General features: G+C 34.8%; 2 protein-coding genes across 2 annotated transcripts; one reads left to right on the top strand and one right to left on the bottom strand.

The window, feature by feature from the left end:
• The first annotated feature begins 47,622 nt into the window (after positions 1-47,622).
• Positions 47,623-53,589, top strand: LOC125834257 (serine/threonine-protein phosphatase PP2A-2 catalytic subunit). The gene is made up of 6 exons (XM_049513424.1): positions 47,623-48,225; positions 50,149-50,263; positions 51,891-51,999; positions 52,071-52,148; positions 52,871-53,062; positions 53,183-53,589. The coding sequence occupies exons 1-6, from the start codon at positions 47,973-47,975 to the stop codon at positions 53,354-53,356; spliced, it is 921 nt and encodes a 306-aa protein (XP_049369381.1). The 5' UTR covers positions 47,623-47,972; the 3' UTR covers positions 53,357-53,589.
• A 1,275-nt stretch (positions 53,590-54,864) lies between these two features.
• Positions 54,865-64,613, bottom strand: LOC125834255 (uncharacterized). Its single transcript, XM_049513423.1, has 9 exons — positions 64,296-64,613; positions 63,402-64,136; positions 60,167-60,266; positions 59,964-60,020; positions 58,461-58,578; positions 57,802-57,881; positions 55,682-55,743; positions 55,497-55,593; positions 54,865-55,374 (listed from the first exon to the last, which is right to left on the bottom strand). Exons 2-9 carry the CDS (start codon positions 63,752-63,754, stop codon positions 55,318-55,320), a joined length of 924 nt encoding a protein of 307 aa, XP_049369380.1. The 5' UTR covers positions 63,755-64,136; positions 64,296-64,613; the 3' UTR covers positions 54,865-55,317.
• Between the last annotated feature and the right edge of the window lie 7,476 nt (positions 64,614-72,089).

The raw sequence follows: 72,089 nt of genomic DNA, 5'->3' as shown, positions 1-72,089 counted from the left end.
AAATATTCACATCCTCGATCGCTTCTTAAAGCTTTTATGCGTTTATCTAATTGATTTTCAACTTCATTCATATATCTTTTAAAGCACTCAAGTGCTTTAGTTTTATGAGAAATCAAATAGACATAACCAAAGTACGTGAAATCATCAATAAATGTAATGAAGTATGTAGCACCAGACTTGCTCTTACATTCACTGGACCACAAATATCATAATGAATTAATTGAAGTGGGAACTCAGCTCTCTTAGCCTTCCCAAATGGTTTATGCGTAATCTTTCCAACAAGATAATTTCACAAGTTGGCATTTCAATTTTGGTGAAAGAACCTAAATTCCCTTCTTTTGCCAACTTATTCATTTGATTTTTCCCTCTGTGACCTAATCTTGCATGGCATGAAATAACATCAATATCATTGTTACTTGAATAACATGTCATTACACAACGGTCAACATAATAGTCATAAGTCAAAGGATTACACTCTAAAACGATAAAAACGATCATAATGTAGTCCAAAACCATAGAAAACATTAGCTAGAGCTATTCTAACACTATTACAACTAATAAACAAATCAAAACCAACGTCTAAAAGAACAGACACAAATACTAAGTTTCGTCGAATCTCTGGAGCATATAGGATGTCATGCAACATTAACGGACGACCACCACGCAAGTCCACTATGCCAGTGCCTATACCTTTGACTTCAAGCATAGCATTATTTCCTACGTAGACCCCCCTTGATTTAGATGAAACTCGACGAAACTCCACAAATGCCTCTCTATCTCGACTCACGTGGTCGGTGGATTCTGAGTCTACAATCCACATAAGATAAGATTCAGATAGTAAAAAAGTGTTAGAAACATATGAAGCACTTAGAGATGCATTTAGAAATACTACCCTTTTGGGCTCAGTACATTCACGAGCGAAATCCCCCAATACTTGGCAATTGTAGCACTTCAGTTTATTCTTGTCTCTCTTCTTAAGAAACCATTTTCCTTTCTTGGAATTTGGCTTCTTCCTTTTCTTAGAGAGTCATTCTCCAGTCTCTTTATCTTTCCCATTTCTTTTCCAATTTTTCTTGCGCTTGAAGCCTGATGATTTTGTACCACTTGGCTCTGCCACAAAGTCATTAGAAGCAGCTTTAGCAGCACCAAGGCGCTCATCTTCAAGTTCAACATGGTGTGCAACATCAAAAAAAGTTTTGATACTATTATTATGGGTCAAGTTAACCTTCAAATATTCTCAATTATTGGGAAAAGACCGCCTGAACTTTTTGCTTATCTGAAAGAACATGGCCAACACTTTTGAGTTGAGCTATCATGCTTGACAACACTTTAAGGTGTTGTGTGATATTTTGATCATGACGTTTTTTTGTAAGTGTCAAATTTGATAGTCAACTATCAGAGGCAGGTTAAAGACGTACCCCCATACGTTCCTCGCAGATGTGCCCACATAGCATGAGCAGTTGGAAATTCCTCACATTCATGTATGAGGTCATCAACCGCAGAACTAACTATTATTCCATGTGTAGTGGAATTAGCTTTTTTCCAAGCTTTGTAAGCTTCAAGATCCCTGCTTAGTTGTGTAGAATTACCCTCTTCTAGTTGATTCAATACATGATTTATACCCTCCGGGGCTTTTTTCTCTTCCAGTACATACTATATTTTACGACTCCAGATGTCTTAATTGTCACTATTAAGTTTTCCTCATTTATTTAAGTCAGTAATGATACTTTTTGATGTCATGTTTGTTTTGAGATATAATTAGGTAAGAATTTTTAATCAATTATGCATGTGACATACACATTGAAGCAAATTAATTTTCATAAAGGTTTCATATTTAATGTAAAATAGAAAATATACGTAAGCATCCAATCATCATCTACGAACTAAATATTTAACCAAAATTTGAAACTAAATTCTTAATGTGTATATCAATATATTGAAGACTTTAATAACAAAGATTTTTAAGTCTAATAATTTATATTAAAAACAAACAAACTACATAGTTCATATATTAAAAAGCAAATAAGGAATAACAAATTACTAATATTTTTAAAGGCTAAAATCCTCCCACAAGTCTTCAAGGCAACAAATATATACCCTAAAAGGCTGACTGGGCCAAATGTCATTATAAACAACAGTCAATCTACTACCCCAAGTTTTACGAAGAGAGTCTGTTAAATAACCCAAGGTTCTCCTATCGAAAATTTCCTTATGATCAGCCAGTTCATCCCATTTTATTTCAAAAAAATAAATAAAATCGCGTGCGGAAATATTAGGGGACATCTTTAAAGACTCAAACTCTTTAAATTTCTTCTCTTTTTCCCTTCAAATGACCTTTCATCCCTTAACAGATTTTGTGTCGCCTTTGGGACACCAATCCATGCGATTTCACTCCCTCGGAAACATGTCTTACAGCGGCTTGCTCTTCTACCTTGTCCCTTTGCTCGACTTTGAGAACTCCCACTTGGAGTAATTTGAGCATGTTCTCGTTCAGCCATATCTGAAATGGGAACAAAATGGAAATATGGTTAATACCATTTAATGCGACAACATATGTCACAAATTTTTCGTAAAAGGCAAGGAACTGCTTAAGGTACATAATGACTAAATGAATTTATCGAGACCAATTTTAACGCACATAATAAAAATCATAATTTAGTCAAAACAATTGGTCAATATTTTTTATTAAATAAAGAAGATAACTCATGGCTTTATATATATATATACATATATTTTAACTGCCTAAAATTAAATTATAGATCTGCCATAGTCATTAAATAATTTTCCTCAAAAACAATTGAAGTAGGAGGTACTATTAATAATCCAAGTACAAGTAATAAGTTTTTGCATACAAAAAAACTTGTACAACTTACTGCAAATTAATTTCAATGGTAATCAAAATTAATAGTGACTACTCTTTCATATATATAAATATTTAATTTAAGGTACATGCTCTTTCCAAAAAATATAAAGTATCAATAGTACTTGATCTTGTTTTTATATATAAAAGAACAAAAGAGTACTAATGCTCTTTCTTAAGGAATAACTTTTGAAGAAATAAGGGAAAAGGAGACCTTTTCAAAACCCAATAAAGAACATTACCTAATTATTTTTTTTTAAATGTGGCAGCCAATTTGTGGGCTTTTTTTACTATAAGTAGGTCATATATCATCTCAAGAAACAAAAAAACCCTACGCACAATTATTTTTTCTTCTCCTTTAAAGAACAGTTGATAACATCAGATATGTTAGAAAGAAAATCATCTACCCCTTTCTTTTTGCTTTCCGAATCAGATTTTCAACATGAATTGTCTCTACTTCTTTGGAAATTCATGAAAGAAACAAAATAAACCCTAAATTCGCGGGGCTCAGACAACGTATATGATTCAAAATCAAAAGACACAATAATGGGTTCTAATTTTCAATCAATATCTGTTTTACTATGCTTTCTTACAAGTGAGTGACATGTATTCTCTTATTTATTTTAATAGCCTTCTTGAACAGAATTCGATAGATATTATTAACAACTATCTTATAACAACAAATTACAAGAAACAATTTTCAAACAAAGAGCAAAACAACCTGGCTCTGATACCATTTGTTGGATCCATAGAAAGAAATCGACGAATTGTGTACCTTATATTTTACAGCAGAAGCCGATTGCTCCAAAGTCCTACTTTAAATCACTAGGAAGCAAAGTTTGATTCACAAACCAAATGTGTATCTTCGGACAGAAAGAGTCCTTTTTTTCTTCTGGTTTGTGTTATCTTTTGTTATTTTTATTTTTTACGTTTTCTGTCTCACCTTTTACTATAAAGGAATAAATCCTTTTTATTAAGAGGGGTTGGAAAGTTTTTCAGTTTTAATAATTGTTCCCCTCTTCTTTTTCAAATAAGAGATAATTAGTTCTTATCTCTTATCAGACAATTTCTTAGGTCAGGTCGGATCGGTCCACATGGGCGACCCACAACCCAACACATAAAGAGGGAAAAATTAATAAAGTTACCACTCAGTGTTTGTGATTTAGATTTTTGAACATAAATAAATGCAGGTGAGCACCAAATTATAAAGAGCAGGAGGAGGCATAAAATGTATGAACTCTTCATTATTAAGTTCTCTCGTTTGTCATGGAAAAAAATAAAAGGAGGAGAAGATGGAATGCAAAGATTATAGAAAGAAATCTAATCAATATAATTCTAAATAAGTATTCATGGAAAATTCCAATTTTTTTGAAGTACCTTCAACTTTAACACATATGCTAAATTTAGAAAAGAACTTTTTATGTGAAAATGACTTACCAGCTAATCTTTTTTAAGTCTATTCACATGCATGCTTATATGAGTATTATCATATCAAATTAAAATTTATAATGCCAAAATTACAAGACTGTAAACATATTGGAAGACTAGTTATATTAAAGGTGTAATACAAAAATGTGCCCTTGGCTTAATTTGTCATCTATGCCCTCCGAATTTTAATTTTTTTTTATGGTGGTGGAGCAGTGGGGGGTGGGGGTAGGAGTGCAGTTAGCGTAAAAAATGATTTTTTTAAAATTTAAAATATTTTCCAAAAAACAGTTTTTCTTTAAAAAAAATTGACGGGAATGGCCTGGGTGAGGGGTGGCCGTGGGTAGGGGTGGGGGTGGCATAAAAAATGATAATTTTTAAAATTTGGAATATTTTCAAAAAAAAATTAATTTTTTTGACGGGGTGGTCTAGGTGGGGTTGGGGATGGGGGGTAGGGGTGTAGTGGCGTAAAAAGGAAATTTTTTAAAATTTGAAATATTTCTCAAAATTAATTTTTTCTTCAATTGTTTTTTGACGGGAATGACCTGTGTGGGGTTGGCGGGATAAGGGGGTAGGAGGATGGCTTAAAAAAATACTTTTTTTTAATTGAAATATTTCCTAAAATTAATTATTTTTTTTAAAAAAACTAAAATATTTTTCCAAAGCAATATTTTTTTGGAAGGGTCGGGGGTAGGGTTAGTAAGGGTTGGGTGAGGTAAGAAAAATCTTAAAATTTGAAATATTTTTAAAAATAATTTTTTGTTTTATAAATTTTTGTTTGGGGTGGGGGGGCTGGTTTGGTTGTAGGGATAAAAATATATTTGAAATTTAAAAAATAAGAAAATCTAAAAAAATTAAATTTTTTTGAATGGGGAGGGTTGGGTACGGGGTATGGGTAGGGTAAGAAAAAAAATTAAAGAATGAAGTAGAGTTTTAGAAAATGTTTTCCTCAATTTTGGAAGGCAAGTCATGTTCCTAAATTTGAGGAAAATGAGATGATTTGGAAAACATTTTTCAAACATTTTAAGCCAACCAGATATGGGAAAATTGCAAAACATTTTCTAGAAATAATACATATATGTGTCGTTTGGTAGAGTGTATTAGGAAAATAATGCATATATTTGCCTTGTGTATTACTAATACCTTGTTTGGTACTCTTTTGTAATCTATGTATAACTAATGCTTGCATTAGCTATACAATCTATTGTCTGTTAAGGTGTGTATTACTAATACCATGAATTTCTAGGAATTAGCAATGCAATGATTTTAATGCATGCATTAGCATGATTAAAGATCCAAATTGCCCCTCAAAACCTCTTATTATATCTTTCCCAACATTATAGTGGCGGGTATCTTTGTAAATAATTTTTTTATGCAATGAATGCTATTTTTAATACATCAAATTAAATGGTGCATAAAAATAATTTATGTATAATTAATTCAAGCATAACTATTACATGCAGTGCTAATGTAGGCATTCCTAATATACTCTATTTAACATTATTCTTATACACTCTATCAAACACATAGACAATAGATGAGGATTTAACAACAATTAAGTGATCGTTAATTGGAATTGGCTAATATGCGGTCATTGGTTAACAATTTTTCTCTTGCAATAAAGAGACGTCAGTGTCTCAATGTGGAATCGTACTCATTAACTAGCTCTTGAATGGCTGTCAAATATCCCTTTAAAAAGTAGTGAATTGTTACTTCATATTGCAGACAATAAAATTCGGGTCCAGATAATATAATCAAGAATGGAAATTATGCAACAATCGTTTTATTGATTTAAAGTGTGAGTGTTACAATCTTCATGATTCCTTTGAATTCGCCTTTTCAGATATAATTCAAGGGCTCTTTAACTTGATCTTGAATTTGTCTTGAACTTGATCTTGATCTTGATCTTGAACTTTATTTTGATCTTGGATTCAAGGGCTTTCAAGATTGTTCTTGAATCTTCGATGAACTTGAACTTGAACTTTATCTTGATCTTCACTTCTAGTTGAATTCAAGGACTTCGAGCTTGATCTTGAATCCGGTGGTCTTTATCTTGATCTGTAACACCCCAAATTATTTTTGAACTAAGACTTGAACCCTTCTTCGTTGTAAGTAGGATTTTACCAAGGAGTTTTAAATTTCTTAAGAATTAAGGTTAGATCACTAGATATAGCACCTTCAGTTCCAAAAGGGATTAAAGAGAATTCATTCAAGTCATTCCTTAATTTTTTTAAGTTTTGGGCAACTTCAAACGACCATAACTTTCAGTACAAGATGAGTTAGGAGACCCACAAGATATCAAATGAAAGATCTCTGAGTCCTCTTTCCAATGCCACCGAGTTCATACTTAGTCGTTTCATTAGTTTCGGTTCATGTTTCTCTATTTCCATACATGCACGCATACAATGGAGCCATTAACTTGAGTCGTTGCCGCTCTTCTGCATGATATTCTTGAAGGCTTGTTTTCTTGAGAAGATGATTCATGATATGTTGAGTTGTTACATGGGTCAAAAGAGAATCTAAATGTCATTGACATCAAAACATTCTTCATTCTCTCATCAAAATGAGGTCTTTATTCTTGAACTTCAAATTTGTATACTACGTAGAAACCTGCATGCCATTAAAACAAAACAAACAAAACAAAACAAAGTTTCTGCCCCAGTTTACACTAGGAAAATTTTGTGTGTTATTGATGAAAGCTATAAAAGCCTATACTAGGCATAAAAATAATATATTTTTATTTTTGTACCCAAAATAGATATAGAACAAAATAAAGGGAGATTTGTGCGCAAAATACAATCATGGGTTATTGTGCATTGTGAAGACATGAAAATAAAATAGGGGTTATTGTGCCCTATATGCAACCAGGGATTATTGTACCCTGTGAAGACATGAAAAATAAAATAGAGGGTTATTGTGCCCTATATGCAACCAGGAGTTATTGTGCCCTGTGAAGACATGAAAAATAAGATACGGAATATTGTGCCCTATATGTAACCAGGGGTTATTGTGCCCTGTGAAGAAATAAAAATAAAATAGGGTTTATTGTGCCCTATATGCAACCAGGGGTTATTTTATCGTGTGAAGACATGAAAATAAAATAGGGTTTATTGTTCCCTATATGGACCCAGGGGTTATTGTGCCTTGTGAAGACATGAAAATAAAATTGGGGTATTATGCCCTGTGAAGACATGAAAATAAAATAGGGTTATTGTGCCCTATATGCGACTAGAGGTTATTGTGCCTGTGAAGACATGAAAAATAAAATAGGGGTTATTGTGCCCTGTGAAGACATGAAAAATAAAATAAGGGTTATTGTGCCATGTGAAGACATGTAAAAATAAAATAGGGGTTATTGTGCCCTATATTCAACCAGAGGTTATTGTGCCCTGTGAAGACATGAAAAATAAAATAGGAGTTATTGTTCCCTAGGGGTTATTGTGTCCTGTGAAGATATGAAAAATAAAATAGGGGTTATTGTTCCCTATATGCAACCAGGGTTATTATACCCTGTGAAGACATGAAAATAAAATAGGGGTTATCGTGCCCTATATGGAACCAAGGTTTATTGTGCCTTGTGAAGACATGAAAAATAAAATAGGGACTATTGTGCCCTATATGCAACCAGGGATCATTGTGCCCTGTGAAGACATGAAAATAAAATAGGGGTCATTGTGCCCAATATGCAACCAGAGGTTATTATTTCCCGTGAAGACATAAAAATAAAGTCAGTATTTTTTTATATTATTATTATTATTATTATTATTGTTTAATATCATTTATTTTATTTTATTTTTATTTTTGTACATTTGCCAAACATAAAAGAAACAAACAAAAAATATTTTTTTTTTAAAATGCCCAAATTTTATTAAGAAAAATAATCATTTTTATTGTTATTATTATAATTGTTTGATTATGGGCATATTGTAGGAGAGACAGGGTTTCAAGAACTGTAATGACTTGTTCCCGTTGTTAAAGAAAGCCCAACAGAGAAAGAATTGGGGCCAAAAAAACTTTTTCTAGTAACTTGGGATTTCCTAGCCTAGTCCAGATTTGGACAAAATCTGAGTCAGTGAGGTATAGTGAAATTTGGTAATGAATGAGAGATTTAATAATAAATTTGATTACATAAGTAGATAGCTAAGACATTAAGGGACTCGTACGACTTTACGGAATCAAATTCGAGCCAGCGAAACTCCCGAAACTGATCTTAGCATGAAAGGGTAGTCTTTGAACGTCATGGGTTGAAGGTATATTGTGAAATGGAGGTTTGAAACTCTAATTCCGATATTCTGTCTCCACGTAAACCGCCTGGGCGGGGATGCTGTGGCGGGTTGGGTCCCGCTAGGGTGGGCCAGTCGCGACTTAAGTCTGAATTAAATCCCAAAAACGTTATTTTTCTACAAGTTTCATTCTTGAGAGTTAGGAACGACCCCAGGTGATTCCTTGACACTTTTCCATGACTTTTGATGCTAAAGGTAAGGATTTTACTCCCCAAATTAGATTCTTGGTTAATTATTATTGGGGTAGCGTTTTGAACTGAATTTGATAGTGGGAAAAAGCTCTAGTTGTACCTTAGGATCATAGGTATGGTCTTGGGTTTTTGGGTTTGTTATAATCTTGGTAATTAGACCTTAATTATTGATCCTTGCGTTATATTAATTGTTTGTAGAACTAGAACAAGTGGAAAGAATCTGAAAAAGGAAGGTTCAAGTGTCTTAGGAGGATTCAAGCTTGGTTTCGAGGTAGGTGATTGTTTGACTTCTTGTTTGCGTAATGTATGTTGGTAATTGCTTCATTGTAATGCATGTATGTATGTGAATGAAGCATTTTTTATCAAACCTAATGAAATGTCTACAAATGAATAAATGTATGTCATGATTCAACACTTGATTGTTTGATTATGAGAATGTACATATGAGTGTGATGGTGATTGTGGTTGTGATGAAAGGAACGGGTTTCATGTTCTGACACACAAACTTGGATCGGGTGCCACATTCCGATGCATATATGGGATCGGGTGTCACGTCTGGTACACTAATTGGGATTGGGTACCACGATCTGGTACACTAACAGTTTGGGTATGAGTTCCATGAGAGGACTATTGAATTGCCATATTTTACTTGTTGTTGCAAACGTGGAAATTGTACATTGCTCTTGAAATGTTAACTATGTATATATTATGTGCATGGCATATCTACTTTGTTGTGATTTGTGGTATATGTACTGGAATAGCCACGTGATCCTACCAGTACATTGTGGTTGTGTACTGATACAATACTTGCTCATTCTTTGTTGAGTACTGGGCATCTTCAAGCGGCTATTGATGGACCTCAACTAGGAGATCAGTAATCGAGACCGAATTCAAGGGTTAGCCAGTTCTTCCAGGCTGCTATGACTTCCCCTTTTGCTTAGTCCTTTTTATTCGAACTTAGATTAGTACTTTAGATATTCAATTGTTTTAGCTTTCGGGGTTGTGCCCCTATTCCTTAGACTTGTGAGTTGTTAGAGTTTTAGTACATTGACTTTCAGGTTCTAGGGATTGTTTTCCGCAATGTTTTGTTAGTCGTTGCTTAATTTCCAGAGTTTATGGGAACTCCTTATTTCGTTATGCACTTAAACCTGCTTTCGTATCTTTAAATGCATAGATTTTGGTTAAGTTGTTTAGTTTGGGTTGTATTAATAGTTCTCCCACCGGAGGGTTAGTATGGGTGCTAATCACGACGGTCTGGGTCATGATAAAGTTGGTATCAGATCCCTAGATTCGTTGATCTCGGTGTACCAAAACGAGTCTAGTAGAGTCTTGCGGAATGGTACAGAGACGCCTGTACTTTTCTTCGAGAGGCTATAGGACTTTAGGAAATCTCTCTGTCTTTTCTTGTCTCCTCTCATGCTCATTCACAGCCTCCTTCACTCTTCTGTTCGGAGATGGTTAACACTCAGTTCAACGGTATAAGGCCCGTAGCTCCCATCAGTGAGCTGATGTTTGCTTAATCAAGACACAACTTCCGATGCAAGTGTCTACGATCGTACAATAGTTTAGTAACCTAACCAAGGGTTGGCATCATTCCCAAGAGAGTGATTTTGAGAATTTATAGAAAAATAAAACTTAGTTCTAACTAGTCGTAGCTAAAGAAATTAACGATTAAAAACATTGTAAATTAAAGGGGGACACAAGAGTGTCAATTAACAATGGAGTTTTGTCACTAGTAAGCAAAAACAGCAAAATTAACAAAGAGATCTAATAAATGAAAGGGGGATTCTTGGAATGTGAATGGAATACGGGATAGACTAAATCATTGGGTACATGCTTTTGATAGAGAACTGATAGAGTAATTATGACTAGGCTAGACTTTAAGGGAGATAAGCTCTCTCTCGAGTAACTTACCCGTTTCAAGCGGGTTCTTCTCGGACACCCACTTGCGGCATGAAGAACAGCCTCCTCCTTAACCCACTCACTCTCTCGAGCTGAGTGTGTGGACATGGGACTAGGGTTCACTCTCTCGAGTTGAACTTCATGTCGACCCACTCGCACTGGCCATCAATTTAGTGGTCTTAGTTTTACTACCTCTCTCTCGAGCAAGCCGAAAACACATATATGAGATTATACTTACAACTACAACCTCATTAAGTTCATCCATAACCACTAAACGAAATCACATTTAAACTACAAATAGACTATCAGCAAGCAAGACCTAACAACTAATCTAACCCATATTCACAAAATCACACCCCAAGAATTGGGGTTTTTTAGCCACACATGTATAAGAGATAGAAATTTATACCAAATTGAGCTCGAATTCAACTGGCTATGAAGATTTATGTCTTGATACAGGCCAAAAGTGAAAAATCCAAGAGACCCAAATCCAAATCTTGAAGATGAAAATCTTTTGGATCTTCAAGTCTTCAAATCCCTCTCAAACTTAGAGCAAAAATATCAAAAAGTACTATTCTATATGAAAATTATAATAATTGTTCGACCCCTAAAACTACAACTCTAACTAGTATTTATAGCTTTCCCAGATTTGTGCTGCAGCAGATCATTCGGCGTCGTTAGTCGGAATCGTCAATCACTCGGAGATTCGCCTTTTTGTGTAGTTTATCGCCGTCTTGCACTATCCTTCAGCATCATCGTGCTCTGGGTCATTGGGCAACATGGTACTGCTTTGCGAAACTTCTCAGCGATGCACCGATTGATGCCTTTTTCCGCTGACAATCCTTTCCTTCAGGGCTCAACATACTAGAACAAAAGGCGAAGTAAGACCCTTCGGTGACTCGCCAAGTGGACTCGGCGATCCTCAGGCCTTCATTTCTTCGTTCTTTTCAGCCTTTTCGTTCCTTTTTGCGACGTAGCGTCCATGTTTTCCTTCAAACTTCAAATACCTGAAACTTAAGGATTTTCATCAGATATTGAGATAAAATAAGCATTTGAGGACACAATTTCTATTAAAATATATCCCTAAATAAGTCCAATTTGTGGACTCATCAACACCCCCAATTTAAACTTTTGCTTGTCCTCAAGTATACTAAGTTCAGCCATTCAAAAAGGGTGTCTCGAACAGTGTTACACAAGACTCAATCATGAATGCACACAACAAGACTCAATTTACTTGTGCAAAGATCAAATGTGCACTCAAAGATTCAAGTTGTGACTCACCAATATCAAAGAATCTCATGCTCACAATACTTGCTTCAAATGCAAGTTCAAGCTCAACTATAGTGTTTAAATGCCCTCACACAAAGAATGATTCCATATTCACACAATGGTTCTCAATTTAAAGCTTCGAAAACAGATGCAATGCTCACACTCACAAAGAAGAACACAATGCATGCTTTCACCCATAGGTTTGCCCGTATTTTCCGATCAACAATTGTTTCAGCTCACTCAAGATCAAAAAGGCCTTTTCAAGGCTTGTAATGGGGCTGAGTGTAAAGGTATGGTTATTTAGGCTCAATGAATTTCATCCTCATGAAATGTGGTGCTCACAACACCTCTTTTCATTTTCCTTTATCATTCTCTTTAGTGCTCATAAGTCATCCTATTATTCACCTTCCATGGATTGTTTGGGAACCCCATTTCTTTTGTACTTTATTCCAAAACTTTCTTTTTCATTCTTTTTCTTTTTCTTTCTCTTTTCTCTTTTTTTCTATATATGGAGGGGTTCCATTTTTCTTAGAACCATGGGTAAGATGAGACTTTCCTTGCACTTCTTGACTTGCCCTTATCTTTTCACCTCACCCCCAACTTAGGCTTTTGGCCTAAGTTGGCTATTCAACGAACCACAACTTCATGAGGATTATGGGTAATGGATAAAGAAAGGTTATGATTGCATCAAGTTTCTTCCAAAGAAAGGTAAGGCTCAAAGGGTGTTCAAAAGTGGTTCCCACACTCACAAGGTAGTTCACAAAAGAGGTATATGTCAAATTGGCTCACACTTTTAGAAGTTGCCTAAGATCATATCAAGAGATAGCATCACTTAGTTGACCGGACCAACGGGGCAAATTCTAGGATCTATCATGCATGGTTTGAAGTAAGCTCATCACACTAGGCATTGACACTACAGTCAAACAAGACTCCACACTTTTGCTAGTGTGCAATGATCATCACAAGAGACTCAATTTGATACTAGGCTAGTCATAACGAGATGCAAAGAGTTCACAAATTGTCTATGCAACTTCATTTGGCATCGTCGTAGCCGTGCATTCATGTTCGTTCGATTGAGAGCACTATTCAAGTCATCGGTATTGATCGGAATCGAGACTTAAATTTTGCCAAAGAACAACCACATTCAACACACGAGAGGTGGCAAAAATTTAAATTTTCAAACGGGTCAAAAAATCATTTTGCAATTTAAAACAAAAGGAGTCATCAGATCAAACATCCACATAAACAGTATATCAAACACAATTTATAAATAGAGTAGCCCAAATACAAACAAAACACGAACATCAATAGCACACAAAGGTGGGCCTCATCCCACCACAACTAAAAACATTTGTCCTCAAATGCAAATAACACAAAATCCGAAATGTAAAATAAAGAAAGACAAAGAGGGAGGTAAAGAGGTGATCCTAGCTAATCGGTCATTCCATATGCCTGGGTTTCAGTGCTCGGAGTGGCTCTAGAACGGCCAGCTCCACTGAATCCAGCAACAGGTGCTAAGGAAGCTTGCACAGTAGCATCTATCATAATTGCTTCCATCTCGGTCAGGTCTTCATCTAAAGCTCCCTCAGTTTCTTCATGCATCTCTTCACCAGTCTCTGCTTCTGACTCAGGATCGGTTGTTTGCTCCACTCTATCCCCATGTCCAGTGGTGGTCTGAGGCATCTCAGGCATGTCTAGAATTTCCACTGTTCCAAAAACCATGGACACATCAGTGGACTTCAGGTGGTTTAAATATTTTCGCAGCTGAGCAATAGTAGCTTTTAAAGTCGTCACCTTCTATGTGGCCCCTTGGTTGTGCTCACACACCGCTATCCTGGCTACCAGAGCATCAATGATAGTGTTCAAAGGTGTCACAACATCAGCTAGGGAAATCTGGATCATACGTGGAACAGAGGCCTCTAGACTGGCAGCCCAACGATCAGCAAAAAGGGCCAGCTATCCCATCCAAAGTAGGGAGGCCTGGGTGAGTGGAGGCCGGGAAACAATAGCAACAGTAGTGGGTCTGGGATACCGTGCAGCAGCAGAAGAACCTGGAGTATCAGCATGAGTAGTAGTGGTAATGGATATACCTAAAGGCCAAGGAGCCGGAGTGGGCAGATGTGCCTCTGCAGGTGATGATTTTATGTTTAGTAATTGCACCGATGTTGCCTTTTTCCTTTTTGCTTGATCCTTAAGGTAGTCAGATTTGATCCTCCGAATATCAGTAGAGGTTGTGGGCATCACTTCCATATCTTTCTTTGCATCCCGAGATACCCGAGCTTGTTTGCATAATTTTGTGATCAATACTGGGAATGGAAGTGAGGTATGGCTCTACCTTGCATGCATGTGTATCTCTGAAGCAATTATTGTACCCAAGTTAATCCGAGTTTCCTCTATGATGCAACCCAGGCAAGCTGCCTTGGTAAGGCGAAGGATCAACTTATTTTGGGATGGCATGATCGTGCTGCTGATAAAACCGAACTAGAATCTTACTGTTATGTTTAGTTCTTTCTTGACAATCAGAACTCCTTCAGCCAACCACTTCAGAGGCTCATCTGAAATTAGTGGAGCTAACCACTTTTTCATCTTATCCAGCTTTTTGTTCTGATCAAGTGCTGGCAGTGATCCCCAATATTTGTGGACATGCCCAAGACTACATTGATCGCCTAACTATCACAATCCACCCTACTGCCTCTAACGACCACATAGTCCATTTCTTTGAAGGCTACTGCTAGCTGTTTTTCTGGTGTATTAGTGCACTGTACTCACTGTAGAATTTTCTTACCCGATTTCGAATATAAGGGCCATGGGGCTTTGTGAAGATTTGGAACTTATGGTATCTCAGGCACTTCATTATCTCTGGGTGCCTTTCTATAACCCCGTCTATGGACAGACGCTTTTCTTCTAGAATTGTCCTCATCCCCTCAGCCTTTACTCGATTTATTGACTTAGGCGGAGGACCTTGTACTGGGGGCGCTAATACCATTGTCTGCTTTGGAAATGGAGTTGTAGTGGTGGTAGGCTGGGAAGTCCTGACCCTAGATGGATCATTTAGCTTTTTAGTTCACCGTTCAACCCTCTGTGTTATTATTAGATCATCTTCATCAGAACACACACCTTCTCTTTCAGATTGGTTGGGGTCATTTCTATAAAATCCCTCACTGTTTGTGCTTGCATCTGATAATTCAATGGTCTTGTCTTTGCCCTTGCCTTTCCCACCAGTTGTGGAAAGTTTAGCAACATTGCTTCTAAATGCAGCCGCATCCTCGTTGATTGTAATCCCTTTTGTTTTACCTTGGTGTGTCTTGCTTCTTCCTGTAACTTTAGATCTAGCCATTTCTACAAAGAATTGGGAAAAAGTTAAAACAACTAAATCAAAGTCATAGGGACACAATTGCAAAATAACTCGCCGAATAGATTGGCGAATCGCCAAGTTGCTTTAGCGAGCAGCATTTTATCCGCCGAAATGTACAGTGCAACAAAGGTTCAGGGGTGCAGACAAAGGGCGATCAATGAGACTTTCGGCGAGTCGTCGAATGCTTTTGGCGATCAAAGACTTCTCACCGAAATTTACAGAACCCATATCGCAAGTAGCATGAAATTAAAGGCGAGATGAGGTCATTAGGCGGACCGCTGAGTGGTTTGGCGAGCTCGAACCAGCTCACCAAACGGCCTAACGTGCCTATTTCCCACCTATCTTCTCGACTTCAACCCCGCAACCCCCGAAAAGAAAATTAAATTATGCACTAGTGCAATTAAGCTCAGATCCATAACACTTAATCATGATAAGCACCCTGCACGCACAACCCCACAAGGTTTAACTCATTTTTACGGCGCAACAAAGAGGGAGTACAAGAATTAAGATAATATGGGTAAGATTTACAAATCAAATTTGGCCTTTGCCCAACTTAAACAGTATACAGGAGCACCTTATAAAATTTCATTCATGCTAAATCATCAGAACGGGATTCCAAAATTCAAAGTAGACGAGTTGGATTCTTGAATCAAAAGAGGCACTTGACTAGTCTAAATTTATCAGAAAGGCACAGTACACGACATAGGATAAAATTACTTCTAGTGAGAGTATAAATATCACAATTAAATGCAGGGTTTGGAGAACCAACCTTTTAGGCAGATTAAGTCAAGATTGTGATGCTAGGCAGCAGATTAGTACAGATCCAAGCACTACTAAATCAGCTAAAATACTTACGAGGTGCAAAAATTTTGAAAATACTAAGTACGTGCGATTATGCAAAAATCGAGAGTGGGAGAATATGAAAAAGGTTGAAAGTCAAAACTCGTGGCTTTATTAAAACCATACAGATCTCACTTATTCGGTGACATTAGTAGGATTCGCTCCGCTACTCAGCGATCCGCCGAGTGTTTATCTACCTCGCCGAGTTTTACAGGACCTTCAGTCAAAGTGAGGATCCAAACAGCGGTCTTTATCGAGGTCGTCGATCTAGTCGGCGATTCGCCAATTGGACTTATGTATTTCACCCTGTACTTTTCACAAACTTTTCATGTCCAATCCTATAAAATCAAAACACCTTTATTTCAAAAATAACAAATTACAAACATTTAAGGGTTTTGGGTTGCCTCCCAAACAGCGCTTTAGTTAACGTCGTGGCACGACGCAAGTTAACACTTATGCTCCAATGGTGAGGTTTGCCTCAACTTCATCAGGCAATCCTTCTTTAAAATCCGAATAGAGTTCAGTTAGCACTTGATCCATTTGAGAACCTAGAAGTTGAATAAGCATAGCATGGGAGGTCGTCATCTGGTTCAACAACAATACATTCTCCCTGAGCTCCTCTAGTACCCTATGTTGCTCACTGGATTTCTGGAGTAGAAGTGTGGGCATTTCTTTGTTTTGTCCATCCTCCTTGTTCTTAATTCTCCTTCGTTTATGAGGAAGAATGTAGAGCTCTTTCGTGTTGCACTGGACTTCAGACTTCAAGATCCTCAATTTTCTTTGTCAGCTCATCTAACTGAGTTAGCCAGATCACTAAGTTGAAATCTCTCCTTTTCATTTCCTGATTTGGCTCAGTTAAGTTGTCTAGCAATTTGACTACTTCCACATAGGGTTGTCGTACTAGACTACCCGAGGTAATTTGATCAGCCATCATTTTGTTGCCTAGACTAAGACTTCGGTAGAAAGATTCCAAAATGACTTTTTCGGGGATTCCGTGAGTAAGGCATTGACCCAGAAGTGCTTTGAACCTCAGCCATGCCTCATGAAGTTGTTCGCCTTCCGATTGCCTAAAAGTTGGGATCATATCTCGGAACATCATCCCTTCTAATGACGGCAGCTCCATTAGCTTGCAAGTACTGCTCGATAAGTTCAACTCCCCTACTTCAAAACTCTAACAATCAAAACAAAACTAAAAATTAAGTTAGTAGATTACTACTAAGAAGAACAAACATTCTACTAATCTAAGAATTCCCAAATAACGCCATTCCTCAACAAGGGCGCCATGTTGATGTTTACGTAATCAAGACACAACTTCTGATGCAAGTGTCTACGATGATACAATAGTTTAGCAACCCAACCAAGGGTTGGGATCGTTCCCAAGAGAGTGGTTTTGAGAATTAATAGAAGAATTAAAATTTAGTTCTAACTAGTCTTAGCTAAAGACATTAACGATTAAAAACATTGTAAATTAAAGGGGGACACAAGAGTGTCAATTAACAATGGGGTTTTATAACTAGGCAAAAATAGCAAAATTAACAAAGGGATCTAATAAATGAAAGGGGGGTTCTTGGGATGTGAATGGAATACGGGATAGACTAAATCATTGGGTACATGCCTTTGACAGAGAACTCATAGAGTAATTATGACTAGGCTAGACTTTAAGGGGGATAAGCTCTCTCTCGAGCAACTAACCCTATTTAAAACGGGTTCCTCTCGGACACCCACTTGCCGCATGAAGAACAGCCTCTGCCTTAACCCACTCACTCTCTCGAGCTGAGTGTGTGGACATGGGACTAGGGTTCAATTTAGTGGTCTTAGTTTTACGACCTCTCTCTCGAGCAAGCCGAAAACATATATATGAGATTAGATTTGCAACTACAACCTCATTAAGTTCATCCACAACAACTAAACGAAATCACATTTAAACTACAAATAGACTATTAGCAAGAAAGATCCAACAACTAATCTAACTCATATTCACAAAATCACACCCCAAGAATTGGGTTTTTAGGCACACATGTATAAGAGATAGAAATTTATACCAAATTGAGCTCGCATTCAACTGGGTATGAAGATTTAAGTCTTGATACAGGCCAAAATTGAAAAATCCAAGAGACCCAAATCCAAATCTTGAAGTTGAAACCCTTTGGATCTTCAAGTCTTCAAAATCCTCCCAAACTTAGAGCAAAATATCAAAAAGTACTATTCTATATGAAAATTATAATAATTATTCGACCCCTAAAACTACAACTCTAACTAGTATTTATAGCTTTCAAAGATTTATGTTGCAGCGTATCATTCGGCGGCATTAGTCAGAATCGCCGATCAACTCGGTGATTCACCTTTTGGTGTAGTTCATTGCCATCTTGCACCATCCTTCTGCATCGTCGTGCTCTAGGTCATTGGGCGACATGGTATTGCTTCGCAGAACTTCTGGCGATGCGCCGACTGCTCCCTTTTTCCGCTGACTTGATCCTTTCCTTCAGGGCTTAACATACTGGAACAAAAGGCGAAGTAAGACCCTTCGCCGACTCACCAAGTGGATATGGCGATCCTCGGGCCTTCATTTCTTCATTCTTTTTAGCCTTTTCGTTCCTTTTTGCGACGTAGTGTCCATGCTTTCCTTCAAACTTCAAATACCTGAAACTTAAAGGTTTTCATCAGATATTGAGATAAAATAAGCATTTGAGGACACAATTTCTAATAAAATATAGCCCTAAATGAGTCCAATTTATGGACTCATCATGAACCCACTAAGGAGTCCGCAACAAAAGGTCACGGTCGAGGCAGGGGTAGAGAAAGAGCAAGGGGTAGAGGCCAAGGAAGGATAGCACCCGCTAGGGGTGTAGCTCTAGTTGAAAATGCTCCCAGAAATGAGATCTCTCATGCGCATCATGAAGAGATAGAGGAGAATGTAAAGGTTGAGAATGAGGAGGATGTTGGAAAAGAGGAATAGGTCCATGTTGAGACTACATGTATTCCTCCCTTAGACCCAGTATTAGCACAACAGATTATGTCTTTCCTGAAAAGAATGGTTGGTCCTGGAGTCCTTTGATAAGTCCAAGATTTGGACTCATTTAGGTCTTTATTAACAATGGTTTAGTGTCTTTCAATGCTTATTTGTAGCCAATAACTGATGTAAAACCCTTGATTTCCAGGTATATGGATTGAGGAACAAATCAAGGACACTAATTTTCAAAAAGGAATAAAGCGAGCTGAAAGAATGAAGAAATGCAAGCCTAGTGATCGCCAAGTTTACTTGGCGAGTTGCCGAATGGCCACTTGACCGCCTAAAGTTCCATTGTTCCAAGTCTTAAAGGAAAGAACCAAGTCGGTAAGAGAAATGAGCAGTCGGCGAATCACCAAGGGTTCCGCGATACAGTGATAGATCGCTCAAAGTTATAGACCTTGAGGATGCTGAAGGCCAAGGCAGAAAGGCGATGGAATTGACCAAAGAGCGGATCGTCGAGTGGATCGGCGAGCCCGACTTACTCTGCTGAGTGACTCTTCGCAGCACATTTTGGGTGACTATAAATATATTTCTGAACATTTAGTTTAGTATCTAATTTTCATTATATCTAATTGTGATTAGAATTTTGAACTGAGAGACAAGTTTTCTCTAGTTTTCCTTAGCTTTGAAAAATTGAAGTTTTTCACTTTTGAGAAAGTGGAAGTGGGTCTTTAACATTCTTCGACTTGGAACATTGTAAAGACAAAATTAATCTTACTCAGTTGATGGAAACTCAATTTGGTAACGATTTTTATCTTTTTATGATGTACATCTAAAACCCCAATTCTTGGGGTGTGATTGTGTGATTATGGGCTTATTTAGTTTATGGTTATTGCTAATTGTTAGTTTAAATTTTATTTCGAAGTGAGTTCAATCATTAATTGTGGTTTAATTTAAGAATTATAGTTGCAAATGCAGTTCTACACTTGTGTTTTTGGTTTTCTTGAGACAAAGGTTTTAAAACTAAGGTTATTGATTGATGGTATGTGGTTATTGGGTTGACATGGGTTCAGCTCGAGAGAGTGAATCCTAAACCCAATTCCACACATTCAGCTTGAGAGAATGAATAGACTAAGGTGTGGGTTGTTCTTATTTTGCATGCTTGTCGATGTTCGAGAGAAATCAACCTGATTCGGGGTAAATTGTTCGAGAGAAAGTTTACCTCCTCTATAGCCTAGCTTACTCACTAATATTTAGCTATTTTCTAATAGTTGCAATAACCCATTTGTCTATATTAGCCTATAATCAAGTCACATCCCAAGAACCCGTCTCATTATTGTTATTTTGTATTGTTTGTTGCTATTGTAATTGATAATTTAAAACCAAAACCCCCCATTTGACATTCGTGTCACCCCCTGACTTGAATTGTGTTTTTATTCGATAATGTCTATTCCTATGACTGATTTGACCATATTGATACTTCCTAATTGATTCTCAAACACGTACCGCTCCATGTGGGATTCGACCCCAACTCATTTAGTTGGGTTATATACTGATGTACGATCGTTAAACACCTAGAATTGGATGAGGTGTGCTTTACAACGTTACTTTGATCAGAATGGCGCCGTTGTCGGGAAGTGGTGTTGCTTAAGGTTCTTTTGGTGAAGTGGAATTTTGTTCTTTTTAGTCATAGTTGAATTTACTTACTTTTAGTTTTAGTTGTTTTATTGCTGTTTGAAACAAAGGATATGAGTGTCAACGGAAGCAATGGTAGCCAAGTGGGACACCAAGATGACATCGGCAATCGCAATGATGTCAATGAGCCAAATTTCAATGGCCTAAATCTTATGGGTGGAATTGGTGCCAGTCGTTTGCCTCCGACTGAAGGGAACATTGTGTTTCACATTACAAGCACCATTTTATAGCTCTTACAATTGAAAGGGTTGTTTGGTGGGTTGGCTCATAAGGATTCCCATGAGCATATAAGGAACTTTGTTGATGTTTGCAGGTCGTTATCCTTCAAGAACATATCCCAAGACTCTATCCGGTTGAGATTGTTCCCATTTTCCTTAATGGGAGAAGCATGTAAGTGGTTGGCTGAATTGCCAAGAGACTCCATCACTTCATGGGAAGAGCTTATCACTTCATTTCAAGTGCGATTTTTCCCTCCCTCGAAGATGATGACATTAAGGGTCAGCATCCAGAGCTCCAAATGTTTGGAAGGTGAGCCAATTTATGAAACTTGGCTAAGATTCAAAAAGTTGGTGCTGCAATGCCCAACTCATGGTTTGCCCGATAATGTTTTGCTACAATACTTCTACCGAAGCCTTGATTCAGTGAACAAGGGAGTAGTTGACCAACTTTCTCCGGGAGGTTTGATGCAACAACCTTACATTATAGTATCCCAGTGTTTGGATGGAATGACCATAGTTAACCAGGCATGGTACACTCGCAAAGATCAGGTCTCTCCTCTCACTTCTAAATTGACAAAGGATCTGCTTGAGAAAGACCAAGAGAGGGACCAAAACATGGCAAAGATCATGACCCAACTTGAAATTTTGTCCAAAAATGTCATGGGAGCTGGTGCCAGGAGTGTCAATGTTGTGGGTGTTGGGTGTGTTAATCCCAATGACACCAAGTTTGAAGTATTGTACAACGAGGAAGTAAACTTCCTAGCCAACCAAGGAGGTGGTTATCGTACAAAATACCCAAGGCAGGGTGGTAACCAAGGTTGGAACATGGATGAAGGTTGGAGAGACCGTGATAGAGAGTGGAGGGATCGTAACACCAATTGGAAGGAAAGAGACGGGGAGAAGGATAGGTATGTTCCTCCCCACGAGCGTCAAAAGCCCAAAGATTTTGAGGGTGGCCATTCTGAGGATATGCTCTCTCGTATTCTCAACAAGGTTGAAGGGTCTGATAAAATTTTGAAAGAAATAAAGGAAGATGTATCGACCCTCAACCAGACGGTTACTTCTCATTCCATCTCTATCAAATAGTTGGAGACCCAAATGGGTCAAATTTATTCTTATTTAAACCCAAGACAACAAGGGGGTTGCCTAATGATACTATGGCAAACCCCAAGAATGAGGTTTGAGCGAGGACTTGCGTCGTGCCATGACGTTAACTAAGGCGTTGCTTGGGAGGCAACCCAAGTTTTTATTGCTTTATTTTTGTTTTAGGAATAATCGTCTGTTGATTGTGCAGGTTAAAGTGTGGAATGTGTTTGAAAAGTGCAGGTTGGCAAGCTAAATGTCCAGTTGACGACTCGCTGAAGAGGTCGGCGAGCCCACCTTGGACCGTTGTTAGACTCAAGAAATTCTAAGGTTTGAATCGGTAAAACTCGTCGGGCCCATGGACAAGTCGGTGAATTACCGAATAAGTCAGCGACCCCGACTATGTCCGTCGTTTGGACCCCCACATTAGATGGAGGTCCTGTAAAAATCGGCGAGGTAAGTAACCACTGGGATGTCGCTAAGTGGTTTGGCAAGCAAAATTAATGTCGCCGAAAGGGCGAGAACTGGACGGTTTTTGAAGGCCAAATGTTTAAAATTTCAAACTCTTTCACATTCCCTCACTTTTTAACTTTCCAAGATCACACCCGCACTATATTTCCCATATTTTCGTGTTTTTACCGCTTACTAGTCATTAATCGTGTGTTTAGAGTTGGAAATCTTTGCTGCCTAGCATTTCAACTTGTATATTCGGCAGTAAAGGTTGGTTTTCCAAACCCCGAACTTGCATTTAGTGGTTTTACTCAATTTCAATTGTGTTGTTCTTAATGACATGTGTTGGGCCTCTCTGAGTCCATGTTTTTGTTCTTGTGTGCCTGTTTTAATTTCAAAATCTTGCCTAAATTGCCTATATTGTTGATTTCCCGAATTTCATACTTTAAAATTGATCTAAATTATTGGGTTGTACTTTATTGTTGTTGGGTCTAGTCGGGTGAAGTCTAAGTAACCCATATTTGTGCTAAATGACGTGCTTTTCCCAATGATGGAGTGTTTGACTTCATTCTTAAAGCTTAAGTCATCAAATGGCCAATTTTGGCCAAACCGGGAGAAGTCTGAGTGACCCGTGATATTTGTGTAATCAAGACAAAACTTCTGATGCAAGTGTCTACGATCATAAAATAGTTTAGTAACCCAACAAAGGGTTGGGATAGTTCCCAAGAGATTGGTTTTGAGAATTAATAGAAAAATAAAATTTAGTTCTAACTAGTCGTAACTAAAGACATTAACGATTAAAAATATTGTAAATTAAAAGGGAACACAAGAGTGTCAATTAACAATGGGGTTTTGTCACTAGTGAGTAAAAACAGCAAAATAAATAAGGATTTCTAAGTAATGAGAGGGGATCCTTGGGATGTGACGGAAATACGAGTTAAGCTAGATTATTGGGTATATTCTTTCGATAGAATATTCTTAGAATAATTGTGACTAGGCTAAACTTTAAGGAGGATAAGCTCTATCTCGAGCAACTTAACCCACTCACTCTCTCGAGCTGAGTGTGTGGGAATGAGACTAGGATTCACTCTCTCGAGCTGAACCTCATGTCGAGCCACTCCCACCGGCCATCAATATAGTAGTTTTAGTTTTACAACCTCTCTCTCGAGCAAGAAGAAAACACATAAATAAACTTGTATTTGCAACTACAAATTCATTGAATTCATCCACAACTACTAAACGAAATCACAATTAAATTATGATTAAACTATCAGCAGGCAAGACCCAACAATTATCTTAACCCATATCCACTAAATCACACCCCAAGAATTGAGGTTTTTAGCCACACATGTATAAGAGATAAAAATTTATACCAAATTGAGCTCGCATTCAACTGGGTATGAAGATTTAAGTCTTGATACAGGCCAAAATTGAAGAATCCAAGAGCCCAAATCCAAAGCTTGAAGATGAAACCCTTTGGATTTTCAAGTCTGCAAAACCCTCTCAAACTTAGAGCAAAAATATCAAAAAGTACTATTATATATGAAAATTATAATAATTGTTCCACATTTAAAACTATAACTCTAACTAGTATTTATAGTTTTCACAGATTTGTGCTCAACGGATCATTTAGCGTCGTTAGTCAAAATCGCCGATCAACTCGGAGATTTGCCTTTTGGTGTAGTTCATCGTCGTCTTGCACCAGCCTTCAGCATAGTCATGCTCTAAGTCATTGGGCGACATGGTACTGCTTCGCAGAACTTCTCGGTGATGCGGCGACTGCTACCTTTTTTCGCCGACTTGATCCTTTCCTTCAGGGATCAGCACACTGGAACAAAAGGCGAAGTAAGACCCTTTGGCAACTCGCCAAGTGGACTCGGCGATCCTCACGCTTTCATTTCTTCGTTCTTTTTAGCCTTTTCGTTTCTTTTTGCGACGTAGTGTCCATGCTTTCCTTCAAACTTCCAATACCTGAAACTTAATGGTTTTCATCAGATATTGAGATAAAATAAGCATTTTAGGACACAATTTCTATTAAAATATAGCCCTAAATGAGTACAATTTGTTGACTCATCACCCCGGGGGCATGGGTCTTATGGGTCGGAGTCTAATTGAGTTAATGTATGTTTTGATTTTGTTTTCGGAGGCTGCGGGATTGATTTTAGAAGTCGGGGTAGAAAGTAGGCACGTTGGGCAGTTTGGCGAGCTGGGTCGAGCTCGCCGAACCACTCGGCGTTTCACCAAATTTCCCTCGATCGCCCTTAATTTATTATTTTCGATGCTTTAGGTTCTGTAACTTTTGGCGAAAAGCCTGAGTTCGCTGAGTGCACTGGGCGACTCATCGAAAGTCTTCTTTGATCGCCCTTTCTACGCCCCTAACCCTTAAAATAAACTGTAACTTTTGGTGGGATTATCTTTGCTCGCCGAATGCTGTTTGCGATTTATCGAAAGGCCCCTCCCATCGCCAACATGCCAATTTTTCTGGAAATTTTTTAGCCAATCCTTTTGGTGAGCCCGATCTGGCTCGCTAAAATGATTCGGCGACTCGCCGACCAGTTCGGTGAGTCTGTCTGCAATATGATTTCTCTGATTTTGATTGAACTATTTCTAACAATTTTCAATTTATGTTGCAGATATGGCTAGACCGAAAGTAGCAGGTCGAGACATGTCGCCTCGCAAGAGGGCTAAGGGAATCATAATCAATGAGGATGCACCTGCATCTAGGGCAAAGGCTACCAAACTTCCCACCACAGGTGGGAAGGGAAAAGAGAAAGACGAAGCACCTGCTCCTGCGTCACCGGACGTCAACTCCGATAGTGACGGGATATATGTCACTCACCTCACCACTTTTGAGAGTGAGGGCAAGCACCAGGATCCTCGGGCTACCACTTCTGAGCCTGAGGATGATTAGTTATTATCAACCGAAAAAGCTAAGCTACGTTCCAAGAGGCTGAATCATCCATCTAGGATCAGGACTCCCAGGCCACTACTTCTCCTCCTACTCCAACACAAGTTGTGGTCCTAGAACTACTAGTACAGGATCCTCCTCCCCGGTCTATGAACAGACTGAAGACTGAGGGATTGAGGACCATTATTGAGGAGAAGTGGTTGTCTACTGATGGAGTAATAAACAGATACCCAGAGATCATGAGCTACTTGAGGTCCCATAAGTTCCATATGTTCACTAAACCCCGTGGCCCTTATGTTCCAAATTGGGTCTGGGAATTCTGCTCCGCCTACGGAGCCCTGGTGCCATAAGGGAAGAAGCAGGCCACCAAATTCAAACCAGTTGGACTATGTGGTTGTCAGGGGAAGAAAAGTGAAGTGTGATAGCGATGCCATCAATGCAGTCCTGAAGTGTTCAAAGGAAATTGAGGATGACTGTTAGTATATGATCAAGACAAAAACGTTGGAGAATATGAAAAGGTGGTTGGCTCCTCTGATATCTGATGGTACTCCCAAGTGGATCAAGGTTGGAGCACCCATTGAAGAGAAGGACCTCAATATAGCAGCATGGTTCTGGTTTGGCTTCATCAGCAGTACTATCTTGCCATCCCAGAATGAGTCGATTCTCCGCCACGTGAAAGAAGCATGCCTTGGTTGCATCATTGATAGGATAAGGCTGAACTTGGGGATGATCATTGCACAAGAGATGGTCATGAGGGTCAAGCACCGCCAAACCTCACTTTCATTTTCTGTGTTGATCATTGAGTTATGCAGACGGGATCGGATGCCTCGAGATGTGAAGAAGGATGTGGAAGTGATTCCCACATCTTCTACCGATATCCAGAGGATTGAGGTGGAGTACTTGAAGGATGAGGCCGAGAAGAAGAAGGTAATCCCAGTGGATACATCCCCAATTGTGGATACTGATGCATTACCTGCAGAGGCACCTTTTCCTACTCCGGCCCCTGGGCCTTCAGGTATATCTAGCACTGCCCCTTCCATGATGCCTAGTTCCTCTACAGCTCCCTTGCCTCCTAGGTCTGGTGCATCTGTTGCTGCTACTTCTCGACCTTCACTCACCCAGGCTGCATTACTACGGATGGGGCAGCTAGCCTATTCTGCTGATAGACGCGCTTCCAGGCTTGAGGCCACCATTCCTGGTATGATCGAGAGGGCTCTGGATAATGCTGTGACACCCCTGAGTACATCTATTGATGCCCTTGCGGCACGGATAGTGGTACGTGAGCAAAGCCAAGGGGCCACTGATGAGGTGACGACTCTAAAGGCCTCAATTGCTAAGCTTAGAAAGGATGTGGACCAGCTAAAGTCCACAGACATGTCTATGATTTTCGGGACGGTGGAGATTCCTGATATGCCAACTGACACAGATGTGCCTCCGGCTACTATCGGAGATGAGATTCGAGGTGAGAAGGTAGCTGCTGCTGAGTCTGAGGCTGAGACTGATGAGGAGAAGCTTGGTGTCAATGAAGAGACTTATTTTAAGGGCCTTATAGCAGTTGAGTGGGAAATGGTTGATTCAGCTGTGCAGATCTCGTTGGCTAACACACCCATGGCTGACCCTAGTGGATCGAGTGCTACTGATGTTGCACCGGGCACTGATTCCCCGACAGATGGACCGACTATGTAGACAGGACTTTTCCTTACCTCTCTCTCTGTCATTTTTATTGATTTTAGTATTTTATTGCATTTGAGGACAAATTGTTTTTTATTTGTGGTGGGGTGAGGTATTTCCAAACCTACCTCGTGTGATTATATATTTTGGGTTGTTGTGTTGTATATGTATGGTAATTCAAGAGATTTCCATGAGTTAAAAGGAAATGTTTGTGTTGACATCCAATTTTGATTCTTTTTTCTTCTAATTCATTGTTTTCGAGCTTCTAAATTAATAATGTATCAAATTTTCTTTTTTCACAACTATTCTTACTACAATGACTATTTATCATTACTATTATTATCGTCGTTGTTATATTTCTATAATTACTACTAAAATTATATGTTTAGTTATTGATATTACTATTATAACTTTTTACATCTCTCTTTCTTAAATAATGGATTATAGTCATTTTATTTCAATTTTCATATTTATTAAAATAATTATAAGTTGATATTTTGTATATGTATTTTATATTAGCATAAAGTCGTAATATTGATATTTTATCATGTAAATTACTAGTTGTCATCTTTCAATATAAATAGTATTGGTTATTAAGTTAGAAGCCCAAAAATATTTAAAAGAAAAAAGGAAAAGCCCATTATATTCACACCAAGTAATCAACTCACTCTTCTTATAAAATAATTTAGGGAGAATTAGCGAACTAGTCAAACTCTCTAACATAATTACTAAAAGCATCTACACTTTAAAATAATTATTGAAAATGTCAATATGTCAATATTTTAGCAAATAAAATATATCATAATATAAATAATTTTCTTTCCTTTTATTTCTCAAATTAGGCCCTTACATTGGACTAATTTTACTCCCCCTATCCGTGAAAAAGAAGAAAAAAATATTTTCATTACCCACTTTCCCCTCTTTCTAGGTTTTACCCCAAATTTCTCCTTTCTCTCTCTTGTGTTTTTCACCATTGTTCTCTCCATCTCTTGTCTGAGAAAATCACTTCTTCTATTTTCCTCCAATCTGTTCAAGAAATCTCACAATTCCTTCAAAATATTTTTCACCCACTATCTTTTGAGATTTTTCTCTATTATGTAAAGACATTATTAATTAAAAAAAAATTGGTGCTGAAGATTTCGAAAAGCTTGTTGAAGACCAAGTTGAGGAAGAACAATTTCCTATTAGTTTGTTTTATATTTATAGTTTTTTTTAGAATTTTGTATCCTCTCTCAATTAGTTCAAATCAGTATGTATGTTATTAATATTTGCATTCATTCAAAATCTCATGTTGCATAGTTTATGAATCTTGTATTTGTTCCTAATTTGAATTCATCCCAAAGGTATGTCAACTAGATATGTATTTTATTTATAGGAAGAACAACTTCCTATTAGTTTGTTTTGTTTTTTTATAATTTTTTTCATATTTTTGTATCATTTCTCAATTTGTATTCAAAATCGTATGTATGCAATTAATATTTGTATTCATTCAAAAATCATGTTGCATAGTTCATGAATCTGGCATTTGTTCCTAATTTGTACTCATTTCTAAAGGTATGCCAACTAGTTATGTATTTTAGTTAATAATAATTGCAACAAATATTCACTTATTCCTTTTCAGTTTCATATTTCATTCTCACTTTTCCATCATGTTGTTTTTTGTATTTTATATATTATACAAAATACTACATAAAAACTAGAATGAATACAAATACAAATAAAATACAAATTGGAATGAATACGACTTAAGAAAGGATACAAGATTCTGAAGAAAAAAATAAATACACAATGAAAAATACATGAATACAAATATGTTTCTTAAATAACTACAGATTCATTTGACATACCTATTGGAATGAATACAAACTAATAAAAAAATACAAGTTTCATTATACAAAATGCAACATGAAAACTAGAATGAATACTAATAGTATACATATTGAAATGAATACGATTTAAAAAAGTTTACAAAATTTTGGAAAATAAAAATAAAAATACATTGTGAGAAAGGCACACGTTTGAGTTTTCTTTGAAAATGTAACTGATGAGAAAAGTAAGTGATATTTATTTATTTTTGAAATATTCTCTCCCTTGATTTTCTCCCTTCTGTTATTAAATAATTGTATTCTTTCAAATTTAAAAAATTTAAAAAAAAATACAAAAATCAAATATATAACAAACTAAAATATTGATACTTTTAATAAATATTGAAAATATGGCTAACGGATCCTATTAAATGCTAAAATATTGACATTTTAAAAAATTTACCAAAATTTTATCTAAAACGTAGCCTTTGAATGGCCCATTCCACCATATTACAGCAACCCACTCTCCTTTCAAATAAACCTAATATCCTTAAATACTAGCCCTGTTGTTCCTTCTTCCTCTTCAAGCAAATTTTCAAACACTTTCGTCATTAGTCTGAAGAAAATCGTGTCCTCTCTGATTTGAATCACGTGAAGGCTCACATGTTCGTCCAATATCATTAATGTTCAGATTCAGAGTGTTGGAGGAGGCGGAAAAAAATCAAAAATTCCGCCCAAATCTTATCTTATTTTCGCCTATAAGTACACATTTGTATTTTTAGCTTTGAACCAAATTTTTGACCCTCAAAATTCCATCTGCTTTCATCGTTCTATTTCATTTCATACAAATTCTAAATCTCGTTTTATAATCAGTGGAGTAGTGGTGGATCTAAGATCTAAAAGCACCAGTCACTGCTCTACGGAAGGTAGTAACTTAACCTTTCTATAGTTTCGTCTTTCTCTGTTTCATAACGTAATCGTTTTGTTTTGTTCCTGTAATACATTTTCATGTATATGCATTCAAGCATGTGAAATATTCGTATCAAATCATCTCATGTCCTAATCTTTTGTTTTATAATTTGTTCTCTTTTATATTATCATTATTTGTTTACATTTATAGCTAAACTATTGAATAACCTAGCCTTCTTGGTGCCTTGGATATAGTTTAAAATTAATAGTACATAGACGCTTAAGATAATACTAATCTGAAAATAGGATTAATAATAATTAATTTTGGTTTATCTTTCTTAATATTATATTTAAGTTCGTTTAATATATTTTTTTTATAACATTTGAGCAAAGTGATGAGCTGATTACTAACCCATGAAAAATCTTCTGTTTTTTCTCAAATATTAATTGCTCCAAAACGTCCTCTTGTTTTAATAAATATTTTTAACAAGTTAGGCTGATTGGTTTTGGTTTCCCGTCATTTAATTACTTAAAAAAATAATAATAAGCATCTTCTTTTTTTCTCAAACTTTTCTTAAGAATGATTTTTATCAAGAATGTCTTTCCAAATCAAATGAGCATAGCTTTTCTCTAAAATTAATGAATGTTTTCACTTTTTATTCAATACTTACTTTTTCTTAATTTTAACTTAAGTTTGATCGGTTAACCGTTTTTAATGTATCTTAAAGGATGTCTTATCCCTTCCCTTTAGGATTAATTGAATCCTTACCTTAGAATCTCTAATTGGTTAGAAGATCTTAAAATGGAGTTAATTTGAAAATTTTAGGTGTCCTAACTCACCCTTCTAATAGTTAGGTGGCGACTTCTTAAGTTAATTAATTTAGGAATCACCAATATGTTGTACACTGTTTGGACCTCGAATTAAAATAGGATATAACAAGTTGTGTTGAGTATGAGACAATTTTGCATGTTTACCTTAGAATCAAATTATGGCTCAGAGTGTAGGACTTACCTTTTGAATTGCCAACTTGATGAAAGAGATGAAGATAGTGAAATATTTAAATGGGGTTTCTCCTTTAGAATAATTGGGTTAGTGTTTTTCTTGGTGGATCCAGATTTGATTGGTTTAATTAGTTTTAGTTAATTAGTTTTTTCTAATGAATCATATTGTTCACGTATTAAATGAGAAGGCTAATTAATTTAACTAACAGAACCATTTGTGATAAGGATATAAAAGAACCGCAAAGGTTAACCCCAAGGGTATTTCGTGGCCGATAAGCTAACGAATGGTATTTTTGTAGTAATTCCAATAGTTGAAGGGTATTTTAGACCCCTCTTTGTTTAAAAAATGAATCATAAACTTTGATTCCTTGAAGCTCCAAGTCAGACTTGGAGCAACTATTTCACAAGATTCTATTATCAATATGTTATTATTAACAGGTACACAACCTTGTTACAGTTACATAAATTTTTCAATGGTATCAGAGCATGGTTAAAATTATTTTAATTTCGCTTAATTCATACTTGAAATAAGAGCATGATTCTTTATTTTCGAATCTATCGAAAAACTGAAAATGAAATTAGTTTGCCTTTATAAATTTGAAATATGTATGAATGTTTCTTGGAACGTATGATGAATTTTTACTTACATGTTCAAAGAAAAGAGCTCGGAATATCGATCCATTGAGAGTATAATTCATTTTTTTGGATTTCTGATCTAAATTAGATCATGTGTGGATTTATCTATTGTTGTGTGTCTGCTTACACTACTAAAAAATTGTCAAAAAAACGACGGTCAAAAGCGACGGACTGCATCGCTTTTTTGGTCAAAATAGACGGAAAAGCGACACAGTCACTTCCGTCACTTTTTAGCTCGACGCTTTTCAAAAAGCGACAAACTGCATCGCTAAAAAGCGACGGAGAATGTCGTTTTTCAAAAAGCGACGGACAACGTCGCTAAAAAAGCGACGGACTGCATCGCTTTTAGAGACGGATTGCGTCTCTTTTAGCGACGGACTGAGTCGCTTTTTTACTTTCTTTTTTTTGAATTTTTTTAAAAAAAGCGACGGACTGCGTCGCTTTATTTTAATTTTCATTTTTTTTAATTTCTAAAGGGCGACCCAGTCCGTCGCTTTTCTGGAAATTTATTTTTTGAAAATCCTAGAAAAGCGACGGATAAGAGGACACTGTCCGTCGCTTTTCTGGAAATTTTATTTTTAAAAACCCAAAAAAGCGACGGACTAAACCACGTTGTCCGTCGCTTTTTCTGCAATATTTTTAACAGTAGCAGCTCGCAGCTTCTGCTACCCACCTGCAAATGCAATTCAATTCAATTCTACATTATTCAGCCCAATCAAACACACACATTATAAACAATCTAAACAAAACATAAAACAACAAACTTAAAATAACATTCAAAAGTATCTAAATCATAAATTAAAGACTTATAAAGTCTTTTAAAATTCTTTTTAAAATTTCAAAAAGTTCATAAATGTCCAGAGATCTAAACTAGGGAGTGAGATCTACATAATCATCCGCATCACTCTCGTCATCGGTGTCATCGGGAGCCGAAGTAGTAGGTCGACGAGCGATGTTCATCACTTGTTCTTTGATTTGCTGAACGGTCTCACTCATGCTTTGTTGTTCAGCTACTCTTTTCCGCTCCGACTCTGCTAGTGTTGCTGTAAGTTTAGCTATTTGATCCGACATAGCAGCAATCTGAACACCGTCAAGTGCCTCAGCTTGACGTGATGATCCAATACCTTTTAAGCCTGACTGAAGGCGTCTAACATCGTTGCGAGAGCCTAGACCATAGCATCTACCCTTGTGTGTCCCCCCTACCACTTTTTCTTTCCAAATCTGAGTGGACAGTTCAGGTGTCAATTGAACCGAACTATCTAAATTCTCAGCGACGTACTTATGAAAGTCATTTTGCATATTAAATATAAATATTGACATCAATATATATACATATCATAAATATATTCACTATTGATATATATTATTCATATTAAATAACTTACAAAAGTTCATAAACTCAGGTTTCAAACCAGCACCAGTTTCATAATGCATATTATACATCCACAAACGATGATCCATCTACAAAAATATAGATATTCAATTATATTATAAATAAAATTTAATGATAATTTTACTAGTTGTAGTTCTAAAACTAGTTTAGTATTTGACAAAACCACATTATTTAATTTAACTTATTTAAACAACTTAACAACTTTTTAACTTGAACTAGTTTAGTTTTGACTTAATTCCAACAACTAAATCCATCAACAAAACCACATTATTTAATTTAACTTATTTAAACAACTTAACAACTTGAACTAGTTTAGTTTTGACTTAATTCCAACAACTAAATCCATCAACAAAACCACATTATTTAATTTAACTTATTTAAACAACTTAACAACTTTATAACTTGAACTAGTTTAGTTTTGACTTAATTCCAACAACTAAATCCATCAACAAAACCACATTATTTAATTTAACTTATTTAAACAACTTAACAACTTTAACTAGTTTAGTTTTGACTTAATTCCAACAACTAAATCCATCAACAAAATCACATTTTTAAATTTAACTTATTTAAATTTAAAGCTAAGTGTCAACACTAGATGGACACAAATCGATCTTGCAAGAAAATCAATTTTGTCATCAATAGGATCAACTAGTGTTGGTACTCATGCTTAACAAATATATTATTTCTAAATTTAAAGCTAAGTGTCAACACTAGATGGACACAAATCGATCTTGCAAGAAAATCAATTTTGTCATCAATAGGATCAACTAGTGTTGGTACTCATGCTTAACAAATATATTATTTCTAAATTTAAAGCTAAGTGTCAACACTAGATAGACACAAATCGATCTTGCAAGAAAATCAATTTTGTCATCAATAGGATCAACTAGTGTTGGTACTCATACTTAACAAATATATTATTTCTACATTTAAAGCTAAGTGTCAACACTAGATGGACACAAATCGATCTTGCAAGAAAATCAATTTTGTCATCAATAGGATCAACTAGTGTTGATACTCATGCTTAACAAATATATTATTTCTAAATTTAAAGCTAAGTGTCAACACTAGATGGACACAAATCGATCTTGCAAGAAAATCAATTTTGTCATCAATAGGATCAACTAGTGTTGATACTTATGCGTAACAAACAATCGATGGACACAAAAATATTATCATAAAATTAAAGCTAAATATCAATACTAGATGGACATAAACACATTATTGAAAACAATTGTACTTGAACTTTAGAAATTTGGAAGCACCAACCTTATCTCCTACTTTGATGAAAGAAGCAATATAGTCTTGTATCAACTTTTTTAGATGTTGAGCTTCCTCAGTTGCCTAGCACGAAAAGTTCTACAATTAGTTAAATTTCAAGTTCAAGTTCTAATTTCAAGTTTAAGTTCTAATTCTAAGTTCAAGTTCAAGTTCTAAGTTCAAGTTCAAATTCTAATTTCAAGTTCAAGTTCTAAGCTCAAGTTCAATTTCTAATTTCAAGTTCAAGTTCTAATTCTAAGTTCAAGTTCTAATTTCAAGTTCTAAGTTCAAGTTCAATTTCTAATTTCAAGTTCAAGTTCTAATTCTAAGTTCAAGTTCAAGTTCAAGTTCAAGCTCAAGTTCAAGTTCTAAGTTCAAGTTCTAATTTCAAGTTCAAGTTCTAAGTTCAAGTTCAAGTTCAAGTTCTAAGTTCAAGTTCAAGTTCAAAGTTCTAGTTCAACTTCTAAATTCAAGTTCAAGTTCTAATTTCAAGTTCAAGTTCTAAGTTTAACTTCAAATTCTAAGTTCAAGTTCAAGTTCAAGTTCATGTTCAAATTGTAAGTTCAACTTCAATAATAATTCAAACTAGTCCTAAATTCAAAATTCAACTAGTCTTAAAATCACAAATTCAAACTGGTCCTAAAATCCCAATAGACATAATTGATATAGCTAAACCAATAGACATAATTAATTTAAGGAAGTGAGAATTACATTCAGATTTATGCTCACATTTTATAATAATCTAATACAATAAAATAAATCAGAAATTGATACGAAATATATATAGCCGAAGGATCAATTTAAAGCATTAATTAGGACATATTTTACATTGGATTCAATAAGGTAAAAAGAATGTTAGGAGCAGATTGAAAAATAACGGGCTGGTTCTCAATCAAGACTGAACTTGATAAATAATCACTGATACAGATAGTCAAGAATTCACAAATTATTCCAAACCTCAAGATGAACACCAACATAGGCGAATATTTCAACATACACAAACACCATAGCTAGATAATTGATTATAAACTAAGGGTCACACACACATAATTTCCAAGAACAGGCAACCCACACATATAGTAAGAATTCGAAATCTAAAATGAAAAGGTGCAACTATCTCACATTTTACAATATTCCCAGTGACATGCTTAAAATTAAAGTAAAGGAATTTGTACCTGGGATGGATCAGTTAAGATCCGTCTTAAGCAATCCAAATTATGCAAAGTGATTGCCGTTTTCGCCGGAGAAACAAGCGACTGGTGGCGCTGGAGCTGCTGGCGTTCGCTGGTGTTGTTGTTGCTCGCCGACGCTAGAGCTTCGCAGTGGCTCGCTGGCCGGAGTTGCTGGTCACGCTGACACTGTTGCTTCGCTGTGGAATCTCTAGTGGATGTTCGCTGATCGGAGGTTGCCTGCCGGAGCTGCTGCCTGCGCTAGCTCGCCTGGCTGCTAGTTGTTGTTGCTCGCCGATTAGAGCTGCTGGTTGTCGTCGACGGAGGAGAAAAGAGAAAGAGGCGAGGGGAAGGGGAGGAGAAGAGAGGACGACGCCGGGGCTGCTGGTCACAACTGCTGCTTCTCGTCGAAAATGGACGGAGAATGAGAGAGAGGAGGAGGCTGAGCGGCGGTAAGGAGAAAGAGATGAAGAATGAATTAGTTTAGGGTTGGTTCCTTTTGGTAGATTAAAATAGGAAAATAGATTTTGACCGTTGATTTAAAATAGATGTAAGGCTGAGATTAACTTAGAGTGAGATGGGTGGTCAAGATTAAAAGGGATGAGTTTGATTGAAATCTGAAATAATTGCAATGAGCAAAAGGGCTAAAATTGTGACTAAATTGAAATTAGAGGCTAAAATCGAAAGAGAATTGCATAGAAAGAGGGCTAGAAATTGAAATAAATTGGAATAGAATGGACTATAATTTAAATAATTTAGAGGAAGAATAAGGAAATGCTATCCGATTAATAAAATACTACATATTAAAATATTTTCACACATTATTAAAAACATCTAATATTTTAAAATATAAGTAAAGTAATTATTTTGAGTTTAACTATCGATAAATATAATAATTTAAAAATAATAATATTTTTATAAATCATGCATACTAAAATATATAATTTTTTAGACAACCTTAATTTTTATGATTTGTTTTTATTTATGTTCTTCAATTGCAATTTCTTATTTTAAAAAAATAGACGTGTGCCTGCTAATTAAAAAAATTAAACATTCATGAACGAACATAAAAAATTTCAAACAATAATATTATTTTTTGATATTTCTCTGTATTTTTGCATGAAAATAAATTGACGAAAGTTCTTTGATTTTCTTTCTTAAACATTCAATCAAATTAAATAACACTACTTATTTATTTTTTCTTATCATCTAGGCATTCTAAATTTAACGCAAATACTCACTTTTAATTTTTAATATAAATCAATACGAATAAAAAAAACCCATCTTCAAAAAGACTCGACTGACTTAGTTAATAACACTACTAAAAAAACACTCTTGTTCATTGCTAATAACACTACTAAATAATGTTAAAACTCGACTGACTTTGTTAGGTTGTCAGTGATTTTAAAGAAAGAAAACCAACACAATTTCGTTGGTTATTTTTCACACAAAAATACATAACACTCTTAAAAAGAAATTATTATTTTTTTAAAAGAATTCTTTTTTGTTAATTTTTAATTTTTTAACTAAAATTAAATGACACATGTCGATTTAAAATAAGAAGTTGCAATTGAAGAATATATATATAAATAAATAAATCATAAAAATAGTATTTCGTGTTAAAATGGAACATATAAAATGGAGTTCAAGGGTTAAAATGGAACAAGGCTAAGATAAAGTGCCAAAATGAAAAATGTGGACAAGTTAGAGGGGTTGTATATGTGTTTGGCCATATATATATATATATATTTAAATTATATACCTTCTAATTATATAAATTTAATTTTATTGATCAACAAAAGTTTATCAATATCAAATTTAATATATAAATCTCCTTGAATTTATCATCGGTATTTCTTTAATTGATAATGTATTTCATATCTGAACCACTAGTATATAAGACTTGATTTGTTAAACTACTCGAGGAGTATATATATAATTAATCAACGTATTTCATACTCCGATGAAGTATCCTTTACATGTCATCATAATTAGGAGGTGATCACTACACTTGACATCCACTCAAGATCGAACGTATATAATAATACTATCTCGCATTTCATACTGGAATGGATTATATGTTAGCTCCTCACCTCTACTACATCATGACATGAGATATTAAGTTTATGATTAGACGACGGACTGATAGAATTTGTATATTACTCTATAAATATAAGTATAATTATCTCCTAATTCATATCAACGTAGTTTCATACTCTAAATATGGATTATAGATATTTTTTTAATTATTTCACGAATTCTAACATTTTATTTGTAAAAGTATACAAAATTGTTACACTTTTTGAACAATTAATCGTAGGTGTAAAATGAAATTTTAATATTATGCACAATAGCAAAATTATGATTAATAGGAATATTTTAAACATACCGACCTCCGGATGTCGCTTTTATTAAAAGTAATTAGATATAATAAAAAATACCGACCTCATGAGGTCAGTATCACATTAAATTTTAAGATAAATAAAAAGTAATCATGCTAATTAAATAATATTGACATCAGGAGGTCGGTATTTTATATTAAATTATTTTTTAACTTATATAAAACCGCCATTTGGAGGACGATTTATTTAAAGTTAATTAAAAATATTAATTTATTACATACTATTTAATTTTACCGACATCTGAAAGTCGGTATTATAATATTTTTTGTTTTTTATTTTACACAAAACCATTCTCTGGAAGACGATTTAAATAAAATTGAATCAAAATATTTCTCAATTTTTTTTTTTATATGGAGAAATGGGGAAAATCCCGTCTGCTAGTGCAAATATTTTTAAAAAAGTGACGGGCAACGTCTCTATGTCCATCGCTTTTTTAAAAAAATGTTTGACCAAAAAGCGACAGACTAAGAGACATTGTCCGTCGCTTTCTTAAAATATTTGACCAGATATTTTGACCAAGAAGCGACGGACATAAAGATGTTGTCTGTCGATAATTTAAAAAATAATTAAACAATTAAAATTAATAAAAAGCGACGGACGGCGTGACTTTTTTCAAATTAATAAATAATTATTTTTAATAAAAAGCGACGGACTGCGTCACTATCTATATAAAATAATTAATTAGCAAAAATACGCAAAAAAAAGCGACGGACTAAGCGATGCCGTCCGGTGCTTTTAAAAAAAATATTTTAATTAAAAAGCGACGGACTAAGAGACGATGTCCGTCGCTTTTTTAAAATGTTTGACTAGATATTTTGACCAAAAAGAGACGGACTAACAGATGCCGTCCGTCGCTTTTTTTAAAAACTAATTAATAAAATAAAATAAATTAAAACAACGGACATCGTGGTTATTGTTTAATTTATAAATAATTATTTTTAATTTGTAAAATAATTTTAAAAATAATTATTTTAATTAAAAAGCGACGGACGGCATCTCTTAGTCCGTCGCTTTTTCTTCCGTCGTTTTTTAGCAGTTTTTTAGTAGTGTTAGATATATAAAAATATGAAGTTTTTTTGTTCATGAGAATTGAACAATTATGGTAAAGAAGAATAAATAAAATAAATAGCCTAATTTCTATGAGATATAGACTAGAATGACTTTGATCAATAGAAAGAAGTTAATAGTCATTGAGTGTAACGACCTGTTCCGGCGTTATAGAAAAGCCAATGGGGAAAGAATTTGGGTCAGAAAACTTTTTGGTAGTGACTTGAAAATTCCTAGCCTAGTCCAGATTTTGAACGAAATCTGAGTCATGCGAGGTCTAGGGAAATCTGGTAATGTATGAGAGATTTAATAATGAATTTGATTACATGAGTAGATAGCTAAGACGTGAAGGAACCCTTACGACTTAATGGAATTCGGCGAGTAGAACTCTCAAAATTGAACTTAGCGTGAACGGGTAGTCTTTGAACGTCATGGGTTGAAAGGTTGTTGTGAAATGGGGGTTTGAAACTCAAATTTCGACTCTCTGTCTCCGTGTAAGTCACTGTGGCGGGATTATTCCCGTTAGGGCAGGGCCGTTGTGGCGAGATGGGGTTTGCCGTAACGGCTTAGTCGCGAATTAAGTCGGGGAAAAACCGCAAAAATGTTATTTTTCTGCAAGTTTCGTTCTTGAGAGTTAAGAGACGATCCCAGGTAATTTCTTGACAGTTTACCACGACTTTTGGTGCTAAAGGTAAGGATTTTACTCCCCTAATCCATTTTTTGATCCGTAGAATGTAGATTCTTGGTTAAAAATTATTGAGGGAGGATTTTGGACTGAATTTGATGGTGGGTAAAAGCCCTAGTTGCACCTTAGGATCATGGATTGGTCTTGGGTTATTGGGTTTGCTATAATCCGAATAATTAGACCTTTAATTGTTGATCCTTGTGTATATTAATTGTTTGTAGACCTAGAACAAGCAGAAAGAATCTGAAAAGGGAAGATTCAAGTGCCTTAAGGGGATTCAAGCTTGATTTCAGGGTAGGTGATGGTTTGATTTCATGTTTTGTGCGATGTATGTTAGTAATTGCTTCATTGTAATGCATGTATGTATGTGAATGCAGCGTTGTTGATCAAACCAAATGAAATAAGTATGAATGAACAAATGTATGTCATGATTCAACACTTGATTGTATGATTATGAGTATGTACATATGAGTGTGATTGTGATTGTGGTTGTGTTGAATGGACCAAGTGTCACGTTCCGACATACTAACTGGGATTGGGTGTCACGTTCCGATACTTATATTAAAGCGGGTGTCACGTTCCGACACACTAATTGGGATCACGTGGCACATCCCGGTACACTAACAGTTTGGGTATGGTTCCATGAGAGGACTATTGAAATGTCATATCTACTTGTCATTGCGAATGTGTAATTGTACATTGCTCCTGAAATGATAACCAATGTGTAAATATGTTCTGTACATGTTGCTCGTTTTTTGTTGAGTATAGGGCATCTTCAGGCGGCTACTGATAAACCTCAGCTAGGAGATCAATGATCGAGACCGAATCAAGGTTGAGCCAATTCTTCCAGGCTGCCATAAGTTCTCTTTTTGCTTAGTCCATTTTCTTTGGACTTAGATTAGTACTTTAGATATTCGGTTGTTTAGTTTTGGGGTTGTACCCCATTTTCTTAGACTTGTTGAACTTAGAGTTTTGGTACATTGACTTTCAGGTTTTAGGCGTTGTTATGCAGATGTTTAGTAATAGTTTATTGAACTTTCGGAGTTTATGGAAACTCCAGTTTATTACTGCATTTAAACCTGCTTTTGTATCTTTAAATGTCTTAATTTTCGTAAAATTTGTTAGACGGGTTGTAGTAATGGTTCTCCCACCAGAGGGTTAGTGTGAGTGCCAATCACGATGATCTGGGTTGTGACATTGAGAAAGTTGTCCTAAACTCTCTCTTCTTTATTTTATTTGGCTTGTAGTACTATTTTATTATGTACTACTTCATATTGTAGTACAAATCTTCCTTTTTTATAGAAAAAAAAAGAAGAAAGGAAACGTGTGGAAGTTTTAAATTAAAAAATGAATTTGTTGTACTTCTTATGAAAAAGTATCTAGGTATGCTAAAAAATTTTAAAATTGTCTACACTGAAGTTAGATAAGCTTCTTAAGATATATAACGTAAAAACTCTCTTAGTTATTTTTGTTTTTTTATGTAGAAAATTTAACTTTCCTATAAATAAAAGTAACAAATTGAGGTATTATAACTTAATGAAATTCCTCTCTGTATTGCTATTTGGATATATATTTTTTTTAACTAAGCATGGATATTGAGTACAAAGACAACATTTTAAGACCTGCGACAATGAAGACGTGACAAAAAATATAGAAGGAAGAAGTAATGTTACTTTTGTACATGTCTCACATAAATAATGCAATATGGCTAATACATATTTTCTTTTGGATGCAGAAGATATTTGTCTATACCTAAAAAGAAATACACATTGCATTGTAATGACCTGGAAGGTCATTTTTGAAAACTTTCATAAAATTACCATTTTATCCTTCCTGATATTGACCCGAGTCATTTCTGATTGGATTTGAAAATTGTTTTGGGCTTTGAGTAAAAAGTTGTGATTTATGTAAGTTTTTGGGTTATGGAAGGCTAAAGTTGTTAAAAAATGGTTTCGGTGTCTTTTGGAGTGTCGAGTGTCGGAATGAAATTTTATTAATTTCATCAGCTTCGGAATGTGGAAATTGGTCTAAGAGAGTTGAAAGTTTCAGATTCTGAGGCTTATTGAGGATTTGAGGTCCTAAGTTGGAAATTTATGAAAATTTTAGCCTTTAGGTTGACTTTGGTCATCATTCAGGGTTCGAATGCTCGGATCGGATTCTCAACAGTTTCTTTGAATTCGGGGGATAATTTTAGGCCTAGAGGAGGTCTTGATTGAATTTTCAGAAGTCTCAAGCTTAATTTGGTCTTTTTAAGCGTTATTTTCGTTTCTTGTGACCTCTGCAAATTTTTAACACCTCAGAAGCTGGAAAGACGAAGGGAAAAGGATAGTGCAGAAATCTGCCTGAGAACTGATTTTACGGGTCCAACCTATGGACCGTAGGGGGTCCTACGGACCCTAGGAAGAGAACCATATAACCAGGGTAGAGTTTTGTATAAGTTTCAGTACCTCATTTGACGGTTGATTAGGACGGCTCGTCAACCAATGTACGAGTCGTAGATAGGTCTCGTAGGTGAGTCCCACACTCAGTGAAATTTTGAAGGTTAAGTTGATTTCTTCAGTTGGTGTCTACAGACCGTAGGGAGATTTACGAACCGTAGAAAGGTCCCATCAAAAGTTGGACCAAATAATAGTTTCTGAACTTTTATATGATTGACCATTACGGTTTGTATAAAATCTTATAGACCATAGGTCTGAACCGTAGATTGATTTTGACAATTATTTTAAAGGGATTTTGGGTCTTTTCTCTGATTATTTTAACCCAATACTACGTTGTTTTACCTTCTACCCTATGCCATATATAAAGATTTTAAGCCCCAAATAACCATTTTCTATTCATTCTCCTAAATTCCCCTAAATTCTCTCAAGACTAAGAAAGAAGAAGAAGAGTTAAGATTCATCCAAAGCTCCAATTCATCATTCCTTGTGGGCTTTTAGCATCAAGGTCTGTGGGTATTCACCCATAGAGTCCTTTCCTCCATGGGTTCTTACCATTTCCAAATTTCTCAATTCAATTTCAATTGTTTGAGTTAGGGTTTCAATCCAATTTTATGGATTTCATTCAATTGTGGTTGATTGTTGTTAATTAAGCCTTCCAATGCATGATCCAATGTTAATATATGATACTTAGTTGAAATTATGTTGATCCATACCCCAATTATGATTCCCAACTATTCATCTATGATGAACTCATAAGCCTATGAATTATGAATTATGAATTATGAATTTATGAACATATGTATGTTTTCATGAAATTGTTGTAAATGAATTGACAATGCTTTGAAAGGAAAGTATTAATGTTATTTTGAAAGCTTTCCTCACATGTTATTAGGATCATGATTGTGAAAGATATTCCTCACATATGGATTCACATTGGTGAAAGATTTTCTCATCTATGTCAAATTATGTTTAAGGAGTTATTCTATATTTTGGTCTTGAAAGATGTGGATTGGTATTGATCATTTTCTTTCCTATATTAAATTAATATTTGACTTTTATCTATTCCGTTGGGATTTAGAGTTAGCACCGAGAGGGATTTAAGGTGGAAGCTCAAATAGGGTTGTCTCTAGTAGCCACCTCTAGTCCCAAACTACGTGCCCCCGTAGGATTATCTTAAATGACTTAGCTAGTGGATCCACTTTAGAAAATGATTATATGTACAGATTCTACCTTGGCAAGTAGATTCCCCTTCTTTCGGTAGGAGGCATATACCAGATTCTATGAAATAACTCTCATGGTCTTATTATCGGTTAAAGCTAATATCTCACAAAATCGATTATGTTTTCTTCAAAGCTTTTCTTATGTCCTTTATGTTAAAGTATTTCACCATATTTCATGATGTACATGTCATTTCTTCCTTAAAGCTTTTAAATGTGTAAACATTCACATGTTTTTAAGTCATTCATGTCATCATGTCTATCTTATTCATATTGCCTCATATTTAGTACATTTCATGTACTAACGCATACTTGTGCCTACATTATCTCATGAATCGAGGGTCCGGCGGTCCTACCTTCCATACTCGTGGTTAGTTGGCCTCGTTGACAATTCGAAGTTCAAGAATTGGTGAGTCCTCATGTTCCGAGGACTATGATACTACTATTGTTTTTTTTAGTTTTGTATTCAGATTTTGTATGTGATGTATGGGTTACGTCCCAATGACTTTCCTTATGATGTATTAGATGACTTTTGAGACTTATGTTTAGACTTCCGCTTTGTCACACTTTTTTGAAATATGAAAATGTTTTCTTTGACTTCTTTAAATTCTATTATCTTGTATGATGTATACTAAGTGGCTTGTGTAGGGCCTCTCGGGGTCCTATAAGCCATGTTATGCATAGGGTATACTTTGAGTCATGACAGAATTTCGGATTAATGAGACCTTGAATTCGTATTTAGATGGTTCTATTGAATCTGAAATGTTGAGTTTAGTCAAGCTGCATATATGGTTTGTGTGTACGGGGTTCTGAACGAATCCCGAGGGTCCATTTGATGATTTAAAAGTTGGCTGAATTTTCTAATGCCTAAGTTTTGTACCTTTCTCGTTTGCGATAGGTCTTGCGCTTTTGTGACCCTCGCGAAACAAAAGGTTTGATCGCTAAAGCGAAGGTCGACATTTTTTGCGGGGTTAGCTTTTTCGAATTTGTGGTCACTTTAGCGGTGTTCACTTAAGCAAACCTGGGTCACTTTTGCGAGAACAAACAGGGATTTTAGACCTGAAATTTCCGAGTTTAACCCCCATTTTCCATTTTTAAATTTTGCAAAACCCTTGTAGGTGATTTTGAAGAGATTTATTTTGTTGAATCATTTGGGTAAGTCTTTGTAACCCTAAAGCTTCAATTTCCTTTTATCATTGATGAATTTTAACACCAAAATTTGAGATTTTGATTGGCAAATGATATGGATTTTCAAGAACTTGGGTTCTAAAGTAAAATGATGAATGTGAACTGATTTTAACTTCTTTTTCGAAATGGCTTTCACTAATGAGTTCCAAATGTCTTAGGTAACATTTTCAAGTAAAGATATTTGGATTCAAACTTCATATTCGAAATTGGATTTTTGAGTTGATTTGACCCATTTTCAAAATGTATGATTGAGGAGTTATTATTTCTAGAATCTTATTGCGATTACTTAGTTGAACTAGATTGTGTGGCTTTGGACATTGTTCGAAAGGAAAGACTTAAGTCTTGGATTGACTTTTGATTGAATTGAGGCAAATGACTTCTAAACCTTGTAAAACTTGTAGAATCATATATTTTCCTTCATTGTGTGTGTATGGGGGGGGGGGGGGGAGGGGGGGAGTAATGGGAATAAGGTGACGGGTTCAATTATTCCACTTGATTGATCTTAATGAATAAAAAAGGCAACGTGTTGATAATTGTGCTTTGTGAATTGTCTTGTTGTGGACCCTAACGTGTTGATTGATGAAATGTTTTGATGGCATTATTGTGGACTTGAATTGCTTGAGTTTATTCTCTCTTCCTTATGGTGTAAAATTGCTTATTTGCATTGATTTTATGCACCATGATGAGACATGATTGTGATTATGCTGAAGGAAAATGGTTTCGACAAGTAATATTGTATAAAGTCGAAGGAAAATGATTTCGGCTAGTGATATAAAGTCGAAGGAAAATGGTTATGGCTAGTGATATTTTGTCGAAGGGAAATGATTCTGACAAGTGATATTTATAAAGCTGACGGGAAATGGTTCTGGCTAGTGATATAAATCTGAAGGAAAATAGTTCTAGCTAGTGATCTGGTGCCGATGAAAAATAGTTCTGGCACCTACTTGACTAAAGTGAATTGATGTATTTGATAGTTGTGATTGATCTATTTGATACTTGTGAATGATATATATGATACTTGTGAATGATCTAATTGATACTTGTGATCAGTCTACTTGCTACTTGTGATTAACATACTTGATACTTAATTGTTGTTGAACTGAGACTGTTGGATTTTGATTATTAAGCCTTGTGAAGTATATATTGTAAAACTGTTACGTTGGGCAGATCTCTATGCAGGTTGTAGTTGAGGAGGTTCGGTTGGAATGAAAGGAGTACTCGTACTCTAGCTAGCTTTTCTTTGTTTAGTAGGTTGCTTGTTGAGTACCGTGTTATTTGGTACTCACTCCTTACTTCTACACTAGTGTAGGTTCCGAGCTCAGACCCGTGTGATCTTCTTCTATTTTTGAGGCTTTCTGAGGATACAGTGAGAGGTATTTGCTCGTCATCCCGGCAGACTCTCTTGTTCCTTCTTTGATGTTTTGTTCTACTCTAGAAACAAAGACATTGAGACTTATATTATCTTTTAAATTTTGTAGTTAACATTAGTGGCTTGTACACGTGACAACCAAGTTTTGGGGTTATATTAGAATGACTAAGTTTTCCACTTTCATGTTATTATTATTTTAGTTTCGCTTTTCTTTCGTTTCGTTGGGTTTGAGACTGACTTTTCTTGGATTTAGATGAGTGTCATCATGCCATTATTTATGCATGTTTCTGTTGGGAGTTTACTTAGCACCAAGTGGACCTAGGGATGAAGGCTTACACTTTAGTAGAGGCATGAGACCTTTAGTAGCAATCCCTTTGTCCCAAAACTACGTGCAATCATAAGATATTGTTTAGATGGACATTAGCTAGTGGATCCACCTTAGCTCAGATTTCATGGTTCTTACCTTGGCAAATATGACACTCTCTTTTCGGTGTGGGAGCAGTACATTGACCTCCAAGTTATAGCTCACATGATTTATATTGTTTAATGGTATCTCCCACAATATGATATGATTTTCAGTTATTGCATGACCATGTACTATGTTTTCAGATCAAATCATCAGTTTTCTTGTTGTATTTTACTTGATCATTGAATTAACATGTTTTCAGACTTATCATGTTTTAATATCATGTTTATGCATTTTCCTCATGCTCAATACATTCCAAGTATTGATCGCATACTTTTCTACCCATATTGTTTCATAATATAAGTTTTGACGCGCATCCTTCAGGCCGCAGTTAGTACAAACTTTGATCAACATAGTACCACTTTTGGAGAGTCCTCATGTTTCGAGGATGACCTATGACGACTTTCTTTAGTACTTCTTTATAGTTTTAGACAATTTAGAGTTAGCCGGAAATTTGTCTTATCAACTCATTATGTGTAAAGACTTTCAGACAAATAGTAAATTTTTGCGTGTGTGTGTTAAATTCTCTTTTATGATATGTTAGACTACTTTAAACTTGATTTGGATTTTCAGTTTATTAAGTCTATTTTATGCTCGTTGGTGTCATGTCATGCGGTTAGCTTGGAATCATTTAGAGAGAATATTATAGAAATGTGTGACTAATGAAGCAAGTTCTACTCCCTCCGTTTCATATTAGTTATCGACATTATTAAAAATATTTGTGATAAAATACTTATCAATTTATAAAATCAAGTTACAATGATTTTTATTTTCATTTTATTCTTAGAATTTTATTTTTTTAAAAATAAACAACATTAATTATATTGAAAAAAATTAAAAAACAAATGAATACAAAATACCCTTTTTATAATTCCTTAAAGAACTTGTTTAAAAATAAAAACAAATGTGATAACTAATACTCCCTCTGTCTCTAATTACTTGTTCACTTTTAAATTGATACACTTATTAAGAAGATAATTATTGATATAGTGAGTTTATCATTTTATCCCTATTAATCACTCTCTCTTTGTCCCTAATTACTTGTCCACTTTTCCTTTGTTTAGTTGTCCCTAATTACTTGTCTATTTTGACAAATCAAGAAAGGACAATTTATTTTTACCTATTATATCCTCAATTAATTACTTTGAAAAATGTAGAACTTCTTAAAAATTTTAAGTTTTTAATTTATGCACTTCATAATTAATAAGGGTAAAATGAGTCATTAAATGTTTTCTTAATATGTGTGTCAATTCAAAAGTGGACAAGTAATTAGGGACATAAGGAGTATGAAGTAGTTGAATTAAAAACTTAAAATTTTTAAATTGTTTATACATTTTTCAAAGTAATTAATTGAATGTATAATAAGTAAAAAAAACTCTTCTTTCTTGATTTGTCAAATAGACAAGTAATTAAGAATAACTATAAAGAAAAAAATTGAACAAGTAATTAGAACCTAGCATATATAATATATAATATACAACAAAGGTATTTTGTCAGTTATATATATACAGCTATTATTACATTTGAAAAAGCTTTCGCTGCATTTTTTCTAAGAGAGAGAGAGAGAAAGGAGAGAGAGAGAGAAAAAAGAGAGAGGGGAAAATGAAGAAGAACATCAATAACACCAGATGATTTGGAGATTCAAACCCTAGCGCTTTATCAATATTCAATCTCTTTGTATTTTTTTGAATTTTGTTCTGTTTAATTTTTATTTTTCTGTTACGTATATTTCGTTTGATTGATATCAGCTGAATATTCACCGTTCGATCTTCGATCGGTTCGATTCTCTGATCGGTCGGCGTGAAGTTTTCAGATCGGAGATTGTGAGGAAAGGAAAAAATTCTGTTAAAGCTCTATAGAGTTCTAGAGGAATCTGGAAAAAAATGCCGTCTCATGCAGATCTAGATCGGCAGATCGAACAATTGATGGAGTGCAAGCCGTTATCGGAAGCGGATGTGAAAACTCTATGTGATCAGGCGAGGGCTATACTTGTTGAGGAATGGAATGTTCAGCCGGTGAAATGTCCGGTGACTGTTTGTGGTGATATTCATGGTCAGTTTTACGACCTGATTGAACTGTTTCGGATTGGAGGAAATGCTCCTGATACTAATTATCTCTTCATGGGCGATTATGTTGGTGAGTTTTTGGATATTTGTTTCGGTATTGGGAGATTTTGTAGTTTGTTGCATTTATTAGGGCTTTGGATTCTCTAGATGTGAATTGAATTGTACAAGTAATTCTTTTTGTGGTCTAATTTTGTTAAATTTCAGTTGCTAATTGTGTCTTAGCTTCTTCTTCTTTTTTTCATGTTTAGTATGTCCATAGAAAATTAGAGAAGCTTCGGTTGAGAGAGAACTCATAATTGATATTAAAATATGGAAAAAGAAGTCAAAATAGAGCAGAATGAATATTGAGGATTCATATAACTGATAGTTTGGGGTTGAGGTGTAGTTGTTGTCATTGGATATGGTGACTAATGAGAAGGCCAACTAATGTTAATGGAGGTATAGGTCTTGTAACAACATTGTATATTCAACTGTAAACAGTAACTTTATGCTGAGCACCTATGTTTGTTGTGAGCTCTAATAGTCATGGGAGTGGTTTAGCACAAAATAAGGGCTCCTCAAAATCTTCCACATGGGGGCTCTTCATTCGCCGTTTCAGGAAGTGGATGACCTGGGATTGTCCATTCATCAATGGGTGTAGTTATTATAGTGTTTGATTTTTGTTTTGGCAATTTACATTAATAACATCTTGTTTTATGACAAATGACAAGCTTTAATTTAAGTTGTTCATTGTTTAACCTCGAAGTGATGAATCATGAACTATTGTTGTGGTGCGGAGTTGAAATGTACTGCTGGTTGGACTTCTCCAGACGTAAGATAATGGTCTTGATTGCAGCAGGTGGTACAGAAATTCCTGTTCATTTGGAAAATTTCATTGGCCAAAGATATTTGGACTTGTCAAAGTTTGCTCCGGCAATATCCTGTCAACACGTGCAGGGCACTAATTGAGGAACAATCGTTTAGCCAATCAAAGTGATGAGTGACTAAAATTTGTTTGTAGTTATTGTTTACTGTATCTGACAACACAATGGTTTGTTGTTCATGTCTATTGTCCTTGTGTTAAGCTTGCTTAAGTGCGAGAGGACAGGGCAGTTCTTGACAATTGGCAAGTGAGAGTTGCGTCATTGGATTTACTTTTGCTTGTTGTCCATGCAGATTGTCCTTTTGTTAAGCTTATTTAAGTGCGAGAAGACAGGTTTTGTGAAAGTGAGGATTGACGTGTTGGATTTTATTTCCCGACTCATAAATTCGGGAAAAGGTGCTATGGCTTATTACCTGTAACAAAGTGTTCCTTTGTGCCTTTCTTTCTACACAAATCCTTTCTTTAGTGGAAGCGTTCCTCGTCACCACTTTGTACTCTTATGTAAAAAGATCTCTTGCACAGATATCGAATGGGCATTTAGTAATTAATCTAACCCAGTGGAATACAACACAGTAGTGTTTTAAATGCTGTCAACTGACACCGACTCATCCCTAATTTGTTGAAAACTTTTCTCTCTCAGAGTTGTCTTTTGGTTTATAATATAACGTGCATGTGTTCCTTGTGATCATGATTGCATTATTCATTCTTTTGTTGTCCTCTTTCTAAAACTTTGCATCTGACAAGTGCTCCATCATTAAGGTTTCAGGCTAATAAACCACAGTTTCATACTGCTCAATTTTCAGATGGTGTTTGTCTGGTGACGAAGTATAAGAAATAATCGGAGACTTTTGAAACTTGTGGTATAAAACATTTTATAGATATTTATGTGGCAATAAATCATCTCATTAAGGTAAACTTGGAAGTTTAAAGTTAAATGGTAGTTTTTAAATATAGAAAGGTGACATTCTTTTTGTGACAAGGGAGAGGGAGTATTAACATTTTCTGTGATGCACAATTTCTTTTCTCATCCATACACTCATTTCATCATACCAATCCTAGCATTACCAATTCTCTTTGTGATTGAGTATTTTTGTAGTTGTTTATCATTGAATAATTGTTCAATGAATGCAGACCGTGGATACTATTCAGTGGAGACTGTCACACTTTTGGTTGCTCTGAAGGTTCGTTATAGAGATAGAATCACGATTCTTAGGGGAAATCATGAAAGCCGGCAAATCACCCAAGTGTAAGTTTTCTAATTTTTCTTTTAAGTAATCTTGTTATTTAACTTGGGGGTGCCTAGTAATGGTTTATATTTCTCACAGGTTATATCCAAAGAACTATTCTTTTCATAGTTATATTATTTGCACATGGGCATATGGACTTCTATTGTACCTCTTTTTTTCCTAGTCTCTTTGTATAAAATGTAGCTTTAACTGCTGTGTACTCTGATTTTGTTCTTTTTATAGGCTCTGATTAGTCAATAATAACACAGTTAGAAGAATGTTAAAAAACCTACCTAATCTACTCTGCTTGAAGGTCCATGTTAAATGTTTCATGAACTGATCAGAGAAAATCTAAACCTTCCACTTGGCAAAGAAATTATTTTTGTTCTAGTTTTGCTTCAAAACTGTTCTTTTCTTTACTGAGTTATTGACACGTGATCAACCAATATACCTTTGCTTTTATTGACCTTCCAGTTTTAGAAACGATATAGATATAGATTAAGTACTGGTTCTCTACCTTCTATTTTTGTCTTTATATTAAGGTAATGTTCAGGAGAGACTACGTACATGATAGACTTTCTACCGCGCGTGTGCATGTTTGAATCACGCCGTTGTCTTATAGCATGAAGAATGCACCAAAAAAAGGTGGGAGTAGAAATTCTATAGGAATAGGTGGAATGTCTTTATTTTGTCGGTCGGAGTTAATCTACATGCAGTTTATTGGTATATACTCCCTCCGTTCTTATTTATATGTCACCATTTTTTATTTCACGTGCATTAAGAAATTAAGTTTACTATTCTACCCTTATTTAAAAAAAATTGAAGTCTAACTTTTCAATCAAGGATTATGAATTAATTAATTTGACCAATGAACATGAATTATTCACTTAGTTTTTATATGTTGTTCAAATGTATATTTTCAAGGCGAATAACTCCCAAGTGTAAAATAGGAAGAATATCGTAATTTATGCATTGATTTTATGAAATGACAAGTATTATGGACCAACTACTTATAGTAAGAATGACATATAAAAAGGAATGGAGGGAGTATATTCTACTATTAATAGTTTGTAAACATGGTTTCCTTTATACCAGAAATTGTAATTATTATTGGAGGGAGGGGAAACGTTGTTCCCAAGGCTAAGGATAAAAATGAGTTCTTTTAATTTTATTTTTTATTTTTTTTGAAGGAGGGGGAAGGGGGATGGTTCCCATAATTTATATGAACTTTAGGATAATGCAGATGAGGATGTGCCACAGGTTGCTTTCTTCTCATCTCGGGAAAATAAAGTCATATAAATTAATGCTTTTTATTTTATTCGAGAAAACACGGCATTTGTTAGACTTGATCAAACTTTCAAATCGGTGTGAGAGTATCAGCTATGAATATGTTTAAAGAATAATTTTAACATTTAAACACTAAAAATAATGACCCTATGAGGTTGCTTAAAATCCGATTACTGGTAATTGTCTATAGTAACTGTAAGTTCATAACATAAAAAAATTGTTCAGTAAACTCATATATCATTGGGATGAATTATTAGTGTGATTCATAGTCAATGTCCCTCATCTTCGGTTTATAGAGGACCGTATGACTGCTGTTCAAGTCATGGATGGTGTAATTAACATAGCTCTTTTTCCTGCCAGGTATGGTTTTTATGATGAATGCTTGAGGAAATATGGCAATGCAAATGTTTGGAAGTATTTCACTGATCTTTTTGATTATCTACCACTAACAGCACTCATAGAGAGTCAGGTTTGAGCTCTTACTTTACTGACATTTCATGTTAGTAGAAATGTTAGCTAATATATAGTGTTTTATTACAGATATTCTGTTTGCATGGAGGACTCTCACCTTCTCTGGATACACTGGATAATATCCGAGCGCTGGACCGTATACAAGAGGTAGATATCCGTTTTGAGATTTACACGTTTATAATCTGGTGATGCCACATAAACTCTTGTATTTTGTCACCGGTGGCTCTCCTCCTACTTGATCTATCCAACTCTGGCAGGTCTTCCCCCCTCAAAATTTTAGCAGATGCCCTCACAGAGACATCCTGCAGTAACTAAGTTTTACTTTCCAAAAAATTTTCCTTGGTGCAACAACTTTCTGTCCATCGCAGTTTATGTTTCTGCAGAAATGTCCAGTAGAATTACAAAGTCAGAATTGATGTTCCAAAGAAAAGAACAAAATTTCTGTTTTATCATTTCAAAGAGTTCATCGTAATTTCTAATTTTTCCTTTATAGGTTTACGGTTGTTCTCAATATTTACCATAAAATGCTCAAGTATAGCCCATTCCCTACTCGTCATTTCTCTTGCCATGTCATAGTACATACCTTTTCAATTCTCAGAAGCCTAGAGAGAGGAACTATCACAGTTTGAGTTTCTGATATTCATTGTTAACATTTTCCTGATCTGCTATGCAATGATATCTCCATTTCGCCTTAGAGACTTTGAGACAGAAATTACTACCTTTTATTATCTGATATCCGATGAAGTCTGACATCTCCATGTTCTTATAGCAGCTCTATTAACTTTTTGCTGATCGTTGCATATTTTGCATTAGTGGTGTATTAATGTTGCTGGCCTCATTGCTTATGCATCTTATTTGATGGTAATTAGGTTCCACATGAAGGGCCAATGTGTGATCTCCTGTGGTCTGATCCAGATGATCGGTGTGGTTGGGGAATATCACCTCGAGGGGCTGGTTACACCTTTGGACAGGATATAGCATCTCAATTCAATCACACCAATGGTCTCACCCTGATTTCTAGAGCTCATCAGCTTGTGATGGAGGGTTTCAATTGGTGTCAGGTTTGTGGAACCTAAATTGAAACATCCCCTCTCATCTCCTACTCTTTTCATCTCATTGGTACTTGTTAGCGCGACCATTTTGTGACTTTAACATACCATTTGGTGGTGCAACTTTGGCAGGATAAGAATGTTGTGACTGTATTTAGTGCTCCAAACTATTGTTACCGGTGTGGTAATATGGCTGCCATTCTAGAAATAGGCGAAAACATGGAGCAGAATTTCCTTCAGTTTGACCCAGCTCCTCGACAGATAGAGCCCGACACCACAAGGAAGACTCCAGATTACTTTTTGTGATTCCAATATCTGCGCTTGTTCGGCTGCAGGAATGTTTCAGAAGTGGAATTTTGCTGGTTGAGGATTATTCTCGAGACCATTCTTTTGTTTGGAGCTCGACTTCACTCTATGCCAGTAGCTCACTAGAGTTGACGAAATGCCCTGAGTGGTTTTTCATGTACATTTTTCAAATGGAAGCAACATGGTACATTCTGTTCTGTAATTTGAAATCTACCGTAAAAAGCAGTTTTTTTCCGCTCAATGTCCAATCACTGACTTGTGTCAACCAAATTTTCTTTTGATTTCTAGACTGAAGGCTTTCTAGTTTTTAAAAGAGAAAAAATGGTAGTAATAGGCATTTTTACCTTATCTTTAGTACTCTAGGGGTTTCAAACACTAGAGATCTTTCACTTTTGTCATTGTCGTTGCTGCTTATGGTATCATGATACAAAATTAAATAACATAGTGGAATCCTACCCTCAACTTGTGATATAGAAAATTAATCTGATTAATTCCCAAACAAAGGTATAACTTTTGCAACATCGAAAGTAAATGATTAGTGGTGAGTTGAGTATTGAAACTGTTTAAAGACGTTAATAAAGTTGTTCCCAAATAGACTTGTTCAATGTCGTTTGATGGTTTGACTTTGAAGGAATTTAAGGCAATTGTTTAAGATGCGTCATTGTGTGAGATGTTTCCTTGTTTCTTCCTCAGAAGTTGACATCTTCACTCCAAAATTTTATGTCACGATTGTCGATAACCAAGAGATAGTGAACGAAACTGCTCTCTCCACATCATCTATGTACAAAATCCAGACCGGGCATCTGGGGTAAACACATTTACTATATTACTTCTTGGAATAAACACACATGAAGAATCATGCACTCTAAAGGTGTGTACAGTACAGACAAGAATGTTTTTATGTCTAAGACGAAACTATGAGGATGGATTTAGGGGACAGAGTGGTTATCAGGGTGGAGAGGAGACGATACAACTTATTTTCCCTACTTCCGTAAAAGAAGTCATCTAACTTATTTTCAAGAAGTTGCTTTTTAGAAAAGAAGTTCCAGTGATGGACCATATTTTCCTGGAAAAGTATTATCTGGATTTTCCTGGAAAAGTTTCAGTGATGGACTATATTTAGTTACCAAACACCAAAAAGTGAATATTTTCCACTTGAGGGTGAAAGTCATTTTCCTTTGTAGCCATCTACAGCTACAAATTAGGCCAGCCTATTGTATGCCAAACCATCACTCGAAACAGGATTGTTATTTTTTTTTTCATTAGAAATATGTTTTCAGAACAAAAGTTTTATCACATCATATAACATAAAAAAAAGGTACACAAGAGTTGCTATTTGTTTCTAGAATCTCCAATCTTGATCCTCAATAGTCAATATGTAATGGATGGAGTTAAGAATGGAACTAAGTCAACTAACTCAAATGATATACGAAATAACTGACCTCAAATCTTTTCTCTTCTTACGTCTTGGTTTTCTTAAATACTCATATCAAATCAAGACAGGAGTATTCAGTAGGAAATCAAGTATTATTTACCCTATGAAATATACACCTAGAGTGCAACAAACTCAACTCAACACAAGAATCCGCAAATATTAAGGTATTATAAAAAAAAAAAAGCTAAAAGTTATTTAAGCACCGTGGAAAATGACATTGAAGAACAATTTGTCTCCTAAATTTACACACAGAAGGTGGAAACAAGAAAATGAACTTGCAAGTGCATTATCAAGATCACAGTTTTTCCCCTGATACGCAATAACATATGATGCTGTTATTTCCTGGTGCTCGAGTTCATGTGTGTTCAGCTTCCAAAAAAAACTGGGTTCTGATAAAATTTCATGTGGAACCCAATCGTCGTATACCCAAGCTGCAAAGACCTGCCAGCTCTTTATGCATTTACAGCAAAAAAATTGGTGTACTTACACAAGCTAGTAACCCAAAATTAGTACCAAGCGTTCTCCATCAACAGCCTGGCTCTTGTTTCAGCTGGATTCCACTTGTGGACGCAAACATCATCGGCTGGAAAAACATCATTATGTCATTATAGTTACATGGGGGGAATTCGTGTCACATTGTAAAATTTATAGTGGGGTGAGGGATTAGGTCATTAAACCTAAAATAGTGTGCAAAAGTCTGATTACCTGAGTTGTACTAGGCAAAACACTACTAGCAAGTTCCTCATTCAATAAAACTGGAAGGGGTGGCATTTGGCTCATAATACCTGGCATATTTCTCATGCTGCAGCATAAATAACGCTATCAGTAAAAGAATTGTATGACAACCAAATTCACCCTGTCAAGTATAACGAATATATTAATAACATTACTCGTTTAAAATTGCCATTATGTTATTCCTCGTTCGGATGAAGAGATTAATGTTGTCCTGAAACTGCCCAATTACATATAAATATCAGATATCAGCTGATATGCATATAACAAAATATAGTTAAGTATTTGAACCCCCCCCCCCCCCCCACACACACACACACACCAAGGTTGCAACAAGAAATAATAAAAGAAAACAAATTGCTTTGATATTTCACTGTTATTTTTTCCTTCCCGTTTACCCTCCCATTGGCTGAAATGTTGGCGGGAGGAGGGAAATAAGCTAATTTTCACTTATTGATTCACCTGTTACAAGTAATAGATGAAAGAACTACAATGGGAAAAATAAGAAACAAAGATCAAAATGGAGAAGGGGGTTGGGATGGTAGATAGATTGAAGGAGCATCACTGCTTATTTCTATTAACCCACACAAATTACATAGGTAACAGTAACAAAGATCTGTATTTGAAATTAAACTGAACTCAGAGGCTGTCAAAGCTGGTACACAAATGACAAAAATAGGACAAGAAAGATGCCTGCACGAATTAACCACATCTTTAATATGACTCCTACACAAATTTCTGCTTTCCTTACAATTAGCTAGTTTTGCAATTCCCAACTGTTTTATGTTAGAATCCGTCCCTCAATGATCCTTTCATTTGGAAGGCACATAACTAAATTCTTACATCTGAGGAACAATTTGCAGAATTACTAAATACAGCAGAGTAGACTCAAACAAACAGATATGTAGGTGGCTCCCCTACATCTCTTATATGCATTCCGGACATTTTTATTTATGTAGATAACCAAGAGGTTACATGCGAGAGGAGTTGTGAAGACAGAGACAGGAGTTTTCTTATATCTCATGTGGACTATGTATATAGGAGGCGTTCGAAGAACTTATCTCTCCTTTGGAATAGCGGAAGTCTTGCAAATGATGGGAGCAAACCAATTTTTTCATTAGAGAATTTCGGAAATAATCTTTATCTGAGTTCTTAAACGGGGACTTGAGATCTGCAAGTCACCAGTCATACCGACTTGGAGCATTTTATACAAATAACTTGTGTGCATCTCCTTCCAGAGCTCTTCAAATTCACGCACCAAATTTTCCATTCGAAGTTCTAGTTTCCCTCCCAATTAGTCTTTATTTGCTTCAACCATTTCTGCCTAAAGAGCTCAACGTTGAATAGACTTTATGGAAGCAGTGAGGGGTGGGGGGGCTTCTGCAGATTTCCTCTTTTCTAACCATTCTATAAAAGGCTGATCTGATTCATGGCATTCTCAGGTATGTCAGGCATACCATGAAGCCATGAAATAACAGGGTTGTGCCACTCATCTGGTAATCTCTAAGGTATACCTTACATCTACTTAGTGGTGAATTTGTCAGGGAAAAAAGTAAAAGTGTTTCCAATTTATCAAAAAAAACACAAGGGGAAAAGAGAGTACCAATCATTCCACTGTGAGTATAACAAGTGTATGCACAACCATAACGCACTGTAACTCAGTATGCGCACATACAAACTTATCATGACTGGATAACACCATTATTTGATTAAGGCTGTGTGAGCATGGGCTGAATACATCCAAAATTTATACATTTTCTTCTAGTCCTAACATAAATCATAGATTATATAAAATATAGTCTAGACTTGGACCTCTGTTGATTTCACCAATTTATATTTTTACCAATTCTCAGTGACCAGCTTCAGTGAAAATCCTAAAAATGGACTAAAAATCATTTTCATAATTACTTTCTTCAGTAAAACTTCCAAAGTTGAGACTTTGTTGAGAAAATGACGACAAGAAAACAAGTTTAAATCCCATAACTTTTCCTTAACTATTGAAACGCCTCTTAAATGTGGGTTTTGTGGTGGTAATTGATGCTCTGACTCATGATTTGTATAAGAAATAAATAGAGGCAAGGGAATGAAAATATTATCTTTTACTTGTTATCAGATGCAAGGAACCCTAAAATTTTGAAATGTTTTTATTTTATCCGGTATGCTGTTCCAAAGTAGAAATAGCTAAAGTCCTCCACCAACAGTTCAGAATTTTACTTTTCCCTTTCCCTTCCAATTATCTCAGAAGACTCCTCCCACTACAAGACGTTGAGATTGATACCTTGACTGTTGAAAGATTTGCCGCAATTTGATTCAGAGCCTCATTGTTTTCTTCCAGTAGATGCCTTGTTCCAAGTAATGCTGTAAGCAACACAAACCAGGTTAAGTTCGTGAATAGAAGCCAATTGACAGAGTGAGATGGACAAGATGAAGAATATCACACAGAAGAAAGGGAAACGACAAAGTGGCAAGAAGAAAAGATCTAAAGGCAATCTCAGCAAGAAATTTTACCACTACACTTAGTGACATCATTGACATGTCCAAAGCATTATTCTGTAGAGTGAGTCTTTACAAGCAAATGAACTCATAATGGTTGGTTTGCTTAATCAGCTAAATTATAACTGGATTCTAAAAAGACTTGTCAAAATTGTGAATAATTAGATGCGCATTATGAAGTTACTATCACTATATAATGGTATTTTCTGTACCATGTGAACCATAACGTAAGAATAGTACTTTTTTTTTCACACAATGATGCCATTCATAAAGTAATGAGTTATCACGCATGGAAATCATTTACCCCACATAAAAATCAGAAAACGCCATTTACTCAAATACAGAAAATAGTTTTTTCAAACTGTATCCTAATAGAAATATGTTGCCGACAAAAGATTAAGTGGGGAAGGCATAGATTCCTGCTGCTAAACAGATGACACTAACCTGCAGAAGGCGTCACATCACCATGGTCGCGATATTTTGAGGAAAGCGAATTCGGAATGAAGCTCAGCGGTAAAGCTGAGGACGAACCAGCTTTCACCGGTAATTCTGCTGATTTTTCCTGAAGAAAAAAGAACTTTGTAATGCTGCATGTGTGGTAACATACACATAGAACTGTTTTCCATACATACTGAAGCTTAACAGTATAGAATTCACCAGTAGGGGATGTAAAACTAACTACTGACTGCTCCACATGCTAAAGACCAATTCTACTGGTCTCTTATTCATAAGAAAGAAAATGTAATGTCCTTCTCAAAGAAAAAATCCATCCAATGAATACCTGCCCAGACACAAACCAGCACCAGCCTTGCTATACTCTGGAAGTCCCAAGGAGAATGGCAAGAGAAAAAGAAGTTACCTTGATCTCATTAATTTGGTCCAAAACAAGAAAAAATACAAAAAGAGAAAAAAAAAAGTTTCTCTGATGAAGTTACAATTGTATGATTATAATATAACACAAAATATGCAGTTCTCCACATTTATTAGCATTCCTAAGGTTGATTCACAGGTGTACACTAACAGGGAGGAGCTTTGCTTTCACTATTCAGCAGGTGATGTAATAGGTCTTATGACAAGCCATTGGTTTTCAGGCATACACATGTTCCTATCTCGCTCTTATTAACAAATTCATACACCGATCGAAAAAGAGATGCTTTATAGGCTTAATAACAGACCATGATTGTAGTACCAAGTAGGTAGATTGATGCAACTTTAGATCAAGACATAAAGTAACTCCAGGGAAAAATATATATATCAACATTTAAGCAAGACATCAAATCCATTGATTTTTTTCACATTAGATGACGCATTAAGCTATAAGGTCAAGGCGTTGGAAAGGCCAAAAGCAGAAAGGAAAAGACTTGGCCCTGAGAATCCTTGAGATCATCCAAAAGTCAAATGCTGGAATCTCAACTCTCAAGTCTATTTGGCTTTTTATACAAGAAGTGACTGCAAAGGTGGAATACCCAAAGTTCATCGGATAAAACATGCAAGAATTATACAAACTCTATTAAAAAAAATTGATAGGATTATATAACTCCAAAATTTTCTAACACTACAATCGCATATTCAAAAACAAAAAACACAAAATGTTTAAGACAATCAGATAGTTCAATTTCAAATATTAATTATGTCATGTAAAACTCTATGGAGAAAGTAATAAGAATAAACAGCTTTACTTAGACAAGGACGAAGAACTAAGTACGCCTCAAGTCCTAACTAGCATGATAAGAACTATCAAACCCTCCAAACAACAATCCCAGATTCGATGAATCAAGTAAAGCCTAAGTAACTAACTTTAAATGGTAAAAGTAACTAACTTTAAATAGTAAAGTGTTTCTTTCTGTCCTAAGAAAAGCAAGTCAAAGTCAACTTCTCAATACTAACCAAACAAATTAAAAGGTAACTTCAAAGGAAACGAAGAAAAGATCAAAAGAGATGGCACACCTTCCTGTCTTTCACTTTCTTTCCCAAATTATAGTCCTCCTGTTTCCTGCGCTTTCTCTGACAAAACAATCACTCAATAGGTAAGCAACTATTTCTCAGGAAGCATCTGCCATCAACCAACTATATTTGGACAAATGAATAATAATGATAATAACAACAACAACAATAACAAAAGATACTGCTAAACAGGTTCAGGAGCTCACCGTCATCCACCTACATCTTAATGCAACATCACGTACAGTTTTGTCGCGGAGCGAGGCTGCAATCTTAATGTACTTCATTATACTCGGTTCATTGGCAAATCTATCATCAAAACAGTGTGACTGTCATACATATGCACAAGAGGTGAAAAGATGAAATGAAACAGCACCACAGATCAAAACAATTCTAATTCAAAGGAAGTCTTGATCAATATAACCTCTGATGAGCTTGACCAAAATGATGCATCAAGGGACAGTGCAAGGTGTATCAAGCTCATGAAAAAAGCATTTTCAAATTCACTTTCTTAATAGTTTTTCACAACTCTTTTTCAGTTATTTATCAACCTAGTTTGTATACATATGAAAATTCCACTTCGTTTCCCAGAACAAACGTCAGCAGTGAAAAACTCCCTGTCAGCCTCATATCAATTTACATCTACTTAAGTCCTTATTAAATCAAACACAACATAGATAAGAACCAACTAATTTTATACCGATCTAGATTGGCAAATTCCATTTAGTTAACAATCAAGTCACAAACTAGCCAGCAGATTCTGCTTCTTTCACAAAAAGTGAACCTATTGATGCTCTTTGCTGGGTTCATAACATTTTAACTATTTCCATTTGGCCCTCATCAATACTGAGTATAGATAGTATATGCAAGGGAAAGTGATCAATAGAAGATGAGAGAGAGAGGGAGAGAGAGAAATGCAATAGCTTTGACAGAAATTGGACTTGACAGATAGAAGAAAGAAATGCTCAAATAAGGAGGTGTTGCAGAAACAAGTGAAAGAAGGGATCCTCATATACGAGGATATGAAAAAGTTTTTTTGACAATTAAGAGGAACTGGATAGAGGCATTTGCAAGAAAGTAGAGGCATTGGTGTTCTCTTTATATGGTTAAACCTGGAAAATTTCAAATTCAAGTGTACAGACTTGGCACACTTTTGAAAAGCTACCTTAGAAAGAAGCTACCTCACTTTTGCCACACATTGTAAAGTGAAGGAGTAAAGAAAGAGAAAGGTTGCATGCAACTGAGAATATGGTGGTAGACACTAACATGCACAAACCAGATAGCATTCACGGACAAACTACCAAGGGAGGGAGCATCGAATTGAGAAGTTGATGTAAATATTCCATGGAAGGAAAGAACAAGTAAGAAAAGTAGCAAGTTCTAGATGCATTTAAAGGACTGAAACCTCGCTAATAAGAATCCAAGTAGTGGACTCAAGAGAGCAAAAAAGCATTTTTCTAACAAGGTAAATAACTTTTTTTAAATTATTTTTTTGTTTATTTATAACCGTACTGTCCAGATCAGCATGCGTGCACCTCAACTAATTCCATAAGGTATCGCTACATGCCACCAACACACCTATCGGGTTGAGAAGAAATCACCTAGTGTCGTCGCCTCCGTTGAGATTTGAACTTGAGACCTCATGGTTCTCAACCTACTTCATTGACCACTAGGCCATACCCGTGGGTGCTAAAGTTATTAATGTGGGAAAACTCTCCTACACCTAAAAGTAAGGAAACTACACAATAACATAGGTCTTTACAAATGTCACTTAATCTTCCATACTGAACTTCACAGATGCACCAACAACTAAGAATAAGAGGTTATTCCTCAAATGTCCAAAATCATTTTCTAACCCCTCAAAGCTCTCCTATTTCCTTAAAAGCAAAATGTGCAAAGAGTTTTCAAAGCAAAAAGAGAGTAGAATAAGAAGTTACCACCATCAGAAAATGGAAAATCTTATGAAAAATATAGTAGAACTAAAGGAGAAACAAAGAAAGCAATTAGTAATTCACGAGGCAACTATACAAGTCCCACCTCCTTGTACAGTTTTGGGCAATCATCACCTCATGATCAACTTTTAGGTTGAGCTAGACCTAAGGTCTATTTCTTAATGTAGTATTTGCGCCAGACTCATCTCAATTCTTGGTTCACCAAATGTTTGGCCACCATGTTATATTGTGGGTGTGTATAGGGCTGTTAGAGTCTAGCATTTGTGTGGGATGGTGTTGTTTGCCATCTTATATGGTCTTGGGTAATCCTCACTTCGTGAACTAGTGTTTTAGTTTAGTTAGGTCCAAGGTCCATATCTGAACAATAACTTGAACTCCAAACCATCCAATGTAAAGACGGTTTTCAATGCTAGTAATCCAGTTACAAAAGCGACCCCATAGGTTTTCGCTTTCGTGTCTCTCTAAAATTGCAGTCATGGTAAAATCTTGGTTTATTTAATCATCAGGGACTCCCAAAGCACACGAGTTTTCTACAAATCAAAATAGAAAATGGAAGGCTCGTTATTCAACGGTATAACATGACTTATATACTCGTGTCAACCAAGGTGTATGTGGATCTATTCAAATTTTTAATGAAGTTGATTGGAAAAATACGGACTTCTCTACAGAGAATTATAATTTCGATAACTTGAACAACTTGTTACCAAAAGTTAGAGATACAGGAAGGAGATGAAGAAACTGAGGAGCAAGTCAACCTAAAAATAAGAGTTGTGATATGGATGGAAAGGAACCAGAGATGTTTTAAAAACAAGAGCTGCTCTATGCAGAATCTGAAGCTGAATTGTCTGGTCCTTCTTTTTTTTGTTGTAAACATGAATATACTCGAGATGTAGAGGATATTCCTAGTATTTTAGATTACTTACGACTTACATAGGAGTTTTGCTTTCTTCTTCAACGTTTGGATGTAAGTATTAATAAAATACTCTTTGTGTATTCTTTTGTTCATAATACAAGTTACCTTTATCAAAAATAAAAATAAAAAGCTAGAACACCAGGGAAGTCATTATAGAGTAAATGTTTTATTTTAAAATAAGCGAAAGTACGACATAATGTACGAACTACAAGTTTAGTCCCGTAAACTTATATAGAACTGTGATGCCCAGATGGCAAAGAAAAGATGCAGATATTTATGGCATGTCATCAAGAGAATGGAATAACAGATGGAGACTAACTAGCTGAAATTAAGACCTAGTTGATATTTTTACACTTAAAGAGTCCAGCATTTGACATGATGTTTTAATCTAGTTAGAAATGTGCAAGTCACTACAGGGATAATAAAAACTAATGGTGTTAAACAAAAATGGAACGGATGGATTACCAAATATATATAAAGATGAAAATATTTGCAGTAAAATGTGGATACTCAACAAATATGGATAGATACACATCTCAGCATAAGAACACATACAGAAACCTCGAAGAAACTACCTACTTGATAAGTCCTTCGTCCAGTTTGTACTGTTCCTCAACCGTCCACTCTACCGCCAGCCCAGTGTCATGCTTGAGCCCCGGGACTGAATCAATAAGAAAAGAACTCGAACAACTTCCAGACTGGCTCATTCCTGGATTACTGCTACTCCGGACACCACTGGTAATCACACTTGGATTCCCAGAATACAACACCCCTCTTCCTCCACCATTATTATTTACATTGAAATTCATTCCGAGGCTACTGTAGTAATTACCCATCAACATCATCTCGGACGATGAGCTCCCTATTGCCCCCGATTGAAACGATAAAGATTGATGATGAAACCCTGTGTTAGATTCTGCAGCCATTTCCATACATATACCTGTTATTACCTAACTCCCTATATCCACCCAAAATCTACTGTTGCGTACAACAACATGCTAACATAACAAATGATTCGATCATAGCTCCAAAATCCCAAATAAACAAAACCCTAATTCATCAGAGCTACAACCACTTTTCCAATAAAATTCTACAGTATAATCCAAATAAGCAAAAGCCTCCTTAAGGGTTAATCAATCCGTCCCGAGCTTCGATTCTTCATAAAAATCCCACCTCTCAATAGAACGAAGACCAATCGATCATTGAAAAAAGTTACCTTACTCATTCAAGAATCAAACAAACAAATCATTTCCAGCATGAACTCTTCGACCCAGTTGAAAATATCCCTCAACACAAAAATCCCACCTGTAAAACCTGCATATAATTCACCCCATCAACTGAAAACTTGATGAAAAAAATGAAAAAAAAAACCTAACCTTAACAACAGAATCAAGAAAACAGTGATTATTTCAGTGGATGTACAATGAGAAAGAGATTATAAAATTGACAAAAAGTAAAAAAACAAGAATATACCTTTTCTTAGTGCAGAATTTTTATCTTTATATTTTCAACCATAAATATTAGTAAAAAAATAGTTGGTGGGGGTGTCAACTGTACACCTTTTTTTTCTAAGCTCAAATTGGGTTTACTCTGTTGTACTGTTTGTATGTATATGTGTATCTATAGGTCTGTCTCTCCTCCAATGGAGAAGAAGGAAGAAGAAGAAGGGGTTAAGGACGGGACGTGCAAAAGATAAATAGATCTTGAAAATGTTAACATCACGAAAGTGCGAATCCCAATAAGCAGTTGATGCAATTATTATTGTGACAGTTCACTCTACCAATTCCTCTTTCTAATTTTATTTTTGTTTTTCTGTTTGTTGTTGAAAGGCCTAACATTGTATAGTGACATGAACCAATTTTTATTTTATTTTATATTCATAAATTATAATGGAGAAGGATTAAAAATATTTTGAATAAAAATGATTTATAAATATTTATGTTGTTATTAATTTGGCTTTAAAACACCTTATTATTAATAATAAATAATATGGTCTAACAATGATTTTGTCGTTAATAGTTAAGTCAGAAAATATTTTTGTCATTAGTAGTTTGATTCAAAAATGTCATTATTTACTTTTGAGTCAACTGTACCATTTCTAAGAGGGTGTTTAGTAGGGTATTTAAAGTAATGCTTAATAGAGTGTATTAGTAATGATTGTATTAGTTATGCTTATATTATTTATTAGATAAACTACATTATTAGACATACATTACTATCATCTATATTAATATTAACTTTACTTTCAAACAATTACATATAATATTACTTTTAATATTTTATATCATATATTATTGAAGATATCATCAGATATACATATACCTTAAAATTAGTTATTTGCATAATTAAATCATCCTCAATTCAAGCTTTTATGTTAATCAATTATTTCTCTCATCGACCTCTATCTCCACCACCGTTTTCTCTCTTTCTTTCTTTCTTCTCTCCACCATGAATTCCACTAATAAATTTTTAAAATTGAAATCCAAAACAACAACATTACAATTTGAGGTTTATCTCTATTTAATCATTTTCAAAGTCATGTATCCCTGATGGATTTCAATTTGTTTTGTCTTCTAGTTTTTAAAAGTTAAGGTAAAACTCCATTGATGTAGAGTTTTCTTAGTTTTCTTTTATGGCTAGTGATTCTTCAAATGAGAAAAATGTTTATTTATAGTTGCTCGAAAAACAACATGAAAATTACTATTACAATTCTCGATACTTTCAATCGCTTGACTTTGAAAATACAAAAATGCAACAACTTGGACGAACAAAAGAGAAAGATAGTATGTAATTTGTTGCAAATGGAAAGATGGTTTATGCAGTAATTGTGATAAACCTTAACAAGGAGAGGATGAGAAGGGGACTTTTTGGATTGGATTGGAATTATTGATGTATTTAGCACATTATTGATATATCTGGCACATTATTGAGTTAAGTTGTTTATATGTATCTATTTTTTATCAGTGTATCTAATTAAGTGTATATGTATCTGAACAGATATACACATGCATTGGAGATTTACATATGTATCTGACACATTATTGAGTTAAGATTATATGTATGTATTTTTTTTATAAGCGTATCTGATTAAGGGTATATGTATCTAACAAAATATACGCATGTATCTGAATAATAGTTAGTGGATCTAAGTTGAGAAGTCTAAACTTTACTACATCACCAAAAAAAGAGAGGAGGGATTTTGATTGTTTTGATATTTTTTTTAGGAGTTATGATATGTCATATCCTTTAAAGTTGTTGCAAACATGATTTTCTCCTTAATTAATGGCTTTCAGCCATATCTCTTAATTAGGCACACTCCTTAGTTAATGACTTTCAATTATATCTCTTAATTGGGCACACTAATTGATACAAGATACATGTATCTGAAAGAGACAGATACATGTATCTGAGACCCAAAATATGGTAAAGAATGTAATATTGCAAACTAGTGTGAATCTAAGTAATTAAATCCTAAAATAGTGGAATTTGTGTAAGTTACCCTTGTTTCTTATGCATTATTTGGTTTGATTTATTAAAAATATCATGTATTGCATAAAAAAATTAAAGATATCCTCCACAATTATATATTGTATCAATGCATATGAGTGTTTTCATTTCTTGTATCAATGTTTTCAACTATATTTACTTTTTGTTATATATTTGTATTATTGTATTTGAGTATTCTTACTTCTTATATTAAATATATATTTTAATGTATTCATTTTTTTGTATACATGCATGATATTGTTAGGGTTTTGCCCTGATTTTCTTACCATAATTTAAGATTTATTTTTTCTTAAAAGAAAAGACAAAACATTAACATAAATGTTTTTACTTTTCCTGAAAGGAAAATATAATATTCTTTCATATTTGGTTTATTCTCTCCTTTTAAGACTCTTTTTCTAGTAAGAAAAGGTTTTAGGACTCTATAAATATAGGTTTGTTTCTTCTAACACAGTAACAATAACATCCACAATGTAGTCGTTTAAGACTTTTGTTTATGGAGAGATTTATTCTCTCTAAAGTTTCAATGTTTTTCATTATATTAGTTTTGATATAATAATATTTTGATTTTTAGTATAGGTTTTTGTTATCTGATTTATCAACTATATGATTTGCAAATAGTAAGCTTCCGCATGACGCCCAATCACCCTTCAGAACCCAACAAGTGGTATCAGAGCACATGGTTCAAAGATCCAATGGTTCAATGACCTAATGCTTGAATGAGGTTGAAGATAGGTTCAAGTGGTTTCAAATCAATTTGTAACAACTTTGATGATAATGAAGATTTTTGTCGAGCTACATGTGGAGAAGAAGTTTCAACCATATTTTCAACATTCCTGTTGCTGCAATTTTTAAAAATAAAAATAAAATATTTTTAACCCATATGTTTTTAAACTTTATTTTTAACCATGGCAAGCAACGGTGATGAAGATTTTGTGAAGAACAAGATTATCATGCAATGAAGAAGACAGATCAAACTTTGTCAAGAAAATCTAGCCAAAAGGGGAGATTTGTTAGGGTTTTGCCCTGATTTTCTTACCATAATTTAAGATTTATTTTTCCTTAAAAGAAAAGACAAAACATTAACATAAATGTTTTTACTTTTCCTGAAAGGAAAATATAATATTCTTTCATATTTGGTTTATTCTCTCCTTTTAGGACTATTTTTCTAGTAAGAAAAGGTTTTAGGACTCTATAAATGTAGGTTTGTTTCTTCTAACACAAAAATAATAACATCCACAATGTAGACATTTAAAGAGTTTAGTTTATGGGGAGATTTATTCTCTCAACAGTTTTAATATTTTTCTTTTAAATTAGTTTTCATATTAATAATATTATGTTTTAGTATCACTTTTTTTGTCATCTAATTTATCACCGTCTTGATTGCAATTGTAAGCTTCCGTATGACGCCTAATCACCTTCAGAACCCAACATATATCAATGTATTTGAGTGAATATATTGTGTATTCATCACTAAAGTTTATATAACTTATATATATGTATTTGGAGAAACTATTGATACTCAGAGACGGAGCTAGCCTGGGGTCAGGAGGTTCATCTGAACCCCTTGACAAAAAAATTATAATATTTGTTCATGATTAAACTATTGTTAAAAAATTGATGTTGAACCTCTTTCGACTAGTTTGTGTGTTTATTTCTTCAGATTTTGAACACACTTAGTGAAAAATCTGACTCTGTCAATGTTAACACTATGTTCAACTATTGATTTTTCTTTCATTTAGAAATTGAGTTTGAGTAATATTCAATTGTATCTTGTTATTATATCAATGTATTCAAGTGTACTATTTGTTTTTATACATTTGTGTTAGTATATTTAATTGTATTTATTTCTTGTTATATATTGTATCAATGTATTAAATATTTTTGCTTCTTATGTCGTTGTATTCAACGATATTTGTTTCTTGTTATACATTATATCAATATATTTGAGTGTTTTCGCTTCTTGTATCAATGTACTCAAGTGTATCTAATTTCTTGTTATACGTTGTATGAATGTATTTGAATGTTTATATTGTGTATTCATCATCAATATTTATATAATATTCATGCATATGCATTGAAGAAGCTATTGATACACTGTGTTCCATATCTATGAATGTTTGATTTGAACAGTTATACATGTCATCATTGTATACTTTTTTTTTTTATAAAAGACCAAAAATCAAATCTACATTGATCAACAATAACAAACAAAATAATATATATATTGATCAAATTGTATATTCATTATTTTTTATGTATCAATGAAATTGATGAATACATATACAAAGACGGTTACGAATAATTGAAGAAGATTTATGTATCATTGAAATCGGCAAATCGAAGTTTCATTGAAATCTAAACCACTTGTATCCCTGTGGATGAAAAAGAAATGGGTAATTTTGATCAAGTTTAGAGTTTGTATTTAAGAATTCACATGTAAGGTTAGAATCTTCAGGCATGTATTTCGAAATGCATCTCAGATATTATAATAACAATAACATGTCTAGTGTAGCCCTACACAATAAGATTTGATGGCAAGCTATAACTGTAACCATGAATTCTAATTAATAAAAGTGTAGCTAAGCAGACCTAGTTTTGACCTAATGTTAGTTATTTGTGAAATTTTCTCTTAAATTTACTTTTTTGGATTGAGAGTACATAATATTCTTTATCTTATGTTTTATTATTCTAAAATTCTGTAACCAAGATCATTTATTTTTTTATATTTTATTCTCTAGGTGTATGTTAACCCTAATATAATTAAGTTGCATTGGAGGAGGCGTTTAAAGGTTTCAGGTTGAGCAAGATCAATACAAAATATTTGGAGCACAAGTTAAGTGATGTGGTGCATGAGGCTGGCGTGGAAGTAAGGCTTGATACACAAGTCAATCAAAAGAGAGATAGTTTCAAGTATCTTGGATCTATTATCTACAGAAATGAAGAGATTGACAAGGATGTCACCCACCATACTAGTGCAAGGTGGATGAAATGGAGGCTCACATCAAGAGATAATTTGTTTGATAAGAAGGTGTCATCAAAATTTAAGGATCAATTATACAAAGTGGTGGTTAAATCAGTTTCATTACATGGGGCGAGTGTTGGCCGACCAAGAAATTTCATATGAGGAGATGAGGATGCTACAATGGATGTGTAGATATACTATAAGAAATAGAATTAAAACCGAGGATAAGGTGGGAGTAACTTCGATAGAAGACAAGATGTGGGAAGCAAAAGTTGATATGGTTCATCCATGTCATAAAGAGAGATATGGATGCTTCAGTGCAAAGGTGTGAGAGGTTAGCTATGGGTGGATTCATGAGAGGTAGAGGTAGACCAAAAAGTGTAGGGGAGAGGTAATTATACATGATATGACACCGTTGCAACTCACCAAGGACATGACTTTAGATAGAAAGATGTAGAGAATGCAGATTAGAGTAGAAGGATAGTAGGTAGGAAGGTGTCCATACTAGTAGGTAGGAGTGTATTGACTTGTAGTTCATTCTAATAGTCATGATAGTATTACTCCTATTTCTTGTTCTTCGATTTTGTTATTATATGTTGTTTTATGTAGTTTGATTATAGTATTATTTTGTTGTAGTATTATTCTTCTACTATATGTTGTTTTCGTAATTTGCATTATTTTAGACTATTTTAATCTTGAGTTGAAGGTTTATAGAAAACAATCATTCTACTTCTGAGATAGAGGTCAAATCTGTGTACACTCTACCTTTCTCAAACCTCACTTTGTAAGCCTACCGAGTGTGCTATTGTTTATTTTGTAGGTAAATGTAATATTTTAATTATATATTAGAATGTCAATATGTCAACTAAAAATATGAATTCGATTATTAAAAACTCACAAGTGTTATAAATCCATTGTATTGTGTGGATTATCCGTTAGATCTATCCAAGAATTAATTCAATTCATATATGGGTGCTTCCAAGGTGATAAGAACATTAAGGGATAAGCATGTATCTACTAATTTGGTGATCTTTGGGATTGATATCTCAACACTATAAATAGAGATATCACTCACCATTTGAAAGACACACTTGAATAAGAAGAAAAGTCTTCTCTTACATCTACTTCTCTTGTCTTCTTCTCTTTATACTTATATTGCTTTAAGCCTAATTTTATAACACATTATCAACACGAATTGTCTCTAGTTTCAATTTTGTTCACCATGTCATCCAAGTTGAGTTTTATACGCGATTTGATGGTGATGATCAAAAGGACGAGTAAATAGTTGTTGGTCAAGTTTATCCAACAAAACAAAGAAAAAGGAAATCAACAAATATGATGTTAATCCAAATCTGGACATGTGCTATATGTGTTGCTTTATTAAGATAATGTAGTATAAAGGTATATTTTATTTACATATTAAGTTTTACTTTATTCAATAAGTTAATTTAATCTTGCAGATGAATCACCGATAAGGAAATATCACTATGCAAGATTAGATACACCTATACTCATGTGGCAAATGGTGGAGGGGACAAACTTGTGAAATTCAAGAATAATTTTCTTTCATGTCTTGTTGAAATTTAATTCACTTATTTATTTGTAACAATAAAATAATAATAATTTTAAAGGCTCATGTCATTGGTTGAAGGGTAAGACGATGGATTCAAGTCACATCGCACTAAAAGGGTAAGACATCAGGTTAAAGTCCGGATGCACATAATGAAAAATGTTTGAGGATAAGACAGTAGATTAAAGTTCTATCGCACCAAGAGGGTAAGACATCAATTTGAGTTTTGATGCACCATGATGATAATGTATTGGGTTCGAGTCACATAGAATTATGGCCTAACACGCCTTATATGGATCATAAGACGTTGAGTTTGAGTCTCAATGCACCATAGTGATGATAAAATGATGACTAAGGAAAAATAATGTATTTTGATGAAAAGCCTTGAAATTCATCCCATTGAATTTGCTCTATTCCTTGAAAAGAATGTGGTAGCAATGTATGATAACTTTGAAATCCGCCAGTTGATTTGCTCCATTCTATCATATGAATGTGGTAGCAATGAATAATAAGTCTGAAAGACGACAAATGATTGGATGTATGAATAAGGGCGTGGAGGGACAAAATTATAATAGTCATCATTGTGGTAATTAAAAAGGAAGAATAATATGAGTTCTTGAAATAGTCCTTCAAACTGTGAAAATAATTTTATCATCAAAATGGTATGAAAGGTCATTGGACACGCGGTTTTCATGCGACCTTATTTGATAAGTTTTATAAATCCTCCATCAAAATAAAAAAATATAAAGTGGTGGTGCACTTTATCTTTCAAAGTGATGTTGAAGTGGATCATGTAAATATGCCAAATACAAAGGTATGACATGTATAAATGGTTATGGCCAACTCATGAAGAGATTGTGACTTGTAATAAGCATCATGAATGTTTGCCCATTCTTTAAAGTGAATGTGTCAAAATATGAATAAGAACATATTCACATATGGTTGAAAATATGTCACAACTCACCTCTACGGGAGGTTTGAGAGAAATAAATAAATTTTATTTGGCAAGATTGGCCAATGGTCGTGTATTTTTATACGTCATAAATATTATGGTATGTTTATTGTGAACTATCGAAAGGGCAAAAGAAAAAAATAATTCGTGCCTACAAATGTTGCGGTCATGACCAAAATAATATTATTGTGTGGCAATACAAATTTGTCATTGGTTGTGTACCTATGGTACAACAAAAGTAAAGCAAGAAACATGTCTTGCTCGTAATAATTTTGA

The sequence above is a fragment of the Solanum verrucosum genome, unplaced genomic scaffold (genome assembly GCF_900185275.1).
Source record: "Solanum verrucosum unplaced genomic scaffold, falcon-dt-bn FXZP01000026.1, whole genome shotgun sequence".
NCBI lineage: Eukaryota > Viridiplantae > Streptophyta > Magnoliopsida > Solanales > Solanaceae > Solanum > Solanum verrucosum.
Note: the sequence above shows the minus strand (reverse complement) of the source record. Positions and strands in the feature narration are given on the sequence as shown.

Coding starts and splice junctions, on each gene's coding strand:
- LOC125834257 (XM_049513424.1), top strand. CDS start 47,973: ATGCCGTCTCATGCAGATCTAGATCGGCAGATCGAACAATTGATGGAG. Junction 48,226..50,148: donor CTTCATGGGCGATTATGTTG/GTGAGTTTTTGG, acceptor CAATGAATGCAG/ACCGTGGATACTATTCAGTG. Junction 50,264..51,890: donor AGCCGGCAAATCACCCAAGT/GTAAGTTTTCTA, acceptor TTTTCCTGCCAG/GTATGGTTTTTATGATGAAT.
- LOC125834255 (XM_049513423.1), bottom strand. CDS start 63,754: ATGGAAATGGCTGCAGAATCTAACACAGGGTTTCATCATCAATCTTTA. Junction 58,579..59,963: donor AGAAAGTGAAAGACAGGAAG/GTGTGCCATCTC, acceptor TTTTTTCTTCAG/GAAAAATCAGCAGAATTACC. Junction 55,594..55,681: donor ATAATGGCAATTTTAAACGA/GTAATGTTATTA, acceptor TTTATGCTGCAG/CATGAGAAATATGCCAGGTA.